The sequence below is a fragment of the Tachypleus tridentatus genome, chromosome 2, assembly GCF_004210375.1.
Source record: "Tachypleus tridentatus isolate NWPU-2018 chromosome 2, ASM421037v1, whole genome shotgun sequence".
NCBI classification, from domain to species: Eukaryota; Metazoa; Arthropoda; class Merostomata; order Xiphosura; family Limulidae; genus Tachypleus; species Tachypleus tridentatus.
In genome coordinates, this window is record NC_134826.1 from 70,501,292 (window position 1) to 70,571,650 (window position 70,359).

Sequence of the window (70,359 nt, forward strand, 5' to 3'; positions counted from 1 at the left end):
TATAGTTGTGCACATATGGGTCTATTTATTTCTCTTAGCATTTTCTTCTACTGCAACACCACAATATAATCATGGCTGTGACACTAAATGTTGTAAACTTATTTAATAGTAATGTAAATTTATAGGTGTTTTTTGGGCTACAAAATTTTCTACAATAGGTACCTGTGACTTGCTGGTGGTAAAATTGACAAAAAATGAACAACATGCACTCCACTTGTTTTAAAATAATATATGAAACTTTGTTCAATTGTATTATGTATAAAATTATTTTACTATGGAAACAAATATTTGTATTTTAGACACTATACAGTTCTCTTTTTGTCAAAATCCACTTAAATGAATTCAATTGTTTTAGGAATTCAGCTGACAAATTAAACTTTTATTTTTTTTAATCACAGTAGTATCATGCTATCACATGAGTTATTACAGTTGTATCTTAACTTTCAGTATTATTCTGTTTTTGTACTTCCAATAATCATCTTTCTTTTGTCGGAGATCCACATATGTGGGTTCAATTGGTTTAGAACACCCTTTTACGAGACATATTAAACCTACCATACTTATAATACTATATTTTATAGCCAGTCCTTTGGAAAGTTTCAACAATTACCGTGTTTCTCCGATAATAAGACCTACCCACTAAAATAAGACCCTGAATTGATGATTTGGGGATGAATATAATATACTACCCTTAAAATAAGCCCTAGTTAAGAGTGGCGGAAGAGGAAAAGAAATAAAATAATAATTTATTAATTAGTTTAATAGTTAGTTAATTAGTTTGTTTAGGTATTAATCAGTTAGTTTAATAGTTAGTTAATTAGTTTGTTTAGGTATTAATCAGTTAGTTTAATAGTTTAATAATAGTTTATTTTGATTACATTGAAAATAGAATGTGGTGAAATGAGCGTGGAAACTTTGTGAAGCCAGGTTTACAAGAGATTGTGACTTGGGTGACAAACTCATGGAACAAAATTACAACTGTATTGCCAACGCGTTACGAGCAGGCTACTTGGATGCAAGAATTCTCATTCCATGAAACCTCTATTGCTCAACATGAAGTGGGTGCAGCGAAATTCTACAGGGGTGGGTTAAGTGAAAACTCAGCAGAATTTTAAAACAGATGATTTTGCAAGACATTCCAAGGGATGATGATATGATTGTTTTGAGAAAAAAATTCCTGTTAATGAGTTTCTGAATGTTTTCGTAATTTCTATTTATTTAGAGGTCTTATAATTTTTACTTTGTAACTTCATTTTTTAATATATCAAAATAAGACATCCCCGAAAATAAGCCCTAGTGTCATATTTTGGAATGAAAATTAATATAAGCCCTGTCTTATTTTCGGGAGAAACACGTTAGAAAGATACATAATAATAGTATTCAAATCACACTAATTCGGTCGTATCTATTGGACACGACGCGTACCACTCAGTCCACAGCTCTCATCAATAAAGTGCATTATTAAAAGATACAATATAACTAATATTAGTATTGATAATTGGATTTATTCGATTGTTACAAGCTGCAGGGGCTAGTTGTGTTTTCATCTCAGGATCATCGAAACCTGGTTTCTAATGTTATGAGAATGAATACTTACTACTTAGCCACCAGTGAGTGAAGTGAAAGATGTTTTTTTGTTTGTTTGTTTTTAGAAATGATGAAAATGATGTTCAACATAAGGCAGTGTTTAAAATGATAGGATAAATCCATTGAATAACGTGTCTTAAAACATAGACAATTGACAAATGAAGGTTTAATATCTTCTAGTTAATTATATCTATGGTGTTTTGAGTTGTTGTTTTTTTTTTGTTGTTGTCTTGGCTCAACTTAGTAAATGTATATTAGTGTACGTTTTTAACCTCTCTATATATATTTATAATGATAAAGTTCATGTTTATTTGCAATAAAACTTCTCAGAGCAACCTGTTGAACCAATGTCAACCTAAATTTGTATTTCAATATTATGATCTGACTGATTGAACGTTGTATTGGTTTCTTTCTTCTCTTCATATATTCTTTCTTACTTTTATGTATTCTGATAATGTACTTTGTCATACAGTTTACTTCAAAATACTTATGTATGTGTATTTATATATTGCAAGACCTAAAGCTGATATGACAGTCGTTTGAATATTATCTTACTTCCATAAGGAACAAAATAATGAATTAGCCTTGCTGTAAGTAATAAAATGGCCCATGGTGGTTATGATGACGATGTCTGGAACGAATGTTTTGTGGTATTCATTTCGTCATCATCCAGATAAGCTGTGCTCCACACATTGGACACGTGTTTTCATTATAAGAGTGAAGGTGAAATCCTACTATTTGGTCTGACAAGAAATGGAACAGGGTAGCAATGTGAACTATCTACCTCCGCTCTAGCCTGTCTCTTCAGATTTAGCGCATATAGCATTGATGTGAAAATCAACAAATAAACAACAAACAAGATGAGATATTTTAAACGTGTTAATTACTTGTGTTTAGGTAAACAAGTGTACCTCAACCACATTTGACAACTTTCTTTTCATATATTTTGTTACATTTGATGATTTTTTTGACTATCAGAATTAGTTCAGAAGGAGCTAGAAAGGATCACGTGATTTCTTCGGTTTTAAAATATACTTATGTTCCATATAAAATTTCTAGTTCTTCTTTATTTGTAGTTAAGCACAAAAATACATTTTGGATTATCTGTGTTATACCCACCACATGTATTCTAGCGTTGGAAATTCGCAGTCATATCTTTGTGCCACTAGGAGGCAAGAGAACTTTCCAGAGATATATTAATTTTGTTAATTTTAACATAAAATCCATGCCTTGTACCAGAAACTGTATGTTGTAAAGTTCTATCAGGTGTTAATGCTGGAAAGAAGTTTGACGTTTTTTATCTCTAAATATTATTTTTGTTTCTTTGTTTGGAAATTCTCACAAAGTTACGAAAGGGATATCGGTATATAGTTGCTCTTAATGTTGAACCTATAGACTCTGGTTTTACTTGTTTCTATTGTTACTCCTTTAATATATTGATGGTCCCAAAGTGTTATAAGCATTTTTGTAAGAACTCTAGTGAACAAACGCACATTTCCATTTCAAAATACGCAATACATATAAAAAATTTTATGCTAAAACTAAACATAAAAGCGCGTACTTTACAGATCAAAATCGGTAATAACTCAATGTGTGATTCGAGTTAACTACATTAACACGTTTTTCATGAGTACTGTTATACGTGTAAAATATAGAATATTGGCTTATTGTCTGGGCTTCTTGCTAAACGATAGTTTGTCTCTGTTCTGTTGCTTTATAAAGTGACAGTTAATTCTATTTACCAAATGCTCAAACAAATATTTGGTGACGGATAATTTAGGCTAACTGCTCACTCTGATCAAGTCTAAAATAAGCAAACCCTACGGTGTCTTGACTAGCCTCTGACTTTCCTACTTAACTATATGCGAGGGGTCCTGTTTTTTAATGTGGATATCCTTCACAGGTACATTTTTGTCAAATATACATCGCATTTTTAAATTTACACAATTATTTAATTAATTAAATATCGATTATAAATGAACTAAAATATTTTTTTGTGTATTTTCGTCCGAACTGTTACATTAGCGCCATCTCTTGCATAAAATGATTCTATATATGACATTTTATTAATAGAAACTTATTTTAGTCTTGAAAAAAAAATTCTTGTAATTTTAGATCAACGTTAAGCCAAGTTCAATACTCCATGATGCCATTTACTATAAACAGTTTTATAACACTCTTGATTAACTATGACGCTGACATTTCTTTTCTGTGTGGTTTTCGCTAGTTTGCATAATAAAATATTTTCTCACATTTGCACACACACGTGGACGTATACAGTGCACATCTTCAGTGTGGGTTTCATCTCGGTGTCTAGATTCTTTTTCTTGGTGCTTACTCTTCTTTACTTTGTAGTTTTTCACTATATTTCTCATTGAAAAAAGATGTGCACACACACGTAGATAGGTAATAATACCTCATGAGCCATTTGCTTGCGACGTGTGCAAAACTTTTAAGTTTCTAGGTTCTTCTCTCTTGTAGTTATGGAGTCACACACAAATCAAAAGCCTCGGCCTTTTATTATTGTGGATCAGTTTGTTACTACATGATAGCACTTTAATATATATGTTTTACACTTCATGAATTAAACACATGATTAATTAATTCATCAAAATCGATAATTTTACAACACATTCATACATATATTCACTAAAACAAAATTAACTCAAAGATAGTAAGATAGCAAGTTAAAATATGAATGCCATGACAGGTTCTTTTACGCTCAGCGTGTGGACGACAAAATCTAATAGGGACTTGAGAGTCCTGAAACATAATTAGAGGCACGCACGCAAACTTGTCAGATATTCTTGGAATAAGACAAGAAACAGCGAGATTGATGAACTGATGACGTAAGATAGAAATCGTAGAGTACTTTTCTAGTTTTTCTGTCACTAATAATTACTACTAATTATTGACAATTGTACTTTTATCGGAAACTTTGGCAATTGTTCATGAAGAAACTATTGCATAATATATATAAATTTAAAATATCATCACATATTTACATATTCTTCCAGAAATTAGTGTCACTGTGAAGATATAAATAATTTATTTTGTTTTCAATTTCGTGCATAGATACAGACGAAGAGGGAGGGCAGCTAGTTACCACCATCCACTGCCAACTGTTGATTTATTGGTTTAACAATACATAGTGAGCTTAACCGTCACATTATAACGCCCCAACGGATGAAAGGGAGAGCATGTTAGGTGTGACGAGCATTCGAACCAGAGTCCCTCGGATTACAAGTCGAGTGCCTTAATCATTTGGCCATGCAGGGCCGTCATGTAAGTGGAACTGCTTAACCTAAGAATATTGTTATATTCTATTTACCAGACTGTGGAAAGGAGTAAACATTTTTACAAAAAAATAAAATAATTTTCCATACCCTCAATTAGTTCTCCTAAAATTATTCTAGTTTTTTTCTATTCTAACCGTTTCGACAGCTTCAGTGGTCAATATACAGTTTCTTTTTTACCATTTTCTACTCCTTATTTCTTTCTCAATTCTTCTGGTTTTACTTCTCAGTATTTTCCTTTTTCATTTTTCTGACTCACAAGTTTTCCCAAATTTCTAAAGTATAAACATTATTTCCATCCCTTTTGCACACTTATTATGAAGAATACTGCTCACTGATTGTGAACCTAAAGGATTTTGTTACTTATTGTAGCTTGTTTCTACTCTCTGCACCTTTGTGGTGTTAATATACTTTAGCTCAACATGTAACTTACTTACTATATTCATGTGAATTACAAAGTTTCAAGTCAGTCATTGACACAGCGGTATTCCTGCAAAATCAATACTCAAAAACCTGGTTTCAGAAACGTATAGTGGGTAGTTATGTGTTTAACAACAAAGAAACAAAAGTTTCAGTTTTCTTGCCATCTTATTCGTGCGTAAGCCAAGAAGTGTTAACCTATCTTTACTTGTTTCTACTACATTTATACTTAGTGTTCTTTTTTAACGCTTTGAGAAACCCTTAATGGATTAAACGGTTGCCACTTGTTTTCCCCAAAGCTTTGCATGGTTTACTTCAACATTCAATGCTTCCTTCTAGGTGAAAATTATGGTATTATTTTAAGCACTCACTACACTTTCCTTCCACTTTTGATTGAATAATGTTGTTTTCTAGCAATAGAGACTGAGTAAAACATTTTAATGTTTTTGTTGTTCTTGTTTTCTTCAAATTTTGAACTTTTTTTGTTGAAAATTATCTTCATCCACATAGAAAACTCACGCTAACTTATATTTCATCACGTAAACATTGTAAGATAACACTGTGGTCCAATACCTTGACACCCTTTTAAATTTTTTTAGGCCTTTTAAAATTTTAAGGGATCAAGGTCAAACAACCCAAAAATATATATTTTGGGCTCGTTCATAGTCGTATTTACGGCACTAAAATAAAATTTGCAATAAAATAAATTTTGGTACGCCCAATTCATTGATATAGACAAAAAATTGGGTTTCTCATTTTGAGTCTTTTTAAGAGGTTAGAGCTCAAAAAAAGGAATATGGAGTTTTTGTTCAGTTTCGGAAATATTTTGACAAGTTTGTGTGTGTGTGTGTGCTTTCTTATAGCAGAGCCACATCGGGACTATCTGCTGAGTCCAACAAGGAGGAATCGAACACCTGATTTTTGCGTTGTAAATCCGTAGACCTAGAGCTGTGTCAGTGGGGGACTTTTTACAAGTTTTCCATGAGATCTGATACAATGATACTTTTCTACTGGTTCCACATAGTTACAAACAAAAATGGTGGATTTACTTATTTTTACCTATTGTAGGGGGTCAAAATGCCACAAAGAACATAATTTTAGAGTTGTTTGACGATTATTCCACTGTATTTTGGCCAACGTAAATGATATTTGGTACACATTTAATTTTCTTACAAGTCCTAAACAGAGGTATTGGCAGCTTTCGACGTTACTGTTTTTCACGATTTTCCTGATGCTAAAACTGGCCAAGTAAGGTTTGCTCACGAAAGTTGACCTCTTTAAATTTAATTTTTTTTTCACATATGTAGTGTTCTCTCTTCACTTATTGTCCGTTTATAGTTACAACTTTAATGAGATAAAGGAAGTTATTATCACCAAAACTCTCCGTCGAGCGGTTTGGATGAAGTTCTTTGTATGATGTACTGAAATCCAGAACTCCGACCACAGGCAGAACCGGAGCTATGCTCGTTCCTGGAGATGTTCAGAACATTGAGGAGATCAACGTTAATAAATCTGGGGTTAAAACTATCACTTAACACTAGCAAGTAAAAGCAAGTTTAGCCGTTCCTGTGACTTTACACATGTAGTGGTTCTCGAGACTTTCAACTGCAGTTTGATGTATTTTTTAAAAGTTGTTTTTGTGAGTTTTAATGTATGCAAGCACATCATTAATGAAGTATTAACAATAAAATATTGAAAATAAACAGTTTGAACTGACTTGATTATTCTAGAAGAAGGATGTCTAAAAAATACTAGAGTTTTAATTAAGCGTTTAAAGTGATTCACATGAACGCTTTCAGAGAGATTGATGTTTATTTGAAAATTTACTATAGAAATACAACAAGGGAATTTTATATTGAAGTACAAAGAAATTAATTTAGCGATCTTCCTACCTCATATATCAGTAATTTGATAGTCATATGGAATATGAGTGTATATTCTAATGACGATCCAAATCTACTCAATAACATATTCTAATAACGATACATATCTACCAACGCAAGTATTGTAATGATGATCATATGAAATACTTTTGTTTTGTTTGTTTTGAATTTCGCACAAAGTTACTTGAGGCTATTATCTAGCTGTCCCTAATTTAGCAGTGTAAGACTAGAGGGAAGGCAGCTAGTCATCACCACCCACCGCCAACTCTTTGGGCTACTCTTTTACCAACGAAAAGTGGGATTGACCGTCACATTATAACGCACCGCGGCTGGGAGGGCGAGCATGTTGTGGCACGACTCGGGCGTGAACCCGCGACCCCTCAGATTAGAAGGTAATAAGGTGAATGCAGAGTGAATGCACGCGCAAGAAACCATAAGGAAATACAAGTGTATATTCTGATGACGGTCCAAATCTACCAGTAACATATTATAATAACGATACTTATCTATCAACGCTGGTATTGTAATGACGTTCATATGAAGTACAAGTGTATATTCTAATAACGATACATATATATCAACGCTGGTATTGTAATGACGTTCATATGAAGTACAAGTGTATATTCTAATAACGATACATATATACCAACGCTGGTATTGTAATGACGTTCATATGAAGTACAAGTGTATATTCTAATAACGATACATATATACCAACGCTGGTATTGTAATGATGTTCATTATGAAGTACAAGTGTATATTCTAATGAAGATCCAAATGTACCAATATAATATCATAATAACGATCTACGTAAAAGTACCCATAAGAATATTTTAGTGATGATCCAGCTGGAGTAATAATTTTGATATTTTAATAAAAGAATTTGGTTGAAGTTCTCCGCTGGTCATAAGAGGACCCACTTTGAATACACGAGCTCCGTTCCACCCGCAGAAGACCCATCAGGACATTATTTTGTAACGTATTACTGTTTGTAGGCAATGAATTACCTGCTCACATTTCACATTGACTTTAATTGTAACTAAGCTCAAACTTAGTTTATATTGAATAGATAAAACTCAGGTTGTGTAAAAGAGATAGATCATTACAAAATATAGAACCCGATTCTTCTGACACTTTCACAAGCTCATGATCAACACAATATTCAAACACATGATAATGTCAACCAATCATTTAAGATAATGACAGTATTTCCTTCTGTATAAAATAAAAGCAAAAAGCCTTAGATGCACAGGTACATAAACTAATTTCACCATGATGATATGCAGAAGTGGCTTAAATTAAAACCAAAAGCAGATATATAAGCATCCTTAGCTTATTCTAGATACTCAGTCATAACTCTCAAGTAAGACACCAACCTGTTGAAATTAGTGTCAGAGAGTATCAATGTAGCTGAGCAGCAGGTATCATCCTTGAGATATGAACTGATGGCTTTATCATATCCTTATCCCAGCCTTTGAAAGATCACTGTTGCTTTGAAAGTAATCAAAACATCGTCCAACAAAAGATCATTGCTAATATTCCAGAGGGGCTTTAGCTAGATTGTCCTTTCAGATTGAATTACTTTTAGTCTCATTATCAAATGATTATAGCAACAGAAAAAATTTGAAAATTATACATAGGAAGACTTGAAGTATGGTCAAGCACCTCGGCAGTGGTTTTGGGTCTAGAAGATGCTTACAATAAATTCCAGCTGCCCATTTTGCTGATAAAATATTCCAAAATGTATCATGCAGCACATTTAAGATTGGTCGTAGTTGCACTATATACCAGGATATGTACCCTGAAACATGAAATCTGGTAATTAGACGGAGATCACCATCAGTGCCAGTATGCTTCAAAGATCACCTATATTGTCAGTCCACTTCAACATCTGAACTATGGATCTAAAATTTGCTGACGACATTCTGGAATACAGCAGAGCCTCTAGCAAAGTTAAAATAGAACACTTGATACAACAATCTATTAGTAAGGTGAGCAAATGGTTCAGTGGCCCAGGAATTGTCACCAATCCTTCAAAAGCTACAGTTATGTTCTGGACACTCAGTAACAGACATACTGCTAAAAGATAAACCATTAGCAACCATTGAAAGCAGTGACATCCTTCTCTGAAAAAACACTGAAGTACTTTAGAAAGAGTAAACTTTGACAGACAACTCATTTCCACTACAGTAATATTAACACTGTAAAAACCAGAACTACTAAATTCATCAATGACTGAAAGATGCATCAGAAAACGGGAATGAAGAACATCAATAATTATTCTCTTTGAGGGTCCCATCTCTTCTATGAATAATTAATATGAGTGCTACGCAGCTGAATAATGTTGAAAAATGTCCGTTTAACAATGGTAATGGGATAATACTTCACCCAATCCCCATCAGAACCCGATTACAAAAGCTCCAGCACCTGCTTTAAGACGATTATCTTTAATTATAACCACATACTTCATACATCACTAACAACGTGAAAAATGGAAAACTAATGTGTATATTTCAATAATTATCTAACTTCGTTACAAGTGTGTATTTTCATAAGACATTCCTTTGGTATTAATGTATAGTTTTTTTGTACATTTTATTTATTATCTAACTTCAGTACCAATGTATATATTTTCCATATAGACATTTTCTCAGTAATAAAGAATATATCTTAGTATATTCTTTTAAAGATCTTACTGAATGCTTCTTCATGGAGAATAACAAGTAAACAAACATCACAAGTTCGTCGTGGTTTGGTCAGTGTTCTCGTACACTGATTAATATTTAACAGAAGAAACCAACAGTTTCCATAAAACGCAGGTACAGGATTGTTAAGTCAGGAATGGAGGGAAGGAGGTAAACAAACAAATGAAAGTAAGGGTGCAAACACAAAATTATTTATTTATCACACAAATACCGTGGTAGTTACCCGAACTGGCTAGCGCCTTTTCTGAAGGGGTGGTGGTGGGTGATGAAGCACCAAATAATGGGCCGAAAACAAAAAAAACAACAAACAAAGACGCTGAAGTAATTTTAATTCTATACAAATAAAATAAAATAATAAAAGTTGTGATATTTTATTAATTATATGATATAGCATGTTGAAATGAAATGTTGTTGTTTTATTACGGCTTTTGACGATTGTACTCTTTGTAATATTGTCATATGCTTTTATATTACTGTCCCTCCAGTGGTACAGTGGGAGGTCTGCGGTGGACGACGCTAGAGAGCGATTTTCGATACACGTGGTGAGCAGATCACAGATAGTTTATTGTGTAGCTTTGTGCTTAATTCAAAACAACTATAACGGAATTCATAAACGAAAAAGTTCCAAATACTTAGTCCGATGTATAATGGTGATTTAGGCACAAGCACTAACATTATTCAAATACCTAAATTATTTTAGGTTACTTTATTGGTGATTAAAGGGAACTTAACCTCCCATCCCTCCGCTAATGTTGTACATTTACTTTAGAACCCTCGCTTGTTTCTATGTAGTTTTCTTTTTGGATGTAACGTTTTTTTTAACTATGTATTGCTCAAATTCCGTCTGTTCTTAAACCTTGCAGCGAATTCTCTAAAGTGAAAAGCAACAATATTTGTTTGAAGAAGGGGCGTGTGGACAAAGTCGAAATTTTTAGAAACGTGTGATTCTTATAAAAAGCCGAGAGACGAAAAACAGTCGGTGAGATACAGTCAGTGTGCTACAGGCGTAAGAAGCTATAACGTGTCTCTGGATGACGAGAAACCCACTTGAAATAAAATTGTATCTCAGAACGGCTGGTGATGATATTAACACGTTTATTGATAAGCAGATAACTTCTATTAATCGGAAAACTACAGAATTAAATAAACAACGTTGATTGGTTTGAGCGTACCAAATGTTACAACCTCAAACGTTATTATTTCTATGGGGACATTAAATATCTTTGCCGAAAGAAACGAATTTGTAAGGGTATAAGATCAGTAAAGAGAAACGGTAACAATATCAACACAGAATAAATTTGTTTAGCGTGTGTTAGATACAACATTCAGTTCGAAACTTGATATACGACTCATTATTCTCTAAGTTTGTAACACTGTTGTACATAAACCATCTTTTGTAATAAGTTACAAGTAGTAACCGTAATTATAAATGTATAATTTTGGTGTTTGTATATTAAAATATATTTACGTAAATAAAATAAAAACGGAAATTGTGTGTATCAATCTTGTTGGCAAATAAAAGTTAATACATGTTAACTACTAATTTCAAATCGAGTTTGTGGTTTCTTATAGCAAAGCCACATCGGGCTATCTGCTGAGCTCCACCGAGGAGAATCGAACCCCTAATTTAAGCGTTGTAAATCCGAAGACATACCGCTGTACAGGGAGGATTTCACATCGATCAACCTGTCATTTGAGAATGTTATACAGAAACGTACATAATATAATAAATCGGAGATGTTGGTTGGATGGTTGATTTGACGTTTCGTTTAAGGCGCAAGGCATCTAGGCTATCTGCGGCAACAACTTGTAAAAAAATTTTAAAAATTGTTAAAATTCGTAAAAACAGAGTCATTTTAAAACAAAAACAGTCTAATTTTTTAATTAAAAACCTAAATATCGTTAATTCCAATTTTACAACTAGTTTACAGCAGTAAAAAGAGAAAATAACCAAATATGCTACAGAATGTCTTTTAAAATTTATAATTTTAATTATTCTAAGCTAGGGTGACTAACAGGTTCAAACATCAGTGTTACTCATCTGAAGTTGGCCTCTTCCAGTCCTGGTGTAGAGTTATTTGACGACACGGCCATTTTCTAATTTTGTATGGAACTAATTTTACTTTAATTCGTAAAAGGAATCATACTAAAACAAAACAGTCTAATTTTTTGAATTAAATACTAAAAACATTTGTAAGGTGGGACAGTGTCACCATCGTCAATGACACTTTCCGGTATCAGGGATAAACATCGGGACAAAACATGTCTGAAATGGTGCCGTCGATGAGTCATCGAAATAAAATTATGATACGTAAGAGTACAAACTCTGGCATTGTTTATTTTTTGTTGCTCTATCTTCGTTACATTAGGTTTTCATAGATATATTATTGTTTCATTTCAAAACGTTCCCTAGGTTTGTTTCTATCATGAATAAGAACGGTTACTCAGAGCGTCGCCGTGACTGAAAATGTAATAAAACGTTTTATTGTATATAAGAGGATTTGCACATCAATAAAAGAAATAATAAAAAAATTAAGGCTATTTTAAATTTCTCACAAAATCTGAACCATTGGTTAATAAATACCTCTAATTCAACAACCACCGCACGTGCAATATTATGTATCATAGCAACGTAACGGAAATTCGAAAAAGAACACAATAATTCGAATAGTGAGAAACGTTTAAACCTCAAAAGTGTTAGCACAAGAAATTATCGATATTATATTAAGTGGAAGTAAACACAAAATAAACAAAATCATTTAAAAGTTTTTGTTAAATACAAAATGGTTGTTATCTAAGTTGTGATAAATTAAGCCATGAATAAGACTCACTCCTCTTGAAAGTTTTCCAAACAAATTTCGACGATTTAATCCAATGGAATGTTTGTGAATAAATAACTTCTATCAAAACTAACCACTAAACATTCATTACGAGGATGTATACCTTTAACAAATGAAAATGAGTCCAGGCCAGTTAATTCATTAAATGTTAATGGATTAAAAACAGCTACAAGGAATTTGGCTATTTTATAACTACGGGTTCTGATTGCAGAAGGTATGAGGCGTAAGGGATGATTCTGTTTATGAACATTTGGGAGGCCATACATTATACAAGATCGTGAACCATTGGTTGAACGCAGTGTCTGTAATTTTTTTGTTGTTTTGTTTTTTTAAGTCATTTTGGAAGCGTTAAAGTTAAAGATTAACATCGGTATATTTTTCCTGTTAGTAACTTTACAAAGCTTTATAATTTTCGTATTTTGTAAATGTTCATGACGAGCAGTTTACCATTCTTACATCTAAATATTAAACACACTAAATGTATAAAGTTTAACCAGGTAACGATGTTCTTTAAATCAGTCTTTCTCCTGTTAAACTTTGGCGTGATACTGACATTTTGTCAATGTATCTACTCGAGTCCTTCCAGCAAGCGTTTTTGACATTGATTGTAATTTGTAATATTACAGTTTAAAATTAAGGGACTTGGTATAAAGTTTTAGATTTACTAGTAGGTAGAAGACATATCTACATCCACGTTCTTAAGTTTGAAGTCAGATTTCTTTAGTGAACGGAAAGACAACAATCTGAGAATTAATATACCACCCACAGATTTTCTGGTGATAAAACGTAGTTTTATAAGAAAAATTATAATTATTGTAGCCACAAAACTAATAATACTTCATTGTTTCCAACTTGTAAAATGTTCATCACAGAGCTATACACACGGATATACATATATATAAAGACCATGCAACGTTTCCTTCTTGTATTGAGGTCGTCATGATCCTTTTAGTTTTATCTTTGGTGAAATTGGAAGAAAAATCTGTAACATGTGTATGTAATCATTGACGTAAAATATCTGAACATTGTCTTTTTTGACATCATGATCTTATTACTATTAGGTTTGTTCAAAGTCTTAATTACTTTGAGATGAAAGGTACCGGCAGTTTTGGCAATAATGTAAATATATTTATTGACAGACACGTATCATACATGTTTTTTGTAATGTGTTTCGTGTGCACGTATATGTACAAATACATTCCTTTATCAATAATATTAGCATGATATCCACAGAAGCAGTTAAACTTCAAAGCTATTCCAAATCAAATCATAAAATTTTCAAGTCACCAGAGAAATCAACATTTATTAATTTTTTGTGGTGACACCTCATAATTTATTTTATACAAATATAAATCTCACAAATGTTTTCTAACATACATAGGATTATAGTACAACATAAAGCACTGCGTATGAGAGGACCTGCTTCTTAATATTGTGGACAAAAGACATCAGATGTATAAAAACTTTTAATGTATATCTAAAGAGACGAAGACAAGTCATTAAGTGTTAACCTCCCGCTTATCGTTTCCCACATGATTAAAGTTGTAAATAATCTTTGGATTGTGAGGAGGAAAATTAACTACTTAAATTATTTGAATATTTCTACAAGACCCTGGTGTGTCTATTAGATGTATTTGTGTGGTTTATTGAATTCTATAAAAACTCTTAAATAAAATAGTTATGTAGTAAATAATTACTTTCTGTAAAATATTTAGGTCATGCAAACCTATCTTAATTTTATACCAATCTATATATGTGATATTAACATTAATTCTCAGCTATGAAATTTTCAAAACATTTCATCGTAATGATTTAAAAAAACAATTAAATATACGTGTCTTTGTTGTAGATTTTAAATACTGATTTTATTTCTTCCTAAATAGTTTTCAATCATTTCGATGATTGCATATTTTTAGAACTACAATTTGTTTTTGTTTTCATTCGAAAACAAAGGATACATTTTGACTCTAGACTGTGCCATTCAGGGCATACATGGTTTTAAGAAAGGAAAAGCATTGATGGCGAATTGAAACTTCGTATGGTCGAAAGTGAAATGACTTATCTAACCATACATTATCTTGTTCCATAAAATAATATTTATTCTCTTATCATAATTCAGCCTCGTAATTTAAATAACATACAAAATGATAAATCATTCTTTTAAATAACATACAAAATGATAAATCATTCTTTTAAATAACATACAAAATGATAAATCATTCTTTTAAATAACATACAAAATGATAAATCATTCTTTTAAATAACATACAAAATGATAAATCATTCTTTTCAAAATTAAAAAAGTTCTATAGTTGCTACAGAAATTGTTCACAAACATCTTTTCTTCTAATATCGTATCATCAGTTCAGCTTGTACTTCTCAGTTTAGTGCATGTACCTGATAATATCGTATCATCAGTTGAGCTTGTACTTCTCAGTTTAGTGCATGTACCTGATAATATCGTATCATCAGTTGAGCTTGTACTTCTCAGTTTAGTGCATGTACCTGATAATATCGTATCATCAGTTGAGCTTGTACTTCTCAGTTTAGTGCATGTACCTGATAATATCGTATCATCAGTTGAGCTTGTACTTCTCAGTTTAGTGCATATACCTGATAATATCGTATCATCAGTTCAGCTTGTACTTCTCAGTTTAGTGCATATACCTGATAATATCGTATCATCAGTTCAGCTTGTACTTCTCAGTTTAGTGCATGTACCTGATAATATCGTATCAGTTGAGCTTGTACTTCTCAGTTTAGTGCATGTACCTGATAATATCGTATCAGTTGAGCTTGTACTTCTCAGTTTAGTGCATGTACCTGATAATATTGTATCATCAGTTGAGCTTGTACTTCTCAGTTTAGTGCATGTACCTGATAATATCGTATCATCAGTTGAGCTTGTACTTCTCAGTTTAGTGCATGTACCTGATAATATCGTATCATCAGTTGAGCTTGTACTTCTCAGTTTAGTGCATGTACCTGATAATATCGTATCATCATTTGAGCTTGTACTTCTCAGTTTAGTGCATGTACCTGATAATATCGTATCATCAGTTCAGCTTGTACTTCTCAGTTTAGTGCATGTACCTGATAATATCGTATCATCAGTTGAGCTTGTACTTCTCAGTTTAGTGCATGTACCTGATAATATCGTATCATCAGTTCAGCTTGTACTTCTCAGTTTAGTGCATGTACCTGATAATATCGTATCATCAGTTCAGCTTGTACTTCTCAGTTTGGAGTGCATATACCTGATAATATCGTATCATCAGTTGAGCTTGTACTTCTCAGTTTAGTGCATGTACCTGATAATATCGTATCATCAGTTCAGCTTGTACTTCTCAGTTTAGTGCATGTACCTGATAATATCGTATCATCAGTTGAGCTTGTACTTTTCAGTTTAGTGCATGTACCTGATAATATCGTATCATCAGTTGAGCTTGTACTTCTCAGTTTAGTGCATGTACCTGATAATATCGTATCATCAGTTGAGCTTGTACTTCTCAGTTTAGTGCATGTACCTGATAATATCGTATCATCAGTTCAGCTTGTACTTCTCAGTTTAGTGCATGTACCTGATAATATCGTATCATCAGTTGAGCTTGTACTTCTCAGTTTAGAGCATGCACCTGATAATATCGTATCATCAGTTCAGCTTGTACTTCTCAGTTTAGTGCATGTACCTGATAATATCGTATCATCAGTTGAGCTTGTACTTCTCAGTTTAGTGCATGTACCTGATAATATCGTATCATCAGTTCAGCTTGTACTTCTCAGTTTAGTGCATGTACCTGATAATATGGTATCATCATTTGAGCTTGTACTTCTCAGTTTAGTGCATGTACCTGATAATATCGTATCATCAGTTCAGCTTGTACTTCTCAGTTTAGTGCATATACCTGATAATATCGTATCATCAGTTGAGCTTGTACTTCTCAGTTTAGTGCATGTACCTGATAATATCGTATCATCAGTTCAGCTTGTACTTCTCAGTTTAGTGCATGTACCTGATAATATCGTATCATCAGTTCAGCTTGTACTTCTCAGTTTAGTGCATGTACCTGATAATATCGTATCATCAGTTGAGCTTGTACTTCTCAGTTTAGTGCATGTACCTGATAATATCGTATCATCAGTTGAGCTTGTACTTCTCAGTTTAGTGCATGTACCTGATAATATCGTATCATCAGTTCAGCTTGTACTTCTCAGTTTAGTGCATGTACCTGATAATATCGTATCATCAGTTGAGCTTGTACTTCTCAGTTTAGTGCATGTACCTGATAATATCGTATCATCAGTTGAGCTTGTACTTCTCAGTTTAGTGCATGTACCTGATAATATCGTATCATCAGTTGAGCTTGTACTTCTCAGTTTAGTGCATGTACCTGATAATATCGTATCATCAGTTGAGCTTGTACTTCTCAGTTTAGTGCATGTACCTGATAATATTGTATCATCAGTTGAGCTTGTACTTCTCAGTTTAGAGCATGTACCTGATAATATCGTATTATCAGTTGAGCTTGTACTTCTCAGTTTAGTGCATGTACCTAATAATATCGTATCATCAGTTGAGCTTGTACTTCTCAGTTTAGTGCATGTACCTGATAATATCGTATCATCAGTTGAGCTTGTACTTCTCAGTTTAGTGCATGTACCTGATAATATCGTATCATCAGTTGAGCTTGTACTTCTCAGTTTAGTGCATGTACCTGATAATATGGTATCATCATTTGAGCTTGTACTTCTCAGTTTAGTGCATGTACCTGATAATATCGTATCATCAGTTCAGCTTGTACTTCTCAGTTTAGTGCATGTACCTGATAATATCGTATCATCAGTTGAGCTTGTACTTCTCAGTTTAGTGCATGTACCTGATAATATCGTATCATCAGTTCAGCTTTGTAGAGTTATTTGACGACACGGCCATTTTCTAATTTTGTATGGAACTAATTTTACTTTAATTCGTAAAAAGGAATCATACTAAAACAAAACAGTCTAATTTTTTGAATTAAATACTTAAAACATTTGCAAGGTGGACAGTGTCACCATCGTCAATGACACTTTCCGGCATCAGGGATAAACATCGGGACAAAACATGTCTGAAATGGTGCCGTCGATGAGTCATCCGAAATAAAATTATGATACGTAAGAGTACAAACTCTGGCATTGTTTATTTTTTGTTGCTCTATCTTCGTTACATTAGGTTTTCATAGATATATTATTGTTTCATTTCAAAACGTTCCCTAGGTTTGTTTCTATCATGAATAAGAACGGTTACTCAGAGCGTCGCCGTGACTGAAAAATGTAATAAAAACGTTTTATTGTATATAAGAGGATTTACACATCAATAAAAGAAATAATAAAAAAATTAAGGCTATTTTAAATTTCTCACAAAATCTGAACCATTGGTTAATAAATACCTCTAATTCAACAACCACCGCACGTGCAATATTATGTATCATAGCAACGTAACGGAAATTCGAAAAGAACACAATAATTCGAATAGTGAGAAACGTTTGAACCTCAAAAGTGTTAGCACAAGAAATTATCGATATTATATTAAGTGGAAGTAAACACAAAATAAACAAAATCATTTAAAAGTTTTGTTAAATACAAAATGGTTGTTATCTAAGTTGTGATAAATTAAGCCATGAATAAGACTCACTCCTCTTGAAAGTTTTTCCAAACAAATTTCGACGATTTAATCCAATGAAATGTTTGTGAATAAATAACTTCTATCAAAACTAACCACTAAACATTCATTACGAGGATGTATACCTTTAACAAATGAAAATGAGTCCAGGCCAGTTAATTCATTAAATGTTAATGGATTAAAACAGCTACAAGGAATTTGGCTATTTTATAACTACGGGTTCTGATTGCAGAAGGTATGAGGCGTAAGGGATGATTCTGTTTATGAACATTTGGGAGGCCATACATTATACAAGATCGTGAACCATTGGTTGAACGCAGTGTCTGTAATTTTTTTGTTGTTTTGTTTTTTTAAGTCATTTTGGAAGCGTTAAAGTTAAAGATTAACATCGGTATATTTTTCCTGTTAGTAACTTTACAAAGCTTTATAATTTTCGTATTTTGTAAATGTTCATGACGAGCAGTTTACCATTCTTACATCTAAATATTAAACACACTAAATGTATAAAGTTTAACCAGGTAACGATGTTCTTTAAATCAGTCTTTCTCCTGTTAAACTTTGGCGTGATACGACATTTTTGTCAATGTATCTACTCGAGTCCTTCCAGCAAGCGTTTTTTGACATTGATTGTAATTTGTAATATTACAGTTTAAAATTAAGGGACTTGGTATAAAGTTTTAGATTTACTAGTAGGTAGAAGACATATCTACATCCACGTTCTTAAGTTTGAAGTCAGATTTCTTTAGTGAACGGAAAGACAACAATCTGAGAATTAATATACCACCCACAGATTTTCTGGTGATAAAACGTAGTTTTATAAGAAAAATTATAATTATTGTAGCCACAAAACTAATAATACTTCATTGTTTCCAACTTGTAAAATGTTCATCACAGAGCTATACACACGGATATACATATATATAAAGACCATGCAACGTTTCCTTCTTGTATTGAGGTCGTCATGATCCTTTAGTTTTATCTTTGGTGAAATTGGAAGAAAAATCTGTAACATGTGTATGTAATCATTGACGTAAAATATCTGAACATTGTCTTTTTTGACATCATGATCTTATTACTATTAGGTTTGTTCAAAGTCTTAATTACTTTGAGATGAAAGGTACCGGCAGTTTTGGCAATAATGTAAATATATTTATTGACAGACACGTATCATACATGTTTTTGTAATGTGTTTCGTGTGCACGTATATGTACAAATACATTCCTTTATCAATAATATTAGCATGATATCCACAGAAGCAGTTAAACTTCAAAGCTATTCCAAATCAAATCATAAAATTTTCAAGTCACCAGAGAAATCAACATTTATTAATTTTGTGGTGACACCTCATAATTTATTTTATACAAATATAAATCTCACAAATGTTTTCTAACATACATAGGATTATAGTACAACATAAAGCACTGCGTATGAGAGGACCTGCTTCTTAATATTGTGGACAAAAGACATCAGATGTATAAAAACTTTTAATGTATATCTAAAGAGACGAAGACAAGTCATTAAGTGTTAACCTCCCGCTTATCGTTTCCCACATGATTAAAGTTGTAAATAATCTTTGGATTGTGAGGAGGAAAATTAACTACTTAAATTATTTGAATATTTCTACAAGACCCTGGTGTGTCTATTAGATGTATTTGTGTGGTTTATTGAATTCTATAAAAACTCTTAAATAAAATAGTTATGTAGTAAATAATTACTTTCTGTAAAATATTTAGGTCATGCAAACCTATCTTAATTTTATACCAATCTATATATGTGATATTAACATTAATTCTCAGCTATGAAATTTTCAAAACATTTCATCGTAATGATTTAAAAAAACAATTAAATATACGTGTCTTTGTTGTAGATTTTAAATACTGATTTTATTTCTTCCTAAATAGTTTTCAATCATTTCGATGATTGCATATTTTAGAACTACAATTTGTTTTGTTTTCATTCGAAAACAAAGGATACATTTTGACTCTAGACTGTGCCATTCGGGGCATACATGGTTTTAAGAAAGGAAAAGCATTGATGGCGAATTGAAACTTCGTATGGTCGAAAGTGAAATGACTTATCTAACCATACATTATCTTGTTCCATAAAATAATATTTATTCTCTTATCATAATTCAGCCTCGTAATTTAAATAACATACAAAATGATAAATCATTCTTTTAAATAACATACAAAATGATAAATCATTCTTTTAAATAACATACAAAACGATAAATCATTCTTTTAAATAACATACAAAATGATAAATCATTCTTTTCAAAATTAAAAAAGTTCTATAGTTGCTACAGAAATTGTTCACAAACATCTTTTCTTCTAATATCGTATCATCAGTTCAGCTTGTACTTCTCAGTTTAGTGCATGTACCTGATAATATCGTATCATCAGTTGAGCTTGTACTTCTCAGTTTAGTGCATGTACCTGATAATATCGTATCATCAGTTGAGCTTGTACTTCTCAGTTTAGTGCATGTACCTGATAATATGGTATCATCATTTGAGCTTGTACTTCTCAGTTTAGTGCATGTACCTGATAATATCGTATCATCAGTTCAGCTTGTACTTCTCAGTTTAGTGCATGTACCTGATAATATCGTATCATCAGTTGAGCTTGTACTTCTCAGTTTAGTGCATGTACCTGATAATATCGTATCATCAGTTCAGCTTGTACTTCTCAGTTTAGTGCATGTACCTGATAATATCGTATCATCAGTTCAGCTTGTACTTCTCAGTTTAGTGCATATACCTGATAATATCGTATCATCAGTTGAGCTTGTACTTCTCAGTTTAGTGCATGTACCTGATAATATCGTATCATCAGTTCAGCTTGTACTTCTCAGTTTAGTGCATGTACCTGATAATATCGTATGATCAGTTGAGCTTGTACTTCTCAGTTTAGTGCATATACCTGATAATATCGTTTCATCAGTTGAGCTTGTACTTCTCAGTTTTTAGTGCATATACCTGATAATATTGTATCATCAGTTGAGCTTGTACTTCTCAGTTTAGTGCATATACCTAAAATCATATCCTTACTGATCATCAGTTGAGCTTGTACTTCTCAGTTTAGTGCATATACCTAAAATCATATCCTTACTGATCATCAGTTGAACTTGTACTTCTCAGTTTAGTGCATGTACCTAAAATCATATCCTTACTGATCATGAGTTGAACTTGTACTTCTCAGTTTAGTGCATGTACCTGATAATATCGTATCATCAGTTCAGCTTGTACTTCTCAGTTTAGTGCATGTACCTGATAATATCGTATCATCAGTTCAGCTTGTACTTCTCAGTTTAGTGCATGTACCTGATAATATTGTATCATCAGTTGAGCTTGTACTTCTCAGTTTAGTGCATATACCTGATAATATCGTATCATCAGTTCAGCTTGTACTTCTCAGTTTAGTGCATGTACCTGATAATATCGTATCATCAGTTGAGCTTGTACTTCTCAGTTTAGTGCATGTACCTGATAATATCGTATCATCAGTTGAGCTTGTACTTCTCAGTTTAGTGCATGTACCTGATAATATCGTATCATCAGTTGAGCTTGTACTTCTCAGTTTAGTGCATGTACCTGATAATATCGTATCATCAGTTCAGCTTGTACTTCTCAGTTTAGTGCATGTACCTGATAATATCGTATCATCAGTTGAGCTTGTACTTCTCAGTTTAGTGCATGTACCTGATAATATGGTATCATCAGTTGAGCTTGTACTTCTCAGTTTAGTGCATGTACCTGATAATATCGTATCATCAGTTCAGCTTGTACTTCTCAGTTTAGTGCATGTACCTGATAATATCGTATCATCAGTTCAGCTTGTACTTCTCAGTTTAGTGCATGTACCTGATAATATCGTATCATCAGTTGAGCTTGTACTTCTCAGTTTAGTGCATGTACCTGATAATATCGTATCATCAGTTGAGCTTGTACTTCTCAGTTTAGTGCATGTACCTGATAATATCGTATCATCAGTTGAGCTTGTACTTCTCAGTTTAGTGCATGTACCTGATAATATCGTATCATCAGTTGAGCTTGTACTTCTCAGTTTAGTGCATGTACCTGATAATATCGTATCATCAGTTGAGCTTGTACTTCTCAGTTTAGTGCATGTACCTGATAATATCGTATCATCAGTTGAGCTTGTACTTCTCAGTTTAGTGCATGTACCTGATAATATCGTATCATCAGTTGAGCTTGTACTTCTCAGTTTAGTGCATGTACCTGATAATATCGTATCATCAGTTCGGCTTGTACTTCTCAGTTTAGTGCATGTACCTGATAATATCGTATCATCAGTTGAGCTTGTACTTCTCAGTTTAGTGCATGTACCTGATAATATCGTATCATCAGTTGAGCTTGTACTTCTCAGTTTAGTGCATGTACCTGATAATATCGTATCATCAGTTCAGCTTGTACTTCTCAGTTTAGTGCATGTACCTGATAATATCGTATCATCAGTTGAGCTTGTACTTCTCAGTTTAGTGCATGTACCTGATAATATCATATCATCAGTTGAGCTTGTACTTCTCAGTTTAGTGCATGTACCTGATAATATTGTATCATCAGTTGAGCTTGTACTTCTCAGTTTAGTGCATGTACCTGATAATATGGTATCATCATTTGAGCTTGTACTTCTCAGTTTAGTGCATGTACCTGATAATATCGTATCATCAGTTCAGCTTGTACTTCTCAGTTTAGTGCATGTACCTGATAATATCGTATCATCAGTTGAGCTTGTACTTCTCAGTTTAGTGCATGTACCTGATAATATCGTATCATCAGTTCAGCTTGTACTTCTCAGTTTAGTGCATGTACCTGATAATATCGTATCATCAGTTGAGCTTGTACTTCTCAGTTTAGTGCATGTACCTGATAATATCGTATCATCAGTTGAGCTTGTACTTCTCAGTTTAGTGCATGTACCTGATAATATCGTATCATCAGTTGAGCTTGTACTTCTCAGTTTAGTGCATGTACCTGATAATATCGTATCATCAGTTGAGCTTGTACTTCTCAGTTTAGTGCATGTACCTGATAATATCGTATCATCAGTTCAGCTTGTACTTCTCAGTTTAGTGCATGTACCTGATAATATCGTATCATCAGTTGAGCTTGTACTTCTCAGTTTAGTGCATGTACCTGATAATATGGTATCATCATTTGAGCTTGTACTTCTCAGTTTAGTGCATGTACCTGATAATATCGTATCATCAGTTCAGCTTGTACTTCTCAGTTTAGTGCATGTACCTGATAATATCGTATCATCAGTTCAGCTTGTACTTCTCAGTTTAGTGCATGTACCTGATAATATCGTATGATCAGTTGAGCTTGTACTTCTCAGTTTAGTGCATGTACCTGATAATATCGTATGATCAGTTGAGCTTGTACTTCTCAGTTTAGTGCATGTACCTGATAATATCGTATCATCAGTTGAGCTTGTACTTCTCAGTTTAGTGCATGTACCTGATAATATTGTATCATCAGTTGAGCTTGTACTTCTCAGTTTAGTGCATGTACCTGATAATATCGTATCATCAGTTGAGCTTGTACTTCTCAGTTTAGTGCATGTACCTGATAATATCGTATCATCAGTTGAGCTTGTACTTCTCAGTTTAGTGCATGTACCTGATAATATCGTATCATCAGTTGAGCTTGTACTTCTCAGTTTAGTGCATGTACCTGATAATATCGTATCATCAGTTCGGCTTGTACTTCTCAGTTTAGTGCATGTACCTGATAATATCGTATCATCAGTTCAGCTTGTACTTCTCAGTTTAGTGCATGTACCTGATAATATCGTATCATCAGTTGAGCTTGTACTTCTCAGTTTAGTGCATGTACCTGATAATATCGTATCATCAGTTCAGCTTGTACTTCTCAGTTTAGTGCATGTACCTGATAATATCGTATGATCAGTTGAGCTTGTACTTCTCAGTTTAGTGCATGTACCTGATAATATCGTATGATCAGTTGAGCTTGTACTTCTCAGTTTAGTGCATGTACCTGATAATATCGTATCATCAGTTCAGCTTGTACTTCTCAGTTTAGTGCATGTACCTGATAATATCGTATCATCAGTTGAGCTTGTACTTCTCAGTTTAGTGCATGTACCTGATAATATCGTATCATCAGTTGAGCTTGTACTTCTCAGTTTAGTGCATGTACCTGATAATATTGTATCATCAGTTGAGCTTGTACTTCTCAGTTTAGTGCATGTACCTGATAATATTGTATCATCAGTTGAGCTTGTACTTCTCAGTTTAGTGCATATACCTGATAATATCGTATCATCAGTTGAGCTTGTACTTCTCAGTTTAGTGCATGTACCTGATAATATCGTATCATCAGTTGAGCTTGTACTTCTCAGTTTAGTGCATGTACCTGATAATATCGTATCATCAGTTGAGCTTGTACTTCTCAGTTTAGTGCATGTACCTGATAATATCGTATCATCAGTGGAGCTTGTACTTCTCAGTTTAGTGCATATACCTGATAATATCGTATCATCAGTTCAGCTTGTACTTCTCAGTTTAGTGCATGTACCTGATAATATCGTATCATCAGTTGAGCTTGAACTTCTCAGTTTAGTGCATGTACCTGATAATATCGTATCATCAGTTGAGCTTGTACTTCTCAGTTTAGTGCATGTACCTGATAATATCGTATCATCAGTTGAGCTTGTACTTCTCAGTTTAGTGCATGTACCTGATAATATCGTATCATCAGTTGAGCTTGTACTTCTCAGTTTAGTGCATGTACCTGATAATATCGTATCATCAGTTGAGCTTGTACTTCTCAGTTTAGTGCATGTACCTGATAATATCGTATCATCAGTTGAGCTTGTACTTCTCAGTTTAGTGCATGTACCTGATAATATCGTATCATCATTTGAGCTTGTACTTCTCAGTTTAGTGCATGTACCTGATAATATTGTATCATCAGTTGAGCTTGTACTTCTCAGTTTAGTGCATGTACCTGATAATATCGTATCATCAGTTCAGCTTGTACTTCTCAGTTTAGTGCATGTACCTGATAATATCGTATCATCAGTTCAGCTTGTACTTCTCAGTTTAGTGCATGTACCTGATAATATCGTATCATCAGTTCAGCTTGTACTTCTCAGTTTAGTGCATGTACCTGATAATATCGTATCATCAGTTCAGCTTGTACTTCTCAGTTTAGTGCATGTACCTGATAATATCGTATCATCAGTTGAGCTTGTACTTCTCAGTTTAGTGCATGTACCTGATAATATCGTATCATCAGTTGAGCTTGTACTTCTCAGTTTAGTGCATGTACCTGATAATATCGTATCATCAGTTGAGCTTGTACTTCTCAGTTTAGTGCATGTACCTGATAATATCGTATCATCAGTTGAGCTTGTACTTCTCAGTTTAGTGCATATACCTGATAATATTGTATCATCATTTGAGCTTGTACTTCTCAGTTTAGTGCATATACCTGATAATATCGTATCATCAGTTGAGCTTGTACTTCTCAGTTTAGTGCATGTACCTGATAATATCGTATCATCAGTTGAGCTTGCACTTCTCAGTTTAGTGCATGTACCTGATAATATCGTATCATCAGTTGAGCTTGTACTTCTCAGTTTAGTGCATGTACCTGATAATATCGTATCATCAGTTGAGCTTGTACTTCTCAGTTTAGTGCATGTACCTGATAATATCGTATCATCAGTTGAGCTTGTACTTCTCAGTTTAGTGCATGTACCTGATAATATCGTATCATCAGTTGAGCTTGTACTTCTCAGTTTAGTGCATGTACCTGATAATATGGTATCATCAGTTGAGCTTGTACTTCTCAGTTTAGTGCATGTACCTGATAATATCGTATCATCAGTTCAGCTTGTACTTCTCAGTTTAGTGCAAGTACCTGATAATATCGTATCATCAGTTGAGCTTGTACTTCTCAGTTTAGTGCATGTACCTGATAATATCGTATCATCAGTTGAGCTTGTACTTCTCAGTTTAGTGCATGTACCTGATAATATCGTACCATCAGTTCAGCTTGTACTTCTCAATTTAGTGCATGTACCTGATAATATCGTATGATCAGTTGAGCTTGTACTTCTCAGTTTAGTGCATGTACCTGATAATATCGTATGATCAGTTGAGCTTGTACTTCTCAGTTTAGTGCATGTACCTGATAATATCGTATCATCAGTTCAGCTTGTACTTCTCAGTTTAGTGCATGTACCTGATAATATTGTATCATCAGTTGAGCTTGTACTTCTCAGTTTAGTGCATGTACCTGATAATATTGTATCATCAGTTGAGCTTGTACTTCTCAGTTTAGTGCATGTACCTGATAATATCGTATCATCAGTTGAGCTTGTACTTCTCAGTTTAGTGCATGTACCTGATAATATCGTATCATCATTTGAGCTTGTACTTCTCAGTTTAGTGCATGTACCTGATAATATCGTATCATCAGTTGAGCTTGTACTTCTCAGTTTAGTGCATGTACCTGATAATATCGTATCATCAGTTGAGCTTGTACTTCTCAGTTTAGTGCATGTACCTGATAATATCGTATCATCAGTTCAGCTTGTACTTCTCAGTTTAGTGCATGTACCTGATAATATCGTATCATCAGTTCAGCTTGTACTTCTCAGTTTAGTGCATGTACCTGATAATATCGTATCATCAGTTGAGCTTGTACTTCTCAGTTTAGTGCATGTACCTGATAATATCGTATCATCAGTTGAGCTTGTACTTCTCAGTTTAGTGCATGTACCTGATAATATCGTATCATCAGTTCAGCTTGTACTTCTCAGTTTAGTGCATGTACCTGATAATATCGTATGATCAGTTGAACTTGTACTTCTCAGTTTAGTGCATGTACCTGATAATATCGTATGATCAGTTGAGCTTGTACTTCTCAGTTTAGTGCATGTACCTGATAATATCGTATCATCAGTTCAGCTTGTACTTCTCAGTTTAGTGCATGTACCTGATAATATCGTATCATCAGTTGAGCTTGTACTTCTCAGTTTAGTGCATGTACCTGATAATATCGTATCATCAGTTGAGCTTGTACTTCTCAGTTTAGTGCATGTACCTGATAATATTGTATCATCAGTTGAGCTTGTACTTCTCAGTTTAGTGCATGTACCTGATAATATTGTATCATCAGTTGAGCTTGTACTTCTCAGTTTAGTGCATATACCTGATAATATCGTATCATCAGTTGAGCTTGTACTTCTCAGTTTAGTGCATGTACCTGATAATATCGTATCATCAGTTGAGCTTGTACTTCTCAGTTTAGTGCATGTACCTGATAATATCGTATCATCAGTTGAGCTTGTACTTCTCAGTTTAGTGCATGTACCTGATAATATCGTATCATCAGTGGAGCTTGTACTTCTCAGTTTAGTGCATATACCTGATAATATCGTATCATCAGTTCAGCTTGTACTTCTCAGTTTAGTGCATGTACCTGATAATTTCGTATCATCAGTTGAGCTTGAACTTCTCAGTTTAGTGCATGTACCTGATAATATCGTATCATCAGTTGAGCTTGTACTTCTCAGTTTAGTGCATGTACCTGATAATATCGTATCATCAGTTGAGCTTGTACTTCTCAGTTTAGTGCATGTACCTGATAATATCGTATCATCAGTTGAGCTTGTACTTCTCAGTTTAGTGCATGTACCTGATAATATCGTATCATCAGTTGAGCTTGTACTTCTCAGTTTAGTGCATGTACCTGATAATATCGTATCATCAGTTGAGCTTGTACTTCTCAGTTTAGTGCATGTACCTGATAATATCGTATCATCATTTGAGCTTGTACTTCTCAGTTTAGTGCATATACCTGATAATATTGTATCATCAGTTGAGCTTGTACTTCTCAGTTTAGTGCATATACCTGATAATATCGTATCATCAGTTCAGCTTGTACTTCTCAGTTTAGTGCATGTACCTGATAATATCGTATCATCAGTTCAGCTTGTACTTCTCAGTTTAGTGCATGTACCTGATAATATCGTATCATCAGTTCAGCTTGTACTTCTCAGTTTAGTGCATGTACCTGATAATATCGTATCATCAGTTGAGCTTGTACTTCTCAGTTTAGTGCATGTACCTGATAATATCGTATCATCAGTTGAGCTTGTACTTCTCAGTTTAGTGCATATACCTGATAATATTGTATCATCATTTGAGCTTGTACTTCTCAGTTTAGTGCATATACCTGATAATATTGTATCATCAGTTGAGCTTGTACTTCTCAGTTTAGTGCATATACCTGATAATATCGTATCATCAGTTGAGCTTGTACTTCTCAGTTTAGTGCATATACCTGATAATATCGTATCATCAGTTGAGCTTGTACTTCTCAGTTTAGTGCATATACCTGATAATATCGTATCATCAGTTGAGCTTGTACTTCTCAGTTTAGTGCATATACCTAAAATCATATCCTTACTGATCATCAGTTGAGCTTGTACTTCTCAGTTTAGTGCATATACCTAAAATCATATCCTTACTGATCATCAGTTGAACTTGTACTTCTCAGTTTAGTGCATGTACCTAAAATCATATCCTTACTGATCATCAGTTGAACTTGTACTTCTCAGTTTAGTTCATGTACCTGATAATATTGTATCATCATTTGAGCTTGTACTTCTCAGTTTAGTGCATATACCTGATAATATCGTATCATCAGTTCAGCTTGTACTTCTCAGTTTAGTGCATGTACCTGATAATATCGTATCATCAGTTGAGCTTGTACTTCTCAGTTTAGTGCATATACCTGATAATATCGTTTCATCAGTTGAGCTTGTACTTCTCAGTTTTTAGTGCATATACCTGATAATATTGTATCATCAGTTGAGCTTGTACTTCTCAGTTTAGTGCATATACCTAAAATCATATCCTTACTGATCATCAGTTGAGCTTGTACTTCTCAGTTTAGTGCATATACCTAAAATCATATCCTTACTGATCATCAGTTGAACTTGTACTTCTCAGTTTAGTGCATGTACCTAAAATCATATCCTTACTGATCATCAGTTGAACTTGTACTTCTCAGTTTAGTGCATGTACCTGATAATATTGTATCATCATTTGAGCTTGTACTTCTCAGTTTAGTGCATATACCTGATAATATCGTATCATCAGTTCAGCTTGTACTTCTCAGTTTAGTGCATGTACCTGATAATATCGTATCATCAGTTGAGCTTGTACTTCTCAGTTTAGTGCATATACCTGATAATATCGTTTCATCAGTTGAGCTTGTACTTCTCAGTTTTTAGTGCATATACCTGATAATATTGTATCATCAGTTGAGCTTGTACTTCTCAGTTTAGTGCATATACCTAAAATCATATCCTTACTGATCATCAGTTGAGCTTGTACTTCTCAGTTTAGTGCATATACCTAAAATCATATCCTTACTGATCATCAGTTGAACTTGTACTTCTCAGTTTAGTGCATGTACCTAAAATCATATCCTTACTGATCATGAGTTGAACTTGTACTTCTCAGTTTAGTGCATGTACCTAAATTCATATCCTTACTGAAATAAAACCCTCTATGATTTGAACAGTTAGAAAGAATTGAAAACTTACATGACGCGTTTTCATCAGTAAACTATGGCATTGGGAAGGTAACTAGTGGCAATGGTCTACATCACGACAACCGAGATTGGGAAAGAGCGATTGGCTAAAATCAATAAAAACGGGTTTTTATTGTTAGAAGAGCAAACTGTTTCCATTTTATTTTAAACTATTGTGCTTTTCCTGCTTTGCGGCTAAGGGTGCTATATAACACTCATATAAATAAATATATTCAAACCATTACTAATTGCGTTAGAACTGTACCTTAAAACTAAAATAAAAATTCATGACTTTCATTTAGATGTACAAAATGGAATAAATTAAAAGATGTTGATAGATATTAATATGAAGTTTTTAATGTTTGGAAATACAAATGAAAGTTTATTTTCCACATTATTTTAATTCAGTGGTACAATTTTCCCCTCGAGGCTGTTTCTAGTTGTTAGGGCGTGAAAGAAATATATATTCATTTCTTATATGAGTATAAACGTAATACAACAGGGCACACGACAGGCAAAACTTTCGGCGCCTGTCGTGTGAAAGTGGGTTTTCTCGGGGTACTCCGTTTCCCCACATCAAAATCTTCAGGCATTGGATTTCTAGATCCCAGCCCAGGCAACCTTTTGCCAGACCCAGAATCAGGCCGTTTGATTTGATCTGAACTTGAATGAATTACATTCATGTTCACATCTACCAACTTTTTCTTTTCGAGACAGGTCCCGACCTTTCCTTCTTTCCACTGCTACCTTTGCCTCCACCCAAAGACCATTTAGTGAGACATTCCCCACCCAAAAGTCAAGAATAATAACGATAATTAAATTATTAAAATAATAATAATAAAAAAAAACCACCACTTAATCCTAATAACAATTCACGAAAGGGGACGAAGAGGAACTACAAAGTTCCTGAACACCCCAGTTGGAGAGAGAACTCTTCGGATTTCTCTCTCTCTAAACTGAACCCCTGCCACGTTAGTTTAGTTTAGTTTAACGTAATACACAATCTATGGTAACTACACAAGGATGAATGTCTAGCTACTGCCTCTTCTTTAACTACTGGTGGTGTTACTCATAAATCGCTCTTTCTATGCAGCGCACTTTACCTTCCAATGTTTAACAAACATGTAGAGATAACGACTTTAGAGGGTTCGTTCCAGCTATTCATTAATACAGAAGTTCACGGGAGATATCTGCAATTTAATTTCAATTTGTGAATACATGTTATAAAGGGCCTCTCGTGTTCATTTACACGTGGGCTGAATGTGTTGTCTTGGTGAAACCATATCTTGTTTGGCATGTAGTGCATACAGACATGGTAGTTACTTATCATTAGGCCTGGCATGGCCTAGCGCGTTAAAGCGTGCGCTTCGTAATCTGAGGGTCGCGGGTTCGCGCCAAACATGCTCGCCCTCCCAGCCGTGGGGGCGTTATAATGTGACGGTCAATCCCACTATTCGTTGGTAAAAGAGTAGCCCAAAAGTTGGCGGTGGGTGGTGATGACTAGCTGCCTTCCCTCTAGTCTTACACAGCTAAATTAGGGACGGCTAGCACAGATAGCCCTCGAGTAGCTTTGTGCGAAATTCCAAAACAAACAAAATACTTATCATTGTTGGTGTAACTTTCACCCATCATATATTACAAGAACATGGGTTTGCGACTTGTATCAAACCTGAAACATTAACGGCAATAAAATTATGAAATGTGTGAACTTTGCTTTCGATACATATTTTCATTTGGTATGTGTCCCTTATTGTAGAATGTACAGCCCTTCCATTCGGTCATGCTAATTTTCTCGTTTATGTGGACCTAAGACTAGGTCAATTTTTACGCCATTTTCACTTACAACTCTCTACATTTCAGTCGTTGATGCTTGAAACTGAGAAAAGGTGATCGGATATATAGACTGTTACCATGATTTTAAAATAAAAATCCTTTTTTTAAAGGTAGTTAAACAACTAAGATTAAAATAATTTTCCATCACTCATGGAAATACTGAATAAAAATTCCAATATCCAAAGTTTATTCTTGTTAGCTTGGTACATTACAAATGTTTAATTAAATGTCACGAAGCGTGTATGGTAGTGGTAAATAGTAAACATGTTTAACACATTCAAAACAGGAGATAAATACTTGTACATCACCAGGAGATCTGCTAAAAGTTGTTGTTGTTGTAGATACTGAACGAAGATTTCCAGCTACTCGAGGGCTATCTGCGCTAACCGTCCCTATTCTGGTAGTGTAAGACTAGTCATCACCACCCACCGCCAACTCTTGGGCTACTCTTTTACCAACGAATAGTGGGACTGACCGTCATATTAGAACGCCCCCACGACTAAAAGGGCGAGCATGTTTGGTGCGACCGGGATTCGAATCCGCGACCCTCGAATTACGAGTCGAACGCCTTAATACACTTGGCCATGCTGGGCCTATGCATTCCTGTCTATATATCATCTGCAACAACACTATTTGTTCCATTATAATGTTTGTTTGTTTTGGAATTTCGCACAAAGCTACTCGAGGGCTATCTGTGCTAGCCGTCCCTAATTTAGCAGTGTAAGACTAGAGGGAAGGCAGCTAGTCACCACCACCCACCGCCAACTCTTGGGCTACTCTTTTACTAATGAATAGTGGGATTGACCGTCACATTATAACGCCCCCACGGCTGAAAGGGCGAGCATGTTTGGCGAGAGGGGGATGCGAACCCGCGACCCTCAGATTACGAGTCGCACGCCTTAACACGCTTGGCCATGCCGGGCCTTAACCATTATAATGTACTGATGTTGGAACAGGTTACATTTATAGTTAATGTCAAATAGGCTCCGTAACTAACAGATATAAAATGCTGCAAAACACAGAAATAATCTACAATTCTGAAGAAAGATTGAGTACACTGTAAATCAAACGTAAGTGTATACAGAGAAATGAATAATTATAAACCAAACATTAGTGTATTCTGATACCTAGTTTTTAAAGAAATCAACTATCTATATGCACTAATGTGCTAAAATGTGTGATTTATAAAGTACTAAACCCTCTTTTACACTAATTGTTGTTTTACAACTATCTAAATCTCACGTTTTAACACACAGAGAATTGAATACGTTTAAGATACATTAAAGTTTACACCGTATTGGGTATGTTACAAGCCAGGCATTAAATTATGTAGAGGATTATAAATCAGCCATTACAGCACACAGATGGTTGAGTACGTCACAAATCAAACATTATAGAATACAAAGCATCGAGTATGTTTTGTTTTTTTTTAATCTTAAATATTCTAAACCTCGTACTATGAAGTGTTTACAATAAAGTTATGGTTTATATACCGAAAACTCTGTAAATATTTAAAAGCCAGTAGGTCTACTTTGGTTACAAAAACATAAGTAGATGATATTTTCACATTCCTCTAATTTGTTCATAGCAGTTTCATCGCACATACCTGATTTCAGTTGTGATTCATAAATGTAAGAGACAAGAACTTCAGTTAAAAGTGCTTGGTAACAGATTTAGTGAGAGCCTTTTAACAAATAAACTCAGTCTGTTTAATAAAGTTGTGTAAATCTTAAGAACAATAGAAGATATAGGGATAAAATCAGATATTTAGTTATGCATCATAAATTTATGATAATTAAACGAAAAAATCTAAAGTGTTCGACATGGATCAGAAATGATTATTCGTTGTTTTTTTTTCTGTCTTAAGAAGTTGTTTATTTTGTTTCATCATCAATTTTGAAAATATTATTATCTCTGAATCAATTATAGTGATTGATAGAAATGTATTTAACTGTGTCAGTGTGTTCCAGATAAGATGGCTTTTAAATGTTACATACTTCGTGTGAATAGAAATTATATTTTATCAATTTAGAAACATTAGGTTGTAAAGATAAGTAAATAAGTGCAAATTATCGACACTCGTATAATTTTAAAATTAGCTGAATAATTATTATACAACGTTTTAGAGTACATACATTTAAATGGTATCTATTGCAGTCGTTAACACGCCACACACAAATCCTATACATATGTTTGGACATATCCAGAGATAAATAAATCTAATTCACATAAAGGTATGAGAGATAGAGCAAAAATAAATTTCACGCAGTAATATGATACTTCCTATATTTATTTGCAGAAATATAATCGACTATTAATACGATGTAGAATGAAAAACTTTCTATTGGTTATAAATAGTGTTGTATTAAAGTCAGAGAGAACTATTGGCAAGTTCTGAAAGAGAGGATGCAACAGAAAGAGAGTTCACATTTTCTAGTTTTATTGCTCTGTAACTAAATAAGATTGAAAGCTATGTAAATTATGCTTTATCTAAGCAATAAAAATGTTATAATGAGTAATTTACATTAAATTTCATACTTCTTAGGAGGGTGGTAAAAAACATTAATGAAGAATGAAAAATGTTGCAGTTTTTCATACTAGTGGTGATTGATATTTTTTGAAACTATTTCTTCGTAAAATTCAAAACTTAAAACTTATACTTCTAAACTTTAATTTGTTATCTACATTCTGATGCTAAGTTCATTCATATACATAATTATGTAGGGTAATTAAATTTTGAACACAACTGTGAAAGGTTGTGACATGCACTTTGACCTACCCAAGTTGAAAGGATTAATGATGTGGTACTTTCAAGTGACTTTATTTTTGTACAATGTATTGTCATTGATGAAACCTGTTAGATGTTGATTATGGACAGCTATTTGCAAACTGTGTGTTGTTTAGTTTGTTATTATACAAAGTTCAAAACAAAGTACTTGTGCTTGCCTAGCATATGGGGTGTTTTGTGGTGTATATTCAGTGTAGGGAGGTTCAAATTTCATGTGTTCCAACATATTCTTGTGCATGCAGAATCTGGGAGATTGGGTTAACTGGAACCCTGATTTAAGAATTCACAAAGGAATTAAAAAAACATGAATTTACAGTTTTCAGTACTATTTTCTGTTTATTTTTGTTGTTGAAAAATATCATATGGACAAGGAGAAATTTTAAACCTCTGATACCAGTAAAACTTCAATAAATAATTTTATATTTGAATAGCTTTTAACACAGAACAACAGAAGAAGTTTACAACAGGCCAAACTAAGAGACAAGAACAACAGGAAGTTCCCAGCAGTCCAAATCACATTCAGAATGTAAGAGGTTCCTCAGGAGGAAACAGTTGCTGTAAAAGATCCTTAAAGATGTTGCTAAATACAATTAAAAGCCTAAAAGTGCAAAATTGTATTAATCCTCTAAAGTTTCCTGTTTCTTTACTAGAAAAGGAAACAGAATTTATTAAGAAATGGAGAACCAGCTTTTAATAAGTTCAAGCTTATTTGTTCACTTATGTAAATATTATTATAGGAAATTTTATACTTTACATTTAAATGAAGTCTAGGTAAAACTAGAAACTTATTTTAACTGAAGAAAGAAAAGTTACCCTTTATGGAAAAGTTTCATTAGTTTAGAGACATACTGATACATGTGATGTAATTGTTGTAACTCCATAAAGTCAGGAACCTGAGTGTACTTTATCTTGAATATTTCGTTTTTCTATAGTGAATGTTTTGTTACTAAGATTGTGTTCAATGTAGTATTATGGAAACTTTGTGTTGTTATACCCTTGTGTCATGTTGATAAACACAAAGATGACGATATGGAAAAACTAATAATAAAATATGCTGATAAATTATGTATATTAATGCTTACAATTTACATTCATCACAGTGGGAGAAGTTATGGATGGTTAACTAAAGGCAGTGTGCTTTGAATGAAGTTATTTTACAAAACAAGAAAATGGAGGAGTTTAAGATTTATAATTAGATAGCTGGTTACCATATCAATTATTATTAATTACTGGTAAGTGTTTTCTTCATTGTATAATGCAAGGAAATACACTTTCAAATACAGGTTACACAAAGCTGGGTATGTGTATCACTACTGAATACACAGTCAGGAACTGTGTCAGGGACTTCTCTTAAAATATGAAGAAATTATCATTATTTGTTTCATCTAAATAACTATTTATAGATACACGTGTAACATAATGTACATCCCTGGGAATACATTAAAAAGCATATTTACTAATATGTCTTTTTTTACCCTCTATTAGAGAACAACAATATATATATATGCTAGTTCTGCATTGTAAGTTTATACCAAATATTGTATTTGATCAGTTGTGGTATTTATCAGTGCTGCACTTATTTAAATGTTATTCCAAACTACCTCTCAAAGGAACATTTAATGAAAAATTACCGACTACTTGTGTAATGGTTTTAACTGCTAGTAAACCTTAGAGAAGTAACCGTATGTGATTGAATACATCTCTGTAGGTTGTACAAATATTTTTTTAATACTTATATTTTTTAATACTGAGGAAGTAAATATACTTTTGGTGAGAGTGATGCATAACTACCCTTTTGGATAACTGCTTATTTATTCACCTAGCAAAAAGAGATTTCACACACAAAGGAATATGAGGTTTTTGACAAAGTAAAGTCATTGCAGAGCACAACAGCTACTGTTAACTGTTATTCACTTATTTGTCTGTTCTGAGGAAATAAATTTTAAAATTAATTATGAATAAATTCAAGTTAAAAATAGTTACATAAATATGGATTTGAAGAAAAAGTTATTATAATCATACTTAAAACATTTTCCTACTTTTTATCTTTTAAGTAAAGACTTAATACAAAAAATTTCACACAATATCAAGAAACTCAATCTCCATTCACGTGTAAAGACTTGATACAGAAAATTTCACACAATATCAAGAAACTCGATCTCCATTCACGTGTAAAGACTTGATACAGAAAATTTCACACAATATCAAGAAACTTGATCTCCATTCACGTGTAAAGACTTGATAGAGAAAATTTCATACAATATCAAAAAACTCGATCTCCATTCACGTGTAAAGACTTCATACAGAAAATTTCACACAACATTTGATTGTAATTTTAGATCAAATTCTTTAGAAGAAAAATGGCACAAATATTACAAAAAAAGGTAAATAATGCATAGAAGATTAGAAAATGTGTGTACTAATGGAAAAATTGGTTTGTTTGAGTCATTAAATTTTCTTAAAAGCTTAAATGTCTGTCTTAAATATGAAATTAACAAATGAAAAGTTACTATTTTCAACAGCAGTCTTACATTTTTGTATAGTGTTATCCATACAGCTATCAAATATAAAATATCATAATTGGTGTAGTATCAAAACATATGCATCTTCATGTCTAAACTTTCTCACAAAGCTTTACCATGTTTTTACACCAGTATCTATTAAATGATAGTATGAGAGATGTTTCATTAAATGAGATGAGAAATTCGTTTTCATGGTTGATAGCCTATACAGTTATCCAAGTATAATTATTCATTTGTAATTAATTAATTGCAAATGAATGTATATAAAACTATACCATACAGGTTTCAGCCTAAAACAAAGACCACAAATTTTCTAAAAATGTCTAAGACAAAGTTTGAGAAGAATATTTGCCTAAGAATACTTAGGCCTACTGACTGATACTTAAGAACTATCGCTTAGATCGAAAAGCTTAGAAGCACGCTCATATTAAAGATGTACATTTCGGCTACTGAAAAAGCCTACATCTAGGACTAATTATGTAATTCGACTGGTAAGAACAGGAGAATCACAAGAACAGACACACAATTTGTAGACCTATGATGCAATAAAACAATTCAACAAACCAAACTATAGGGGGGGATAATTGTATGTATCATATCTCCCACCTAAAATGAAGGGGGTATATACCCCCATCCCCCAGGATCTACGCCCCTGGTAGGATAGAATTTGGCGGTAAATCGTCACATTATTAACAGTCAAAACTCAAAGTAGACCTAGCTTATACTTATATATATATATTTAATCGTAAAACTATGCATATTCCTTCTCTTATCATAATTTGCATAAAATCATAATTCTAACTAGTTAAAAAAAGCTAATGTTATATTGCTACTGCTAGCATTGGTTACAATGTAAGCCTAATGAACCTGAGAACCTTTTTTCTTTAATTCGCTGAAACTTTCTTTTAATACTAAGTATATGTATATTCACTTTAACGTAACCTTTATTGTAATAAATTTAGGCTATTTACTTCTAGTCTCCAGGCCTAACTTAAACCATAACATAATGTAATTGAGCATACTTTAGTTTTTTTTATGCCTAGTACAATAAACATACCGTTGTATATTTAGAATCATGAAATACACCATTAGTGTTATTTTTCATAGCCATTATGTTTAGAAATATTTCTTAAGTTAGATTTCAGGATATTTCATAAATATATTTCTTGAAATTAAATTACAAACGTGTATGAATAATATGCATACTACCTTACTGATAGTCGAAGCCGAGGCCTACTAAATATATTTCCAAATGTGAATGTCACATAAATTTGTATATAAATATATATATATATATTTTTTTTTGAAGTGTTTTGTTTTCTTGTGTTTGGTTAACTCTGAATACCAAGCAATCGTCATGACCATTTTCAGTCGTTTGGTAAAATGTGATACCTAAAATTCGAAGGATTTTGAGTTGATTTAATATAAATTCGTCAACTGTGTTATGATGTTTTTTATTAACTTGTTGCTGAAAATTAAAGTGATCAAGAGTACTATTTCCATAGCAAAATGTTTTTTCACCGAAAAATGAAATTTAAAGTAAATTATGTTTTGATTTGTTTGTTTTTTTTAATTTCGCGCAAAGCTACTCGAGGGCTACCTGCGCTAACCGTCCCTAATTTAGCAGACTAGAGGGAAGACAGCTAGTCATCACCACCCATCGCCACCTCTTGGGCTACTATTTTACCAACGAATAGTCGGATTGACCGTCACATTATACTTCTCCACGGCTGAAAGGGTGAGCATGTTTAGTGTGACGGGGATTTGAACCCGTGACCCTCAAATTACAAGTTGAGTGCCTTAACCCACCATAAGAAGAAGAATTAGAACTTCTCTATGTTTTGGTTGAAATATTTTAAACATGTTCTACGCTTATTTTCTATATTATATAAAAATATCATGATCGACTACCTTAATTATTTAATAATCAGATAAAAGGAAGAGAAACAAAATAACACGACGAACACCACATTGAATTTTCAGCTGTCTAAGGTTTTTATAGCTTGAATAATAGAAATCCTGGCCCCCCAATTTGAAAGAAACCCGTGCAGAACTGTTCGAGAAATGGCACATTTCTCATAATTTCTCTGGCATTCCCATAATTTTGAATCAGCTATTTGGTATATTGGATCTTTTACGATAACAGAAAGCGATTTACACAATAACTCAACAATGACGAGGCTACAAAACACATCCCAAAGTCAAAGTTGCACCAACAGAAGATTATAATCACTGTATGGTGGTCCGTAGCCGGAATTATTACACCTTGCTTAACCATGACCAGAATTTCACTGCAGAAGTTTACTGTCAAGAACTGGAAGAAATGCATAGAAAGTTGCATGAAAAAATGCCAGCATTAGTCAATCGAAGAGGACCAATCTTGTTTCATAATAATGCTCAGCCACACGTTGCTCAAATGACGCTGCAACAGCTCAACAAAATGGGCTGCGAAACATTGCCTATCCTCCTTATTTCACTGACGTGTCGTCCACCGGTTCCCACTTTTTTGAAACATTTGGACAACTTTTTACAGGGAAAGATTCAGAAACAGAACATCAGCAGAAAATGGCTGTAAAGAATGTTTTAGTTCTAGGATTTCAGAGTTTTATCGTCATGGCATAAATAACCGCGTTTCTTGTTGGCAAGTGTGTATAGATTCACTATGTTCCAATTTTAATTAATAACATTGGTATACAGTTAAAATTTTAAATCTGCGATTATTTTCGAACACCTTAATGCAAACACAGAAACACATTCTCGTTCAACTTGCTGGAATATCTGAACTATGTGGAACTCAACGAAATTATTAAAAATTCTACTTGTAAACCGGTAATTAATGAAATATATCGAGTGAACGATTTATATCCCCAGATTTATTGATTATTTGTAATTAAGCACAAAGCTACACAATGGGATATATCTGCTCTGCTCATCACGTATATCGAAAGCTGGTTTCTAGCAGTGTGAGTCCGCAAACATACTTCCGTGCCACTAAAGTGTGGGTACGTTTTCTTCGAAGGCGAAAGAACTACATATTGTTTCACTCACGACACAATTACCCTAAGTATTTAATTTTCAGACATTATGAATAAAATTTTAATTTAAATTTCCTTATATATAATAAACAACAATAACAAAGTGGGTAAAAATGAGGAATTTCTATGTAGTAAAATTGTTTAAGTAAACTGTTACTAATCTACAATACTCACTGTCATGTTTACGTTATTACATTTTGTGGTAGCTTAAGAAATTACATAAACCAAAAGTTTAAAAATGTAAATTTCAATGTATTTCTCAATATAACCTTAAAATAGATATTTTTATCATTTGTTTTCGTTTTTTATCTTCTTGAAGTCTTAATTAAATTATTTAATTATAAATAAATAAATATTATTATTATGACGTATAGATCTAAAAGTACCAATTGAGGTTTAAAGTCTCAACTTTATTTTTGAGCAGTTACAAATTCTCGTGACTTATCACATGAAAGTGGAACACCCACCTAACGATTAGTCTTAAAATTAATGGCAGGATGCTCGACGTAACATTTCTGGAAAAGAAACAATAAAAATGTTCATTGAATAAATTAACTTAAATAATGAAATAAATAGGTAATAATGAAACTTACCTAAATTAGATTTTCTAGTTTTAATAATTCTATTTTCTAACAATTCTGTAAATACAAAAGTCAAATATTTTTAAAGATACAGATTGTAAAACTATTAATTATTTCCAGTATTAATAATGTATATTATATATTTTATATTATATTGTGTTTTGTTTTACAGTTTTCAACTTCCGTAAGTAAAATAAAACTAAGTATTCAATAAGTTGCCGAGATCAAACTTTCTTTACATAACAAGTGATATTTTTATATGAACAGTTGATGTATAAATATATATTTATATATATTGCCAATTTATTCGGTCTTATAGAACTAATGTTTTGAAGCTGCCAAATGTTATTGTACAGAAAATTAGTTTTATGAAATATGGGTAAGTAGTGGTTGCAAAGCTAGAAAAAATAACTCCAAACACTAATGTTTCTTCTAATTTTAAAGTAAGATTCCAGTGTGAGAATACGTTTTAAAATTATAGATTAGACTTCTTTTCATACGCTAAATTAACCATCAACTAACCGTCATGATCCATGTTTAGATTATTGTCTCTCTGACGCCTCTCTTCATTCTCGATCCTAACATCATGTCATCATCATTATAATTGCTATCCATAGTGTTATGCCAAGGTTGTAGACATGGAAGATATTACAACGTAACACAAGCATCACCAAATAAATATTTAACATTTATCTTATGGAAAAACAAAATTTGAAAGAGCCTCTATATAGAATAACAAAATCAACACGACACAGACTTATTGTAAGAAGAGTAAAGATTAACGTGACTTACTAATAATGAGCTAGGACTAACGTGACTTACTAGTAATGAGGTAGGACTAACAAGACTTATTAATAATGAGTTAGGAATGACGTGACTTACTAATATTAAGCTAGGATTACGTAACTTACTAATGATAAGCTAGGACTAAGAGACTTACTAATAAGATTTTTCCTTTTGTGAAGCATGTTTCTGGAAAAATTACGTGAAGTTTTTAACCAACACGAAGTTTGATAAAATTTAGCTTTGTTTTGAAACCTCAAAGTAAGAGAATCGTGTAACAGAGAAAGAAAAATAGTGTAATTAAGAGTAATGGATAATGTTATAGAAATTATAAAGTTTGATATGTTCTGTGGCAGCAAAGTAAGTGCGGAATATTAGACTTTAGTGTAATGCGAAACTAACCATGGTTTGATGGAAATTTCTCGCAAAGCTGCATAAAGGTTATCTGTGCTAGCAGTCCGTTATTTACAACTGATAGACTGAAAGAAAGGCAGCTAGTCAATAGTAATAAGCACAAGTTATTAGGCAGCTCTAACCTAATAGTAGGATATGACCATCACTCTTATAAACCATAGAATTCCCCAAAGTGCAAATCTCCTTTTTACGACACTGACCCTTAAATTCATAGTACAGCACGCTAACCATCGACGCACGACCAGCCCACGGACTCAGAGGAAAGTCTGCCTGCGTACGAGGCTAAAAATGGAGTTTCGATACTTGTGGTGGACAGAGCACTTATAGCCCAGTACGTAGCTATGTGCTTGACTACAAGAAACAATAATGCTAAAACTATAGATAGTAAATAACGTTATTCTCCGAAAATTACGAATTTCATTTTTCACATTTCTTTTATGTTCATAAATTTGAACTATAAGTGACGAATTTTCGTTGCATAAAATACTAGACAGTTTACCATAAAAATAAACATTCGGTACAAAAACTTCAACAAGTATAAATGTCTAAGCTAAAATAAAATATTGTTCTTACCATGTTAAGGTTCATACACTTCTTAAACTGTAAAAAATAAGGAAGTAAAAAATATTAAAATAATGTGTACATATACCAAAATATACATTTTATAGTAATATTTAACTGATATCACTTTAAAGATAACTCGAATTGGCCCGGCATAGCCAGGTGGATTAAATCGTGCGGCTGGTAATCTGAGGGTCGTGGGTTGGCATCCCCGTCGCACCAAACATGCTCGCCTATCCAGCCGTGGGGACGTTATAATGTAACGGTCAATCCCACTATTCGTTGGTAAAAAGAGTAGCCCAAGAGTTGGCGGTGGATGGTGATGACTAGCTGCCTTCCCTCTAGTCTTACACTGTTATATTAGGGACGGCTAGCGCAGATAGCCCTCGAGTACCTTTGCGCGAAATTCTAAAACAAAAATAACTCGAACTTCTCACTTACAAATATCTAGCTTTATTATTTTCATTAGTTTTAATAATTAAAGTGTTTCAATTGTTCTAAGGATTTTGGAAGTTAGAAATTTAACTTTTGGACATCTTTTAAGTCTGAACTAATGAAACTTTTTGTGGAAGCTTCTACAAAAGGAAAGTTTAAAGTTGTGGTTAAATTAGATACAGAATTACACATTTGTAAATGCTGCCACTTGGCGATATAAATATGTACTCATCTCTTTTGTATTATGTTGCAAAGACACTTAATATACTTTTATGAATTAGGCCATACTAAGTGTTTTAGTTGTTATTTCTCCCCAGTCTTCCTCTAGTAAGAACAGATTAAGTCTTAAATAGTAAATATAACTTAAATTATAGAGGCCGGTACCTTCGTTGATGTTAGTTAGGAATACGTTATTAGGGTATATCTCCGTATCAGTTCATAAACACAGATCTAATGCAGTTCTTATCTATGTATTTTTTTCTAAACCAGATTGTCCAATTATTCAAACACGTAATAAAATGATTTAGATGTATTTTACTTCAAAAGCTGATTTAAAACCAAAGTTCGTAAACGAACTTATTTGGTAATTATTTATAGCAGAATTAAAAGAAAATTATTAACATTCTGTGAACATTGATAACTACTTTGATGCACTGGGACTTTTTCAAGCTAACGTTATTTTATTAACTGTAACGTTAAAATACTTGAAGGCGATTTGTATGTTTTATGTTTTAAACAGAATCGTGTCTTTACAAGCGAATAAAACTTTATGAAAGATCAGACTAGGCCGCAATGTTTACTTCACTTCTAGATTAAAAAAAAAAATCATCTTTACAAAGTTTGTCAGTGTTTCGTTTATTCCATACATCTCAAAACTAAGACTCTCGTATGTCAAATATGTGCTGAGTCACAACCGTGAGCGAATCCCTCAAGCATGTGGATGGCAAACCAAGGGAGAAATGTTTAGTTTTATTACTTAATTCAATGCAGATATGATTGCTAATTTAGAATATTTATATCATTTCAAGTAAAATCTTCAAACGGACGATACCTTGCTTCCATTATAATGATTCGCAAACTTTAAATAAGTTTTCGTTTGATTTTTAATTTCGCGCAAAACTCCAAGAGAGATATCTGAGCTAGCAGTTCATAATTTAGCAGTGTAAGACTAGATGGAAGGCAGCTAGTCATCACCACCCACCGTTAACTCTTGGTCTACTCTTTTACCAACGAATAGTGAGATTGACCGTCGCATTAGAATGCCCCACGACTGAAAGAGCGAACATGTTTGGTGCGACGAGGATTCGAACCCGCGACCCTCAGATGACCAGTTGAGTACCTTAACCACCTGGCCATATGTTTCCGTAATTGTAACTAGAAAATAAATTAAAGCAGTGGTGTAGGTTAATCAGTTATTTAATAATGAAGTAGATCACCTAGAAATTAAATTTAAAAATAAACAAAAAAGAGAGAAAGAAATACGTAAGAAACTGAAACGTTTCCAATAAGTACGTATGAATAATACTCTTTAGACCAAGAAGGAAGCACTGTCTTGTGAGAACAGTGATTTTGTTAAACATTTACAGTAAATGAGGTGTTTTAAAACTTGAGTACGTTTCTATAATTACGAGAAGAAAATAGATACAAAAATAGTTGTTTAAATTAATTTTTTAAAGAAGGACGAAATGAGTTGTTTCATAATGTAAAAAACTGAAATGCACGAAACAATGGAAAGAAATCCGTATCGTTATTGTGAGTTAAGTTGACAGTTGATATCAAAATTATCTTTTTGGTATAGATACTACTTTAAAATATCTAACTAACGTAATTTTAGCAAATACTGAAGCCGGCAGGATGTTTACAGAATTCTTTGTTTGTTTGGAAGTAAGAGCAAAACTACAGAATGGACTATTTGGGCTCTACCTATTACGGGTATTGAAACCCAGTTTTTAGCGTTGTAAGTTCGCAGACATACCGCTGAGCCACTGGGGGGTATTTTGTTCTGGTAAGCTATTTCAACATATTCTTCTTCACCCCTCACTACATCAGTTCTACTGTTCTAGCGGTGAGAGTCCGCAGACATACCGCAGTAAATATAATGTTAGTAAACTGACTTAGAGTTTAAAAATCATCTTGATAGTACATGTACGTTGTTTTTAAATGTATGCTATTTCCCCGGTAATCCTACATTTATACAGGAATGTAAATAATATGTATCATTAATGCTACTAATTCATTTTTGTGAATCATTTAGTCAACCAAGCTGTTTAAAGTATTAAGTAAAGTATCTGGAACCAAGTGATTTATCAACAGTCATCTAGAAATATCTGTTTCAATAAAATCCAAACCTCATCAATAAATTGTGACCATTAAAAAGATAAAAGAAAACAAGAGTTGTGGTGAATATTTTATGGATGGTGTTTTTGATCATACAACTGTATTTTTATTGAAATTTCTAGAATATTTAAAATTGGTGCCATTCACTTATTGTTGCGAATTATTCATCCAAACAAGCTGTTTAAAATGATAAAAACTTGAAATCTAAGTTACCACTTGTCATTGAGTTACACTGATTACAAAGAATTCCACTTATCATTATCAAAGTTGCATGGGGTCCCGGCATGGCCTAGCGCGTTAAGGCGTGCGCTTCATAATCTGAGGGTCGCGGTTTCGCGCCCGAATCGTGCCAAACATGCCCCCCCCAGCAGTGGGGGCGTTATAATGTGACATTCAATCCCACTATTCGTTGGTAAAAGAGTAGCCCAAGAGTTGGCGGTGGGTGGTGATGACTAGCTGCTTTCCTTCTAGTCTTACATTACTAAATTAGGGACAGCTAGCACAGAGAGCCCTCGAGTAGCTTTGTGCGAAATTCCAAAAACAAACAAACAACAAAGTTGTATGTTTAATTACATTTTTCTTTAAATTCTTTTTACTTGTGTGTAATTTGAATTTGTATTGGTTTTAAAATGGATTCATGCTATCAAATGAGTAATTGTTACATGAAGCTACAAGCCATATCCTTAAACAATCTTAGTATTTTCAAAAACAGAGATTAAAAATTTCTGAGAAATATTTTCTCTATCGTGACTCTGGAAACTTTTAAAAGTAAAGATATCGTAACTTCTAGAAGCGGGGTGAATGATTCTCGTGTTATCAATTTGTACCCACTTCTTCTGGTTTTTGATTAGGATTATTCTTCTGTTTGTTTCTACTGTCCTGTCACGGGTGTTGATACATAATCGACGAAGGCAACGTCTTTCATAGCTGTGTTGAATTTCGTTTACTATTTCTTTAATGGCTTTAGTGAATTCATTGATAACTGTTTTGCATTTCTGATTTCTTCCTAGTTAACGACAACTAACTTGTAAAACTTCGCACTTCAAAGTATTAATAGATTGTTTGAAACATGGCCAGGTGGTTAAGGTACTCAACTCGTAATTTGAGGGTCGAGGATTCGAATCCCCTTCACACCAAACATGGTCGCCCTTCAGCTGTGGGGGCGTTATAATGTTACGATCAACTCAACTATTCGTTGGTAAAAGAGTAGCGCAAGAGTTAGTGGTAATGACTAGTCTTACACAAAGAAATAATAAAAACAGCAAAAGTTTGGTCATGGCTTCCACTGATGTTTTCGTGCATTTGGAAGTTGGATATGCGAGGTATTAATTCATAGAGAAAACATTTTCAAGTCTGGTATAAAGTAATGTATTATAATTATGAATGAGCGTGAAATGTTACTGTTAGATTTACACCGAGTCTATTTTTTGTTTTAACCATGTAAGATGGAGGATTTTATTAGTACTTATTTGAATGAGGCCCGTTTCAGAGTAGTGGAAGATAAATAATATAAGCAGCATATAAAAAATGGCTATTCCTCTTTTGTTTGGAGACAATGTTGAAGTTAGGATACCATTATCGTTTAGTAATGTTTCACTAAACTTTTATTTTGGTAACTTGTTTTTATTATAGCAGGTTAAGTCTTTTTTATTTATATTAATGTCAGGTTATCATTTGGATTTAACTTTGTGTAAAAGTGATGATAACGAGCAACTTCAATTCTAGTTAATTTTTAAGGTTTTCTATTTAATTTCTTTAGTTTTGGAAGATGTTTTTAATGGAGGGATGCACCCACCTGATAAGAGTTTTTATTTCGCTCTTACAAATTTCACACAAACTGTTAAAATAGTTATCTTTGGTTTGCGTTTTGGCATTATAATTGTGCTTGTTTTTTGTTTTTTTTACAAATGCACAACTTCATGCTCTACTGAAAATTACGTTATTAAATTAAAGGAAGCTGTATTCTTAAGATAGCATGTCATCTGTACATTTAAAATACCAATACATATTTTTTTGCAATATGCTCCACTTTACACTGATCTTTCCCACATAAAGTGAGTAACCCAGTACAGTAGTTGGCTAGGACGATAGGAACTTATTGGATCCCTTCACCGACATTCAAGAAATCAATCTTCAATCTCAGTTATTAAGTTATATGATGTATTGACGGTACTTGTGAAAATATCTGAATTTCAACTGTAAATATAAAGTACTAGATGTACTTCATTCTATTAGCGTGCTCTACAGCTGACGAGTTAGATGGTGGTGTGATTATTAAAAAACACCTACTCTTGTCATATTGAGAATATTAATGAAATATTCAAAATAAGAAATATATTTTTGGTTTGCAATTTTAATACTTTCGTATTAGAGGATTTGTAAAGGAAAAATAATAAATTTGTTTACAATGAAAATTACAAATATATGCTGCAGATTATGTACTTAACATTTCTTGTAAGCTTATGTGTACGTCATAACATGTGATATATTTTAACACCATTAAAAACAACGTAAAATCAAGAATAATTTGCCTTAAAATTATTATATGAAAGAAACAAGCTATTTTAATTAAATAGGATAGAGAATCATGATGAGAGCAAACAGATTATGTGGGGAAAGTGACAAATTATTATAAAATAACTTAAGTAAATCTGTAAGAAGATGAAAAGAATGGAGAAGATTATCAGAACTATTACAGACAAAACACAGTTAACAAAAAGAAACCTGAGAAATATTCAGAAATAAGGACAGGCTTAAGACGAACATGAGAGATGTCGATAAGTGAGGAAACAGGAATCTGAGACAAGCAGCAGGGAAAGAGTAAGGGTAATTTGTATAAATAAAAATATAAAAAACTGAAAATTCAGGTCAGGCCGAGAACCAATTGTTCAACGTGATTTTATTTAAAAACTGAGAAATTCCCTCACTCTACACTTTAAAAATACACAATCTGTTCTACCAATATCACATGAATTTTAAAAACCATTTAAATATTACACTTTAAAAATACACAATATGTTCTACCAATATCAGCATGAATTTTAAAAACCATTTAAACCCTAATAAGTGAGACATCTTTAAGGTGTCCCCATTCTAAACACTATTCACATGAAATATGTACATACGCAATAAAATAAAAACCAAGGTTCCTTCTTTCTTATATTAAGTTCACGTTTTTAAGTGCCACACTCAAGGCTCACAAAGAACTTCTGGAGACTGTAGGTGGAGAAGAATCAAAGGAGTTGAACTGTCTTCTCCCTTATCTATCTTTTGTTTTCTCAGAGTTTGGTTCAACAAAGGAAATATCACTGACATCAAGAGGATTTTGAAAGGTTTTGTTGCTAATCACACCAGAAGGTGTGCTAATTGCCCTCTTCAAAACTGAACAAATAACACTTTTCTTTGGAGTATGATGGTTTGGAGTTTGAGAGTTTTCTTCAATTCTGCTCCTATTCTTTACATCACACTAATGCACACTAATTTCTTGTAGTTTTGTTTGAGCTGCCTGAACATCCATTCTGTCTAATAAAACAACTGGAAAACTAGCCAGCTTTACTCTGTTAAGTGCATTTTCTTGTCTACCACATAGATTTGGAGAATCGTTTTCATCACATGTGTTTCTTGAACATTTTGCTCTTGATAACCGTCTTTGGGAAGAAACTAGCTTTGCTGCTTTCACAACTTTCTTAACCGAATTCATTGAGTTACTTTTTGGTGTGTGAATTCTGGAAACAGTGTACAGGGTGGCTAGCTCCGCAGGATTAATGACTGGCTGAGGTGTGTTACCTTTCTCAGATGCTCTCTTCGAGTTTCTCTGCCTTAAAACATTTTCAACGTTCCTTTTTTCTTGTTTTTCCTCCTCTTGCTGTTGTTCAAAGCAACGAAGATCGAATTCAATCTTGTTGGCAAGTTGTTTGTCTGCTGACATTATTTTTTTTACTTCTGGTTTCTTTCTGGTTCATTGACCAGCAATGAAACTATTTCCAAGCTAAAAACTCTATAATTAACCTTAGCATGTCGTACCAACCTATGCAGCCATTCAACCATTTCAGCAAATGATCCAGTAGGAAAACATTTCAGTATCTCTATACAAGCTTTGGCTACTTTACATCTAAAGTCTGATATATCAACAACTTTGGTTGTTGAAAGAACTCTCACACCCTTCAATGAAGCTTCTTGGTTCTTCTTCATAAGGTAACAAATAAAATTAACAGCGTTATCTTTAACTATTTGCTGAGCTTGAGGGATAGATTGACTTCTATCTCTAACAGCTCAACATCTCCATGCAGAGACTGACAAAGATGTTTCAAACCGATAAAAGCTGACAGTGAAATATCTGGTCTCTTCTTTCGAGTATTTTCAATCTGATGATGACTGTCAAACAGCAAACATTTTTCAGTTTCTATTTTTGTCAGTTCTGTTAACTGCTGGATAACATGTTCAATGAGATGTGTATTAAATTTCGGAGTAAAACCTTCCAATAAGGTAGTAAAATCAGAAAGTGCATTGGATAAGATACTGATTAATTTCTGAACCTCTTCAAGAGACAGGTCAGTTGTCAGCAGAACAACAGGAAAGTTGTTATCTCTAACGTACTGTGACGATCTTCTATCCAAGTCCAAATATGCTGGGATAGGGTTCCAGATTGAATAAATATCATATTACTTACCTCATTTCTGTCAGACTTACTTGGATGGCAAAACAAAAACCTACAGAGATAATAATAATATAGTTGTTAATGATTTTGCTGTGAGACGTTTTCATATAAATACATCTTTAATAATTGGTTTTTAAACATTTGTAGCAACAGTGTTAACAATAGATCACTGGTATTTGATACTTAGTATTTATTTTCAGGCCTTAAGTATAAATACAGTGGTTTTAGATCAGTGTAACAGTTTTGTGTTCATGTTTCATTAGATGTAATATGTGGGTTTTATTTGGGAACTTAATACTGACATATACTTTTAATTTTACTTATTCTATGATATTATTGTCTTTAAGGATAATTTAATTAAATGGTAAGGTTTGTTTTTTTTGTTTGTTTTGAATTTTGTGCAAAGCTACTCAAGGGCTATCTGCGCTAGCCATCACTAATTTAACAGTGTAAGACTAGAGGGAAGGCGGCTAGTCATCACCACCCACCGCCAACTCTTGGGTTACTCTTTTACCAACGAATAGTGGCTCAGCGGTATGCCTGCGGACTTACAATGCTAAAAACCGGGTTTCGATACCCGTGGTGGGCAGACCACAGATAGCCCATTGTGTAGCTTTGTGCTTAATTCAAAACAACAACAACAACAAATACATATATAATACGATTATTAATAAAAATGGTGACAGAAGTCCAAATCTTCAATAATTAGCGGGTCAACGATGACCGACGGTCATGCATATTTTGTTCTATAATGCGCTGAACTTTCGTCACCTGCGTAAAACAAACAACCTACTGAGCAAATTCAATGTTTCATAATCTCTCATCTGGGTTATGACCACTCCTCAAACCATCAAGACATACATGAATCGTTGTAGGATTTATCATTGTTACAGCGTTCTCTCTACCCAAATAAACTTCATCCAAGAATATCTAACTAGCCTTGTTCGCCTATGTAAGTAAAGTTAAACACGAATATGAAATAGCCTGAAAAAATAGTATCCCTACACGGAAACAAAATGCTTGAAAATATAAATCGCGTTAACCAATTAAAATCTCTTTTACATCATATTATCTTGTTCTCGTTAATGATTCGACAGTTACAAATGATAAAACTGATGTTTTGTTCCAGTACTCTTTATCATTTTCTATAAGTAAGGATTTCCCAAACTGACAATTCATAATTCTAACAAATGAATCATAATGGTTATATTGAATGTTGTTCAAATGTTTTTGGTATAAAAAATAATAACAATGCACTGAATCTTTTTCTCTTTTTTGCCACTACATGAACTGTCCTTAAAGGGTGGTCCAAGAATTGATGGTGGGTTTTATTCACTAAATAAAATATGTTTGTGTGTGGGTTTAATCTTAACAAGGGGGTATCTGCGACAGGCCCACAATAGCTATTCTACAAACTTTATTTTTTAGCTCAAAAAGTAAAACTAATAAAGAGAAATTTAAAAACGTCAAAATAAAATCTTTTCAAATACGATGTAAAACGCTTAATCCGTCTCTGATTTGAAAACCAATTAATGATTCAAGTAACTTTTACTTAAGTTTGAAATAAAAGAAAATGCCGATTGGTACAAGATTAAATAGCGTCTAAACTAGCTTTGTCTTGATATCTGTTTTGTTTTTGAATTTCGGGCAAAGTTACTCGAGGGCTATCTGCGCTAGCCGTGCCTAATTTAGGAGTATAAGACTAGAGGGAAGGAAGCTAGTTATCACCACCCACTGATAACTCTTGGCCTCCTATTTTACTAACAAATAGTGGGATTGACCATCACATTATAATGCCCCACAGCTAAAAGGGCAAGAACGTTTAGTGTGACAGAGACTCAAACCGGCAACCTTCAGATTACGAGTCAAGTGTCTTAACCATCTGGCTATGTCGGGCCACTGATATCTGGTAAGGAACCTGCTAGGTTGAATAATTAATATTAAAATACAATAACAGTAACTTTTACATAAGGTAAATTTTGACTGTTAATAATTTCATCCTTTCGACCTTTGGTAAGACATAATCATCAGTTAGAAATAGTTGTTATTGTATTTTGAAATTATCTCTTACCTTATTTTCTGAGATATTATACCATGATACTTGCCAGGTTAGTTTTGTTTTCCCTGTGATGAATTAACTGCAAAATAATAAGTTGAATACATAATCCTTTTATCTTTCGTTAAATTCTAACCTACGAAATATATTAATAAACTAGATATTTGGTGAAACGACCTCTAACGTGTTTTCTTTCAACAGCAGATAAAAGCAAAATGAAGAGTAATAAAAATATTTTTTCAAGTTCATACGTCATGTTGTGTTGTATCGTACAGTTTATAATTCTTTTCGTGATTTATGGCATGTGCACGTTACACTAACGTCATGACAGTACAAATTACAACGTTAAGTACCCCTTATATGGCATCATTTTAGTGTTTACTGACTGAGAGACAGAAAGATAACACCCAACAGTATAATAGTGCAAATGGTTAAAACAGAAGATCACCAAAGGCTCTCTTACACCGCAATAATAATAAAAAAGAGCCGCTGTATATTCGGAGAGTGGTTGAGAATTGATATCATGTGATTAGTATCCTCCGGTGTAGAGTGACGTGAGTGGGGTTTGATACGTCACGTGGGGAGAAAACAGTTGTAGTTAAAGTACAGATTGTTGGATTTCTTTTATATTAACATGGATTAAAAGTTAAAGTATCCAATTAGTGTCATGCCACACGGATGTTGGTAAAAAACATAAAAACATCGCATGGTTATAAAAATAGTTGTGTCTCTTAGTGTCTAAAATTTGAGCCAAAATGTAGATAAATCCAGTAAGTAATTTCAATTGAAAATATCAGTATAAATCTATTCAGAGACATTCCAGAAGGGTTAGGAAAATTATGAACTCTCGACCTTTAACATAATTCTGTTTAAATGTATGATAGTCTAAAACAATAAACACAAACTAAATATCCATTGTAAGTTAGAGTTCATCCCCCTCTACACATACAATCTCATAAGAAGTTGTTTTCTAGATCACTAGTGCTCCGATAAAGTTCATGATAATAATACCATTTTGTGGATCAGATAATAATTGTGGTACAAAGAACACTTTTATGTAATAACTTGATCACTTACAAAATATTGTCATTTCACCAGGTAAAGTACAAAAAAACAAACCCAACATTCTCTGTAAAGCCACTTACCTCCAAAGTTTAAGTGTTTAACCGTCATCTGGAAAAATGATTATTCAGTCGTATGTAGTCAGAAACGTAGGTTTTTGAAAGCGGTAAGGCCATAGTCTGACCACTTGTAAATAGCTTCAATTAATGAATTAAAATTTGCTTCTTGTAATACAATACATCACGTTGTATATATGCAGTATAAAAATTCAGTATCCTACTAAAATCATAAAAACCAGATACTTACAGATCGTCACACATTGGTTACCTTAGTGTCACATGATCGTTTAGATCTTCAAAATGACGAAACATAATATTTCTCCACTTCACGAGAAACAGATGTTCGTAAACGGTGGAGAAACTTCTTAAGAGAATTTTTCTATTTTGTGTCACTGAAATAGAAACAATAATTACAAATACTGAATTTGTTTTGGTACATTTACACAAAAGTGAATTTCATCAGAGAAGATCTATAGTTCTATATTTATTTATATAAAGTGTATTATATTGATAAATCCTGGCATTAGGTTTAGTGGCTAATAACTTTGATAACATTGACAAATGTCACGATTCACGAATTTAAACAAGTTCAAACATAAAAAAAAATATTGTTCAATCAATTTGACAGTACGAGTAGTGTCTCAACAACTACTAGATCTACCGTATACCAGCTAAACTGAAGAGTCCTGATATTACATGAAATACTTCGATAACACAGGGTTTAGTAGATGTGATGTAGTTTATATGTTCCTGTCTACTTTCGTTCAGTAGTTAATATATTACCTACACTCCACAGTAGCATTTTCTAGAATAAAAATGGCTCCAAAAATGTATCGGGAAATAAGATAGTTGAAGTTCGTCTTGTTAAATTAAACGTGCTTGAATATTTACATGTTGGCATAAATATCAAAAAATATTTAATGTTTATTTGAGGGTCATGTAAAATACGTCACAAAATTTGTCTTCCTGATTTTCAAATACAAGAATTAAAGGTTCAGATAAAATTGTAATTGAAAATCGACACTTAGAAAGTATTGAAGACAAAGATGACATGAAAGGTTGCTCTTAGCTGGCCCGGCATGACCACGTGGGTAGGGCCCTGGACTCGTAATCTGAGAGTCGCGATTTCGAATCCCCATCACATCAAACATTCCCGCCCTTTCACCCGTGGGAGAATTTTTAATTCATGGTCAATCCCACTATTCTTTGATTGAAGAGTAGCCCAAAAGTTAGCGGTGGGTGGTGATGACAAGCTGCCTTTCCTTTAGTCATCCGCTGCTATATTAATGACAGTTAGAGCAGATGGCTTTCCTGTAGCTTTACGCGAAATTCAAAACAAACAATTATAACACCATGACTACTTGATAGTAGCTAATACACAAAACAAACAAACAACTATAGCACCATGACTGTTTGATAGCAACTAATACATAAAACAAACAAACAATTATAACACCATGACTGTTTGATAGTAACTAATACACAAAACAAACAAACAATTATAACACCATGACTGTTTGATAGTAACTAATACACATCACTGATGTATGTTCTTCAAATCTATCAATATATATGTTCACCATGGTGATTGAAAGAAAACTATAAAGAAAAATATATAATATACATTAACTGATACACATATTTTTCAAACCGAACGTGTCCTATTTGATTTAGAAAACATATGGAAACGTCTTTCTAGTTTCAAAATGTTTATTCAGTACTTCACCAATTTTCGTAACTTCATAAATGCTACATTTGGCTAGGTTGTTTTGAATTTTGCACAACGCTACATGTGGGTTATCTGCGCTAATTGTCCTTAACTTAGGAGTTATAGACTAGAAAAAGAAGACATATAATCAACACCACCCAATGTTAACAACTGGGACACACTTTTACCAAGAAATAGTCAGACTAATCATCATATTACAACAGTCCCTCCCCAGCTGAACTGAAAGTGTGTTTGGTATGACGGGAGTTCAAATCTGCGTCCTGCAGATTGTGAGCAGAACGCTCGGAGACCTATTTAAGCTGAGTGTCAGGTTTATTTCAAAATACAAACCTTTCAGGTACGTTCACTTTTTCTGTTTCAATGATTTCCACCTTATAAGTTTTGTCTGACAATATAACTGTAAAAGAAAGATTATAAAATTGTTTTCATCAATAACTTCATTTCTAAGATGCTTCTAACTGGTATATTTATGAATCATTATATACACAGACACACATCAAGATACGTATATAAGACGTGCAGTGAACATTTTTTTATTTTTTTGTAGAGATAAAACTCTATATTTAGAAACTCAATATTACATTTTATTACAACTTTGTACCCACAACGAAGACTTAGAAACTTAATATAACTAATTAAAGAGTATGACACCGTCTACAGGTTAAGCCCATACATAATAGATGGGTCTCTTATTAAAATTCAAAAACTAACAAAATAATATATAAACCCTGGTCTCCTACCAACATTCCATTCTATACCAGAAATTACTATTCTCTAGAATAACTTGAGCATTGACATTAAACGTTGAAAGAAAATAAACACCTTATTACCTAACCCTGAATAACTTCTACTACAGGAACAAAACAAGGCACATACATAGTATCCCATGCGAATGTGTTAAGATCACTTCGTTATATTTATAAATCTTTGAATGCCAGCGCATTGTTGTATTAGCTTAATAATGTTATTTACTCAAGCATTAAATGTTGACATGGAAGAAACTGTAATAAACAGACAGAACGTGATCTAAAATATCGTTTACATTAAGTATGTAGAAGAAGTAAAAATAATGATAATTCGGCCATAGCAGACTATTTACAACAAATATAATTAAAATATTGTGGGCTTAACCATAAGGTATTAGAGACAATGATATTCGTGAAACACTGGAAATACGAAAGAGGAAACAAATATAATGAATCATGAAACAGAGACGAAGGTCAAACGTATTTCTTTGTAAAAGACTTCTCATAACGTATTAGTTTTATCTGAGATACACTAGTTAGACACTACACAAAAATGTTTATAAATGTTATGAGTTGTGTAAGAACTCAACATTGTATTCACGTTCCACAGTTTGGTGTTCAAACTATGACAATCATTAGAAGGACGTGAAAGTTGTTGATACGTACATCTTCTATAGGAAAATAGAGTATTAGAGATCTGCAATTGAGGTGAATTTGAGAGGGGTGAGAGGAGGAGGTTTTTCCTCTGGTTTACAAATAATACAAATATTTTAGAAAGATTCTCACTGAAACTCTTAAAGATATATTTTACCTTCTTCATCGGAACAGAATGAGACACTTTTCACAATTTTTGGGTGATTGTAGATCATCGGATTCTAATGAAACAAAAAATATGTATATTTAACCAAAACTTTGTTCCTTTGTTTAAATTTAAGCCAAAGCTACAAAATGGACAAAATAAATTCTATTTCTATTATAATAAAAAATAAAGTATAAATTTCATAACATCTTAATTTATATTGGAAAATTTATTGATTAATTATGCTTGTTTGTTTTGAATATCGCGCAAAGCTACTCGAGGGCGATGTGTAACACAACCGAGAAGGCAGCTAGTCATCACCACCCACCGCCAACTCTTGGCTACTCTCTTATCAACGAATAGTGAGGTATTCCAGTGCTTAATTAGATATATTTGTATTATATTTACCTGGAATAAATTTCTTTTCATCAAATAATCGATATTTGTATAGAGGAGGATAAACTTTGATGATTAACAAATGTTAGAAATAAATTTAACTCATCTTATTTTTAAGTATCACGTATGTAGTTTTTAATATTTTCGCCTAGCAATATCTAATGCAAATATTAATCTGTCCTTGATATAAATCTATGATGGTTTGTTATTTTTATAATTTAACGACACTTCGATGAAAACAAGTGGAGAACAAATAATATTAATGTTAAATTATTTTCAACGATAATGAGATTTATCAATATAAATATACGTCCAATATACACTGCTGGCCAAAATCTTAAGGCCAACGAACATAAAGAAAAAATATGCATTTTGCGTTGTTAGACTCAACCACTTATTTGAGTAAAGCTTCGAAAGATGAAAATAAGAAAATAGAAAATAAAAATAAAAAACTCTTTTAGCATCTAATATGGAAAATGTGAACGCTATGAAATTAGCCAAAATACCAGCTGGTCAAAAGCTTAAGACCATATTGAAACGAAGCGTTAATCGGTAAACACGTAACGAAATTTACTAATTTACGTTCAAGCAAAAGCGTTGTGAACATTTCCCACTGGTATCTCCTGTTTTACATTGGGTAAAAACAAGACAAAGGCTTAAAAGCTGGCAGAGTTTGAACGTGGCAGAATTGTCGAGCTGCAAAAGCAAGGTCTCTCTCAGCGTGTCATTGCTAGTGAGATTGGGCGTAGTAAAACTGCTGTTGAAAATTTCTTAAAAGACCCCAAGGGATACGGAACGAGGATTTCATGTGGTCGGTCCAAGAGAATTTCGCCGGCGTTGAGCAGGACGATTCGACGGGTTGTCCGGCAAGACACCAGCCGATCGTCGAACCAGATTAAGGCCCTTACGGACGCAGAATGCGGCTCAAGAACAATAAGACGGTATCTACGAGAAAAAAAAAACTTTAAAATCTGTAAACGTCTTCAAAGGCCAAGCCTCCTTCCACACCACGAAACAGCTCGGTTACACTTTGCTGAGAAGCACCAAACATGGGACGTAGAAAAGTGGAAAAAGGTTTTGTTCTCTGATGAGACAAAATTTAACCTGGATGGTCCAAATGGCTTCCAACGTTACTGGTACGATAATGATATTCCACCAGAGTCATTTTATACACGACACAATGAAGTAGGTTCCATCATGATCTGGAATGCTTTCTCCTTTTATGGAACAATGGAGCTTCAGGTTATGCAGGGGCGTCAAACAGCAGCTGGCTACATTGCCATGTTGGAGAGAGCATCCTTATTGACTGAAGGCCCTCGCTTGTGTGGAAATGGCTGAATCTTTTAGCAGGACAACGCTGCAATCCACAATGCCAATGTCAGGACAAAGAACATTTTCATGGCGAATAACGTGATTCCTTTGGACCATCCAGCGTGTTCTCCCGAACTGAACCCCATTGAAAATGTTTGGAGGTGGATGGCAAGGGAAGTCTATAGAAATGGACATCAATTCGATAAGTGCTTGATCGTCGTGAAGCCATCTTTACTATTTGGAATAACATTCCAGTCAGACTTCTGCAAACGCTTATATCGACCATGCCAAAGCGAATGTTTGCAGTTATTCGCAATGACGGCCGTGCAACTTAGAACTGAGTCCTCTTGTTGGGCATTTCTTACCCTGTTTAGGACTTCTTTTTGGTATTATCTTAAACTTTTGACCAGCTAGTATTTGTGCTGATTTCATAATGTTCACATTTTTCCTATAAAATGCTGAAAAGGTTTTTTATTTTTATTTTTCCTTTTCTTATTTTCATCTTTCGAAGGCTACTCAAATAAGTGGTTGAGTCTAACAACGCTAAATGCATATTTTTTCCTTATGTTCATTGACCTTAAGATTTTGGCCAGCAGTGTATGTATACAGATAACATTACTTTGTGTACGTGACAACCTAAGAGAAAATTCGTTAACCACCTGGTTTATCGGAACTTGTAACTTAGTTAAAGTTTATACACCTCAGACTGTAAAACGCATTTGTTTATTTTTGTTGATTTTTAAAATATAATAAAATCATTTTAAATATAATAGAGTAGTACGTTAAATAACATAATCTTTAATGTCAAAGAACCAAACTTAAAGTAAATTTGAATTTATTTCAGAAGAGTGGACTGTATATTCAAATTACAATATACATTTAATATACATAACCATATATTTCAAGTGTAATATAAATGCAACATGAATAAACGTTTATTTCAAGTGGAAGTACAATTATGTGTAATTAGGTTTATCCGGGGTTCACTATCTAGTTGATTTATATTTTATGTATCAGTAGATTTGCTGTTTAATTAGGTGCACGTACAGAATGTTTTTATGTTTCTCTTATCACTTGTCCAGCGTGACTTAGGAATTAAAATAGGTTCGCAGTTCGAATTATGTTAGTGTGAATTTACTCTGTTGATTTTTCAGGCTGAGAGTTCGGTGAAATCACGTAATTCGATTACAGTAATTCATACGTTTGTAGCGGATGGTGTTCACCAGCTACTTTCTAATCTACCACTTGAAAATTAAGGACGAACAACACAGATATCTCTTTTAATCGTTTTGTTTTCGTTCGAAGCTACAGTTATATTCACTATTCGTCCTGATTTTGAATATGCAGAACTATACATGGGTTTGTTTGTTTTTTAATTTGACCCAAAGCTACACGAGGGTTACCTGTGTTAGCCGTTCCTAAGTTAGCAGTGTAAGATTAGAGGAAAGGAAGGCAGCTAGTCAACAACAACCACAGCCAATTCTAGGGCTACTATTCAATCAATGAATAGTGGGATCGACCATCATTTTATAACGCCCCCACAGCTGAAAGAGCGAGCGTATTTGGTGAGAGGGGTATTCGAACCAGCGAGCCTCAGGTTACGAGACGAGCGTCCTAAACACCCGGCCATGCCGGCCCGAACTAGACATGGCCTACTTTTGGTTTATACATGGTAAGAATAATTGTCCCAGTATAATAATCACAAGGCGGTAACCTTTGAAATAAGTGGAAGTTCTAGTACCTCATACAGTATGTTATGTTCGTTGGGAAAGTCAAAGGTTCCCATGACAACAGATGTTTTTTTTAAGCAGGATTTTAAAGGTTTGGTAACTTCCACCTGCTTAGTTTTCTCTGACAATATATCTGAAAAAGAAAGATTATAAAATTCTTGTCATTAATAACTTCATTTATAAGAGGCTTCTAACTGATATATTTACGAATTATTATGCACACAATCACACACACACACATCAAGATACGTATATAAGACGTGAAGAAAACAATTTTCTTTTCTTTTTAGGGAGAAAACCCTATATTTAGAAACTCACTGTTACATTTTATTACAACTTTGTACCCACAAAGAAGACTTAGAAACTTAATAGAACTAATTAAAAATGTAACACAGTCTACAGGTTAAGCCCATACATAATAGATGGGTCTTTTATTAAAGTTCAAAACCTTAAAAAATATTATATGAACCCTGGTCTCCTACCGACATTCCATTCTATACCAGAAATTACTATTCTCTAGAATAACTTGAACACCTACATTGACATTAAACGTTGAAATGAAATAAACACCTTATTACTAAACCCTGAATAACTTCTACTACAGGAACAAAACAAGGCACATACATAGTATCCCATGCGAATGTATTAAGATCACTTCGTTATATTTATAAATCTTTGTATGCCAGTTCATTGTTTTATTAGCTTAATAATGTTATTTACTCAAGCATTAAATGTTAACATGGAAGAAACTGTAATAAACAAACAGAACGTAATCTAAAATATCGTTTACATTAAGTATGTAGAAGAAGTAAAAATAATGATAATTCGGCCATAGTAGACTATTTACAACAAATATAATTAAAATATTGTGGCCTTAACCATAAGGTATTAGAGACAATGATATCCGTGAAACACTGGAAATACGAAAGAGGAAACAAATAGAATGAATCATGAAACAGAGACGAAGATCAAATGTATTCTTTGTAAAAGACTTCTCATAATGCATTTGTTTTATCTGAGATACATTTGTTAGACACTGTACAACAATGTTTATAAATGTTATGAGTTGTGTAAGAACTCAACACTCAATTCACGTTCCACAGTTTGGTGTTTAAACTATGACAATCATTAGAAGGACGTGAATGTTGTTGATACGTACATCTTCTTTAGGAAAATAGAGTATTTGAAATCTGCAATTGAGGAAAATGTGAGAGAAGTGTGAGGAGGAGGTTTTTCTTCTGGTCTACAGATAATACAAATGTTTTAGAAAGATTCTCACTGAAACTTTAAAAGATATATTTTACCCCTTTCGTTGGAACATATAAAGACATGTTTCACAATTTTAGGCTAGTTGTAGGCCATCGGTTTTATGTTATTCTAATGAAACAAAAAAATATGTATATTTAACCAAAACTTTCTTCGTTTGTTTAAATTTAAACCAAAGCTACACAATGGACCATCTGTGCTGTGCTTATTACTGGTATCGAAACCAGGTTTCTGACGTTGTAATTCCTCATATTTGCTATTTTGCCAATGGGATACATATCTAGAACATAAAAAAAGACTCTCTCGTGGATACGAATAACATAATATTGGAATATTTAGCTTTTATTTCCTTTTTCATTATTAATTTCTTCTACTGGTTTCGTAACTCCAAAGTTCGCTCTTCAGAATAAGTTCTACTGAGAAACTTTAAGAGAGAAACATACAAATACTGCTTTTCAACTAATATTACATAATAATTCAAATGCAATTTATTTCTTATATAATTTCATATTTTATTTATTTTTTATATTCTCTAAATCTTAGTAAATGTTTTCATGATTTCACAATTCCTATCGTCTTTACACAACCAATTTCTTCTGCGCTCTGACTGTGAGGTATTCAGAATGGCGCTAAATATTTATCAAAAAATAATTTTTAATGTTTTACATTACGATCCCAGAAATGAAACACATGGAAATACAGTGATTTGAAAACTTAACATTTTTAAATACATTCAAGAAACTGTTTACTGGCATATAGAAGGCTTTCTTCAGGGCATCTAGCATGTAATTTATATAAATGTATGTCTAATTTTAAGTCATGTAATACAGGTTACATTACATTTATAAAAGCAAATTGTGATTATATATATATAAAGGATAAATGTACATTAATTCCATGTTAGATTCTTTGTATATTGTGTATTTTATGGCAGTAAACGTTTTAATGAAGGTAACTAAAGAATAATATTTTCATGTTTTCTCTTTTTGGGTACTAATGTAAAACATAAAATATTACTATTAAAAAATATTTTATAAATTGTTGGCGCTCCCAGCGGCATGTCTTTAGACTTACTACGCCAGAAACCTGGTTTTAATACCTGTGGTGAGCAAAGTTGAGATAACCAGTGTTGTAACTTTGTGCTAACTTAATATAACCTGATCGTCTGGATCTGTAGCGTCGAAGTTTTTGTCGTTTTTCCACTTTGGAAGGTCGATAGACGTGCTCACACGAGAAAACGTTTTGTACAGCACTCTGGAAAAACTTCTTCAATGATTTTTTCGATTTTTTGGCACTGAAATAGAAACAATAATTACAAATACTGAATTTGTTTTGGTACATTTACACAAAAGCAGGGGCGTAAATTTTTTACACCCGCTGGGGGAATGATTTTTACAACCACTTATGTGGGCTGTTCAATTTGCAAATTGGTAATCTCTGATTACGTGAACCTGAAAGCTGTAAACATGCAGTTACAGAGTAATCTTGTTGCCACGATACATGTATACTTAGGCCTACTAACCGATACTTACGAACTATCGCTTTGATCGAAAAGCTTAGAAGCACGCTTATATTAAAGATGTGCATTTCGGCTACTGAAACAGCCTACATCTAGGCCTAATTATGTAATTCGATTGGTAAGAACACGAGAACCACAAGAACAAACACACAATTTTGTAGGCCTGTGATGCAATAAAACAATTCAACAGACCAAACTGTAGGGGGGGATGACTGTATGCACCATACCCCTCACCTAAAATGAAGGGGGGATGTATACCCCATGCTCCCAGGCTCTACGCACCTGCACAAAAGTGAATTTCTTCAAAGATCTATAGATCTATATTTATTTATATAAACTATGTTACATTGATAAATCCTGGCATTAATTCTAGTGGCTAATAACTTTGATAACATTGACAAATGTCACGATTTACGAATTTAAACAACTTCAAACATAAAAAAAAAATATTGTTCAATCAATTTGACAGTACGAGTAGTGTCTCAACAACTATTAGATCTACCGTATACCAGCTAAACTGAAGAGTCCTGATATTACATGAAATACTTCGATAACACAGGGTTTAGTAGATGTGATGTAGTTTATATGTTCCTGTCTACTTTCGTTCACTAGTTAATATATTACCTACACTCCACAGTAGCATTTTCTAGAATAAAAATTGCTCCAAAAGTGTATCGGGAAATAAGATAGTTGAAGTTCGTCTTGTTAAATTAAACGTGCTTGAATATTTACATGTTGGCATAAATATCAAAAAATATTTAATGTTTATTTGAGGGTCATGTAAAATACGTCATAAAATTTGTCTTCCTGATTTTCAAATACAAGAATTAAAGGTTCAGATAAAATTGTTATTGAAAATCGACACTTAGAAAGTATTGAAGACAAAGATGACATGAAAGGTTGCGTTTAGCTGGCCCGGCATGACCACGTGGGTAGGGCCCTGGACTCGTAATCTGAGAGTCGCGATTTCGAATCCCCATCACATCAAACATTCCCGCCCTTTCACCCGTGGGAGAATTTTTAATTCATGGTCAATCTCACTATTCTTTGACTGAAGAGTATCCCAAAAGTTAGCGGTGGGTGGTGATGACAAGCTGCCTTTCCTTTAGTCATCCGCTGCTATATTAATGACAGTTAGAGCAGATGGTTTTCCTGTAGCTTTACGCGAAATTCAAACTACTTGAAACAAACAATTATAACACCATGACTACTTGATGTTTGATAGCAACTAATACACAAAACAAAACAAACAATTATAACACCATGACTGTTTGATAGTAACTAATACACAAAACAAAACAAACAAATAACACCATGACTGTTTGATAGCAACAATTATAACACCATGACTGTTTGATAGTAACTAATACACAAAACAAAACAAACAATTATAACACCATGACTGTTTGATAGCAACTAATACACAAAACAAATAAACAATGATAACACCATGACTGTTTGATACAACTAATACACAAAACAAACAAACAACTATAACACAAAATAGTAGCAAACAAAAAACAACAATATAACACCATGACTGTTTGATAGTAACTAAACAAACAAACAATTACACATCACTTGATAGTAGTATGTTCTTCAAATCTATTGACTGTTTGATATAACTAATACACATCACTGGTGTTCACCATGGTGATTGAAAGACAACTATAAAGAAAAATATATAATATACATTAACTGATACATATATTTTTCAAACCGAACGTGTCCTATCTGATTTAGAAAACATATGGAAACGTCTTTCTAGTTTCAAAATGTTTATTCAGAACTTCACCAGTTTTCATAACTTCATAAATGCTACATTTGGCTAGGTTGTTTTGAATTTTGCACAACGCAGCACGTGGGTTATCTGCGCTAATTGTCCTTAACTTAGGAGTTATAGACTAGAAAAAGAAGACATATAATCAACACCACCCAATGTTAACAACTGGGATACACTTTTACCAAGAAATAGTCAGACTGATCATCATATTACAACAGTCCCTCCCCAGCTGAACTGAAAGTGTGTTTGGTATGACGGGAGTTCAAATCTGCGTCCTACAGATTGTGAGCAAGAACGCTCGGAGAACTATTTAAGCTGAGTGTCAGGTTTATTTCGAAATACAAACCTTTCAGGTACGGTCAATTCGGCTTTTTTAAAGCATGATGTTTTTTTGAGGCAGGATTTTAAAGGTTTGGAAGCTCCCACCTGCCTGGTTTTCTCTGATGATATATCTGAAAAAGAAAGATTATAAAATTCTTGTCATTAATAACATCATTTCTAAGAGGCTTCTAACTGATATATTTGCGAATTATTATGCACACAATGACACACACACACATCAAGATACGTATAACAGATGTGAAGTAAACATTTTTTTTTCTTTTAGGAAGAAAACCTACATTTAGAAACTCACTATTACATTTTATTATAACTTTGTATCCATAAAGAAGACTTAGAAACTTAATAAAAATAATTAAAGAATGTAACACCGTCCATAGGTTAAGCCCATACATAATAGATGGGCCTTTTATTAAAGTTCAAAACTTTACAAAATATTATACGAGGTCTGTTCAAAAAATACGCGGACTGACGTCATAAAACAAAATGTACTTTATTTAGAAGTTACAGGTCTGGGACCGCTTCAAAGTACTCTCCTCCCCAACGCACACACTTATCCCAACGGTGTTTCCACTTGTTGAAACAGTCCTGGTACTATCTTTTGTAATGTCCTCCAGCTCCTACGTCGCATTTGCCTTAATCTCGGAAATCGTCTCAAATCTTCTTCCTTTCAAGGGTCTTTTGAGTTTGGGGAACAAGAAAAAATCGCAAGGAGCAAGGTCAGGTGAGTAGGGGGGGTGGGGAAGAACAGTGATCGAGTGTTTGGCCAAAAACTCACGAGTTCTGAGACACAAATTTTGCAGCAACGCGGTGCATCTTCAATTTTTCGGTCAAAATCTCGTAACGAAATCCAACTGATATCCCACACTCTTCAGCAAGCTCCCTGACAGTCAGACGTCGATTTGCCCGCACCAGGGTGTTGATTTTGTCGACGTGTGGGTCGTCAGTTGACGTGGAAGGACGTCCAGGACGCTCATCATCTTCAATGGACTGTCGACCATCCTTAAAACGTTCATGCCACTTGAAACATGCCGTACGCTTCATAGCAACATCTCCGTAAGCCGTGTTAAGCATAGCAAAAGTTTCAGTTGCAGACTTTCCAAGTTTAACACAAAATTTCACAGCAAGTCGTTGCTCCTTCAGGTCATTCATTCTGAAATCCGCCAAACGAAAAAATCGCACTTCACTTAAAACCGCGTAGCTAATACACAAATGAAGATAGCTGCAATCGGGAAATGGCGTCGTATTCAGCTGATCTGTGCGAACCTAGCGACACCAAGCGGATTTCCCTGGAACCAACTGGAGCCGCGCAATTCAAACAGTCCGCGTATTTTTTGAACAGCCCTCGTATTAACCCTAGCCTTCTACCGACATTCCATTCTATACCAGAAATAATATTCTCTGGAATAACTTGAACACCTACATTGACATTAAACGTTGAAATAAAATAAACACCTTATTACCTAACCCTGAATAACTTCTACTACAGGAGCAAAACAAGGCACATACATAGTATCCCATGCGAATGTATTAAGATCACTTCGTTATATTTATAAATCTTTGTATGCCAGTTCATTGTTGTATTTGCCTGATGATGTTATTTACTCAAGCATTTAAAGGAACGTTTACCTGTATCTTAAGTTCCAGGTTTCATTATTAGTTAATGCGTTTAGAATAAACAGATATTTTGTCCTATATTTAAATAGATAGATAAGATACAACAAATATTTGATGATACCAAAGTCAATATACAGTTAACAGAGAAAATTGAAATTCATAAATTTGAATGTTGACATGGAAGAAGCTGTAATAAACACACAGAACGTGATTTAAAATATCGTTTACATTAAGTATGTAGAAGAAGTAAAAATAATGATAATTCGGCCATAGCAGACCATTTACAACAAATATAATTAAAATATTGTGGGCTTAACCATAAGGTATTAGAGACAATGATATCCGTGAAACACTGGAAATACGAAAGAGGAAACAAATAGAATGAATCATGAAACAGAGACGAAGGTCAAACGTATTTCTTTGTAAGAGACTTCTCATAATACATTTGTTTTATCTGAGATACATTTGTTAGACACTGTACAACAATGTTAATAAATGTTATGAGTTGTGTAAGAACTCGACATTGTATTCACGTTCCACAGTTCGGTGTTTAAACTATGAAAATAATTAGATCGACGTGAAAGTTGTTGATACGTACATCTTCTATAGGAAAATAGAGTATTTTAGATCTGCAATTGGGGTGAATTTGAGAGGGGTGTCTAGGTCAGGGTAAGAGAGGAAGAAATAAAAATGAAAACACCAATTTTATTGTAAATTAGTTGATTGGCTATTACGTAAAACTAACACCAACAATTAGTATTTAAATGTAAATTATTTTGTTTACTGTAAGTACCAGTTAAAAAATTCGAGAATTATATAGTTTTAAACTACACACCTTCCTGGACCGTTTACAAGTTAGAAACATTTAATCATTATAAAAATCGTAAATACCATTACAAACATTGATAACAAGAAATCAGTTTAAAAATCATGATAATAAATATTGAATAGATTGAAGTATTTCTAAACTGTTATACAGTTAAACCAATTAGCTGTAAACTTGAAGGTTAATAACATTACAGTTAGAATTTCGATACTTTTGGATGGTTTTCCACCTAACAATAAACAAATTTTACCAATAGAAAGTTTGTGCTCACCATGTTACAAGTACCATAAGTGGTAATCCCACCTTGAAAAATATCAAGGGAAACGTGAGTAACATTATTACCATGGTAGCTAAAATGAAAACAATAATATAATTGTTTAACACTTTTATTGTTACTGAATCACTCTTTTCATATGAAGTGTTGATAGAATTATTTCTTTAGAAAACGAGTGTTTTATAATAAAGACATTTCAAATTGCACCAGTTTGGTAATACTTAACTACAGCCACCACACTTTAAATCCTGTGTATTTGGAGAACGTATCATTCAAATCTTTACGAATGCTAAACGTGTTTTTAAAAAACAGACGAAAAAGTTGGAAAAAATTAGAAAGAAACGATTATAAAAAACAACAGAAAAATGACAACAAGTTTAACAAATCAAAGAGAAAATATATAATTAAACGTAACTGATAATGAACATATGAACTAAAACTAGTCAAACCCCTTTAAAAAAACATAAAATCCAATCAGGGATACTAAATAATAAAAATATAGCAAAATAGGAGAAACAGACCACGTGTCAAATACCTGAACTTCATATTAAATTAATACTGTAAGTTTCTTCACTCGCTATATACGAGGGCTGTTCAAAAAATACGCGGACTGTTTGAATTGCGCGGCTCCAGTTGGTTCCAGGGAAATCCGCTTGGTGTCGCTAGGTTTGCACAGATCAGCTGAATACGACGCTATTTCCCGATTGCAGATATCTTCATTTGTGTATTAGCTACGCGGTTTTAAGGGAAGTGCGATTTTTTCGTTTGGCGGATTTCAGAATGAATGACCTGAAGGAGCAACGACTTGCTGTGAAATTTTGTGTTAAACTTGGAAAATCTGCGACTGAAACTTTTGCTATGCTTAACACGGCTTACGGAGATGTTGCTATGAAGCGTACGGCATGTTTCAAGTGGCATGAACGTTTTAAGGATGGTCGACAGTCCATTGAAGATGATGAGCGTCCTTCCACGTCAACTGACGACCCACACGTCGAACAAATCAACACCCTGGTGCGGGCAAATCGACGTCTGACTGTCAGGGAGCTTGCTGAAGAGTGTAGGATATCAGTTGGATCTTGTTACGAGATTTTGACCGAAAAATTGAAGATGCACCGCGTTGCTGCAAAATTTGTGTCTCAGAACTCGTGAGTTTTTGGCCAAACACTCGATCACTGTTCTTCCCCACCCCCCTACTCACCTGACCTTGCTCCTTGCGATTTTTTCTTGTTCCCCAAACTCAAAAGACCCTTGAAAGGAAGAAGATTTGAGACGATTCCCGAGATTAAGGCAAATGCGACGTAGGAGTTGAAGGACATTACAAGAGAAGCGTACCAGGACTGTTTCAACAAGTGGAAACACCGTTGGGATAAGTGTGTGCGTTGGGGAGGAGAGTACTCTGAAGAGGTCCCAGACCTGTAACTTCTAAATAAAGTACATTTTGTTTTATGACGTCAGTCCGCGTATTTTTTTAACAGACCTCGTAAGAAGTGAACATTATCGAATTACACAAATAACATGAGTTGTTAATGACCCTGAAAAGAAGTTATAAAGTTATTTAAGAGTTAAGCACTTGCAATAATAAAATATCAAAATAATTTCTATATAAAGACTTTCATAGTGTTTTTATAAGTGTCTGATAAAACTTACATCTACATGCATCCAGTAAGCAAGCTCCAAGATATGCTTATTTATTTTATGAATTTCGTGCAAGCTGCACGAGAGCTATTTGTGCTAGCCGTCCCTAATTTAGCAGTGCAAGACTAGAGGGAAGACAACTAGTCATCACCACCCACCGCTAACTCTTGGGCTGTTCTTTTACCAACGAATAGTGGGATTGACCGTAACTTTATAACGCCCTCACAGCTGAAAGGACGAGCATGTTTGGTGCGACGGGGATTTGAACCCGCGACCCTTATTACAGTAAACCTGTCTAAGCCGGAAACGTAATTGGACGAAAACCTGTACAAGTCGGAAATGTCAAAATTTTGCAGCATTATCTCAACATTTCTCTTATAAAACGCCCTCTATATGGCGGAACCTGCTTAACGCGGACGGAAATCTATTTTTCACCTACCTCAACTATCAACAAGAAGGATTAGAACTTGAGTTAGGCGGAAAAAATATTTTGATTAAATATTAACTTATTATTTAATTAATAATTTATTTAAACATTAAAAATTGTTTAATTAATAATTTCTTTAAATATTAATAAATTCTCGGACATTTTGTTACAGTAAGTGTTGGTTAAATATATTTGTTCTTTTTCCTGCCATCATTATTTTTGCAGTTACATTAAACAAAAGAATGGAACAAGAAAACAGGGATATTCTTCTTTTCCTAGATAATACAACTTGTCACCCAAAAGTTCAATTTTCAAATGTTCGTTTAGTCTTTCTACCTCCATGTACAACATCAGTTCTACAGCCACGAGATAATGGAATTATACAGTGTAGAAAATTGAATTACAGAAAATTAATCCTTCAACATATTATTGCAAACATAGACGACTGACTGTAAGAGTGCATCTGAAATGACCATGAAAATTGACGCGTTAGATGCAATTGCATTTTTAAGTCATTCAATCAAATGCGTAACAAACTGCTTTCGAAACCGTGGATTTATTCTTGATAACGGCGCAGGTTGTGGAGAAGTTGTTTGTTATGACGATTCTAGTAAAATTCAAACTCTGATTGAGAAAATTGATGCAGATGATTCTGTGAACACGGAAAGTTTTGTGAACGTTGACAAGAATGTTTTAACAGAAACTGATGAAATTGATTTAAAATCTGCAATAGAATCGCAAGAGGGTAAGAGTTTGAGAGATTCAGAAGATGAACAAAATGGAAAAGATAGTGTTTGTTTGTTTTTGGATTTTTGCACGAGGGTTATCTGTGCTATCCATCCCTAATTTA

General features: G+C 33.5%; 1 long non-coding RNA gene across 1 annotated transcript; it reads right to left on the reverse strand.

Annotated features, from left to right (window-relative positions):
* Nucleotides 1-17,770: 17,770 nt before the first annotated feature.
* LOC143235927 (uncharacterized) lies at nt 17,771-38,423 on the reverse strand. Its single transcript, XR_013019411.1, has 3 exons — nt 38,342-38,423; nt 30,003-30,096; nt 17,771-18,032 (listed from the first exon to the last, which is right to left on the reverse strand). It is a non-coding gene; the product is annotated as an uncharacterized LOC143235927 (long non-coding RNA).
* Nucleotides 38,424-70,359: the final 31,936 nt, after the last annotated feature.